We start from the raw sequence: 61622 nt of genomic DNA on the forward strand, positions 1-61622 counted from the left end.
ACCAAGAAGGATCAGGTCTCTCTCAATAGAATCGGCAGCCTCCTCTATCTTATCGTCTCTATCTGGACCAACTGAATTTTTTGCGGCGATGAATTTCTTGTTAAATTCTTCATATTCGCTTTGTTCCAATTCACGGTATGCCAAAACAAGGGTTCTCAAACCAGCATCTGCATACCGGTTTATATGCTCTTTAGTCACTTCCGCGTAATCTTTTGCCATTTTGGACATTCTCTCAAACATTACACTGTTCATGAGAAGCATATTGAGATATTAGGGAAATGCATTTTACTACTGAAAAAGCATTAAAGTGTTCATGGGAGCACTTCCTTTTAATTATTTATGAATGCCCATACAGACCATAACTCCTTTTGTTTTCTCTTCATTAAAGTTGAAAGACGAATTCTAGCTAACTGAGGAATTTAAACAAAAAGTTTTATCTGCAACTTTTAGCATGAGCTTACTAACCTATCGGCGCCTTTGCATAGAAGAACTATTCGGTCATCTTTCTCATCTTTAACAATGACAGACATCCTCTTCCGCGCACTACTAAACTCCAATACATTCAACAACTTGTATGTTCTACAAAAATCAGAATAAAAGATCATCAGATGTTTATAAGTTGCTGTCCTTTGGCAGTCTGGGGAAAGTAAACTGCGATTAAGTTCATTTGAAGAGAAAGATGAAGATGCTTAGCAGAAACACCTATATTTAAAAATAAGGATAATTGACATATCAGCCTCAGCCAACTTGTATATAGCAGAAAAATCTCCTTAGAAAGAAAACAATATTACCTTGTGGTAAAATCACTGGTTTTGTGGTCGCGTTCATGAATGGATACACTAGTCTGAGTTCTCTTAAAAAACTCAAACCCTAATTCCCGGGCTGCAATAACAAAGGCCGCCTCATCAGGTGACTCTGCTTCATAAGTAACCTGACCAGTTTCCTCATCCATCTCAGGTATGCATGTATGACATATGGCCAAGAGTCGAAAGAATTTTTCAATCACATCTCTGTTTTTCTCCTTCGTCCAATTCCCATTCACTATTCGTGGATCATCAAAATTATAACCCTTAATCTTTGGTCTATTAGGGCCGAGATTGTTCTGATTATTATTTTCAAATTCGTTGGTATCTTCATTCGATAAATTAACCCCTTTTCTCCTTGCCATGGCCTTTTCTACCTCAGTCACCCCATTACCATAAGCCGTGCCACCTATCGAGCATTTAATGAACTCCATTGAGTTACATGTCAGTGTACCTGTCTTGTCAGATAATATAGTATCCACTTGACCTAATTCCTCATTAAGATTGGAAGTGCGGGCCCGAGCAGGTGTATCAGATTCCTCATGGTACATCTGTATGTCATTGTTGATAAAAAGTGCTTGCAATAGCTTAACAATCTCAATCGAAATATAAAGAGAGATAGGTATGAAGTAACTATAAAGCATCATGGCTGTCAAAAAATGACAAACGGCAGCAAGTGCAGCGCGGTTTGGATCAAAATAGACTGTTGAGTCATCAGGCCGAAGGTACCACCTCTTTATTGTACCATCATCCCTTATATCCTGTTTCGTCCATATACCAAAAAAAATCGACCCAATGAATGCAATTGTAACAAGAGAGCACAGCAGTAAATAAATAATCCTGTCCATTCTCCTCTCGATTTTACTCCGCTTGGAAGGTGGGTCTGTGGAGTTTTGCATTGCTTTTGAATCATGACCCGTGAAAATTACAGCACCATAAACATACTCCGTGTTTCGTAATTTTGAGTCTCTCAATAGTATCTGCCAAAAATTAGAATATTATAAAATATTCCTTGAGTAACATTTATTTATCAGTCTGGACCAAAATAAAGGAAAACAAAGAATCCTAGTTCATAAGATGAGAATTATAATTTTATTGTTTCAACAAAATGAGTGAGGCCAACTAGTAAACTTCCGCCTTTCAAGTCTCCAAAGAATTGAGTTTCAATCCTCAATGGGCTTATTATTCTTCCATTGGCCCTTACAGTTGTACACATACTTCACCAAACTTTGAGCTAAAGTGAAATTACTGGTACAATTTCAGTCTCTAGAGGTAACAAAACATGTGAAGATCAAAAATGTAATTTCTTATTACCTGTTGAGGAGAGAGAGGGTAGGTTTGCTCATCAATCTCAATGTTACCAACAAAGGAGTACAAATGAGGGTTAGGGTCCTCGCACTTCACCATTGCCTTGAAATCCGCAAAAGCAGCATCATCATGTAGAGAATCAAAGGTGACATCAAGGCCTTGCTTGAGTTTGAGGTTGGTTTCGCCATCAAGGTTCATCGTCTCAACATAACAGATGCCATCATCATAACTTGAAGAGAGAAGAATGAGATCGGCTGGGAAGAATTCGTCTTTTTGTACCTTCACTATATCACCTACTCGGAGTTGGTCCCATGAAGTGGTTTCAAATTTGCCGTTGCCGACATGCACCGATACCTTCCGGCTGTTCACTTCATGATCCTATTTCATAGAAAATAATGGCATATGTAGAATCATTTGGTAGTGAACTGGTTCATGTGGCAATAGTGAGGTACTACTATGGTGGATTTGATATCGAATAGACTGGTACTGGAGTGAACCAGGTTATGCAACCATGTTCATGTAATTGTCCTAATTCAGAGGGTAAAAATGGTAACTACAAAAATACATACAGAGGACTAGTGTGGGGTTATGACACATTCTGGGTTGGGCCTGGTATGAATACTGGCATAACCCCTTGTATAACCTATATGAAATAATGAAATAGACAGGTATATTTTCCCAATATTCTCATATTTATTAAAGAAAATTATATGCCCCTCAATATAGCCAACATTTAGTTAACCTTATAAATATTAACCAAGTAACGAATGACGATGATCACGATACAAGTCTACATATGTAACAAGCCTTCTTATTTTCCAGTGGGCTTCTATTCTAATAATTAATTTATTATGTTATTGAAATCTTCATGATGTACTGTGCAGATATATACCGCCATAGCAGCTTCTATCTTCATTTTACTTGCTTTGATTAAATTTTCAACTATTAAGTTCTGCCGCTCTAACTAAATCATTTCTGTATTAAACACCACAGATTTCAATTACTGATATAGTATGACAAATGTTGAGAATTTTTTTTTTTTCTAATTTCATTACTTTTAACCTTAAAAACTATAGCTTCCAGCTCAAACAGCAAGTCAGCAATACAACTAAGAAACGATAGGGGAAAAAAAAAAAAAGGGTAACACTTGTATATCATCACATAGCTGAAGTATTTTTCATTTAAATAATTTAAAATATATGACCAAGGTCAGACAGAAATACAATTCAAATTAGGTAAAAAAAAAAAAAGATCCCAAGATCCCTTCTTTTCCACTTCTAGTTAAGCAAGGAATAAAGAAAACATTTTAGCAAGAAAAGTACCTGTGACTTCCTTCTCCAATCTTCTATCCCTTCCTTTGCCATGGTTGCACCAATGACCACTAGTAAGGGTAAAATGGCACTGACGGCTGTATAAGGGGCCAAAGGAGTGAATGCCAAGCAACCCGATAAGAGAAAATAGAAATTGGCAACCCGTCTAAACTGCTCGAATAGGGATTTGGGTAAGAAGGTGAGCAAAGTATACTTGGTTGTGGAGATGTAATTCAATGTGTGGTTTAGCGATTGAGCCTCAGCACTATTTGGGTCGTTTACATACACAATCCGTGAGAAACCTGGTGTACCGATTCTAGAGTGTTCTTCCCCAAATCCTTTCTTCCCACATGTTGCAAAACTGTACAATTTGCTAAGTCCAGCTCTCTTTCTTCTTCTCCCATTAGGTGCCATGGTCGGTTCTATCTCAGCTAAGAGTTATGATTTAGGCTAGATACACGGATGGAATGCAAAAAAAAGGATCTCTGAACAAGGTCCCGAACGCATTGATTGAGGGCTTCGAACAAAAACAGCCAAGAAAATTGATATGAAAAACTATCTTTGCGCAAATTAAGAAGCCAAAAAGGACTGAATTAGGAAGAAGACCCAACGAACTTTGACCTTTTCTAATCGAAGAAATCAAGTCAATAAATTAACAAAGCTCCTCTCCTCTTAGAGAAATGGGGATTTGAATAGTTCTCCCGTTGAAAACAAGCTCCAATAGTCTTTCTTCCCTTCACTTAATAAATCAAGCCGAGCGGTGAAGTAATGAGATAAATTTACGCATACACACCAACATTGCCGAAGCTTGGGCTAGGCGAGAGAGAAGAACAGAAGAAAACCCAAAAGTCTTCTAGAAGTTCAAAGAGATGTTTCTATGGGGAATAGGATGTACGGTTACTTAGTCATAGCTTTGACGCCATTGCTGTGCGTACCCGAAGCTTAAAAACAATTTCTTGGTTTTCTTTAACAAAAGTTTTAAACCTCTCTCTCTCTCTCTCTTTCTTTATTGTTTTTCTTCTCCTCTAGAGGGAGAGAGAGAAGCTAGAGAGAACGGTGCATTGGAGAATGGAGGAGATAAAAACAGTCGGGCAATTATTATAATGTAATTTCTGTTCCTGTTATTGTTTTTCTCCTTTTTAGGAGTTTTACAGTGTGTGAAATTATTATCAGATATGCGTTGCTTTGGGTACTTCATGGGGCTCCCATAGGAGCGCTCAAACTTTCGCCAGGTTGTTAAGGCATAATAATTTGATATCCTCTCCTGTTTTCACAAAATGGAGCCATCCAATCCATACTTTCTGTTTACGCGTTGAGAAACGGAGAGGAGGTACGCTTCTTTTATTCTCTCCTTTTCTTGGGAAAAGTAGTAAATTGGCAAGAAGGTTCAGAGAAATTGGATTTGATTATCCAAGAGAAAGCTTGTTGATGTTATTGTAGCTTTGGACGATTGAGAATTTGTTTTTGTTGCATTTACACGTCTGCTTTGGTTATGTTTCATTAAAAAAAACAGGTACAAAAAAAAAATTACTATTTTTTTAAGAAAAAAGAGAAAGAGAGAGGCTTCTGCTGAGAAATTTCGGAACAAAGGGCATGTGGCCTATGGTAAAGCTAGTATCATGGTTTTCCAAATCATGAACTTTGCAAAACAAATCGCAAGTACTAAATTGGTACTTGGTGAAAATATAATGGTTATGAAATTAATTGCATACTTGATGAAAATATATAATTATCATAAAAATGATAATGTACTGTTACGCATACAAAATTAGTACTGTCTTGTAACATATTATTATGATGTATGAACATGCGGTTGAAAATGATTTACTAAATTACACACAAATGATCCGTAAAGTATTATTATTTTTTCTCAATATAATCTTCATTCTTATATTATGCATGTAGTTGTCCTCATCCGCCAATGACTAAGATTAAAAGATGAATTTTCGAATTGAATATCAGTCCTCTAATCACATAATCTGTCTTTTTTTATTAAATACATCTATTTTATGTGTAGAATTCTAAATTTAGTTTAAAACATACTCGCTGCATAGTCTGCTACATGGTTTGTCACATTAAATTGAATGAATCCCTCGTGATCCGTTTCCTTATTTCTCCTTGCAGCTATCTTCGATTCATGCAATTAACTTATTTCCATACTTCTCCATTTCCTCCATTTCATTTCCCATCTTCGTCTATAGTTTCGACAATGAAAATAGAAACAATTATATCTTTTCGGATTTTGTTTAGAGCTACTATATCTTTGTGAATAAATGAATAACGGATCTTGTGCTGATGGAAACAATCATATATTTCCAATCTGGAGAGAAAATGAAGCATATCTATAACTTTTTTTAGAGAAATTTCCATTTTTACAATAATTTTCATCAAAGATATATATGTAGAGAAAATCTTTATTTGAATCATTTAATCATATCATTATATCCCTCTCTTATCTACCTCAATTAGATATTGAATTGCAATGATACTTCAAGATTTTTATTCATGTTATATTGATATGTTTTTTTTAATTTAAATATTTTATTTATTTTGTATGAATATCGAAAAGGTGTCTTCATATGCAATTCAATTTTATAATATGTCATATTGCAACACACGAGCGCGATACTAGTAATACCTATAACACTTAAGTTCTTATTTTAGCCTCAAAGATTTCAAAAATTATGTTAAATTGGCATAAATTTGTCCTTCCATCAGAATGTATTAAAAACTAAATTAAATTTTAAATTCGAATTATCATACAACCAAATTACGTGATTGTTTCTTATTTTGGTACGGTTGAAAACTCTTTTTATGGTAAATTTGGTTTAATTGAATATTCTAGGGACCAATATATAAATTCAAAACCTTTTGAGGAAAAGGAAAAAAAAAAGAGCAATTATTTCAGAACAATCTTTGTTATTTACTCTAAATAATATCAGTATTCATGGGTGGACCCACATTGAGCTTGGGGCAACCGGCCCTCCCTGAATTTTGAAATTCACTGAAAAACTGCAGGTCTGGTATCACTTTGCCTCTCCCTGAAAATTATTATGCCCCTTTCTAAAATTGGAATGCCTGCCAGGCCAGTACAAAAGCACTGTTAATGAGAATTTTATTGTTTTTATAGAAGTTTTATAGAAATTTACTGGTCCGGACCAACTCTGTTGTTTTTTAATTTGTAAAATGATATTATTTTGTTATTTTTATTATGTAAGAGTATACTATTTTTATTATTTTTATTATGTTTATTGTTTTTTATTTTTTATCTAGTACCTGATTAAATAATGAGTTTGAACTCGATAAGCTATTTAAACCCAATTCTTGTCCCTCCCTGGCAGAAATTCTGCATTCGTCCTTGTTAGTATTAAATGAAAATTTTATATAAATTGGTAACCATAAAGACTAAAGAGAAATTCTTTAAGAACCAACTTGTTAAATTTTTTTAACAAAAATAATTGTTATTTTTTATAACCTTATCTATTAAGTGAAAATATCAATAGTTAACGTTTATTTATTAAATTAAATTTATTATTTATACATATAAAAAAAAGAGGGAAGCAAAAGATATGGACGCATAGTTATTTTCCAAACAAATAAGGCGGGAAGTTTTTATTGGTAGTAATTAGTAGAAAAGAAGAGAGAGAAATAGAAAGAGTACAGTTTTTTTTATATGGGTAGTAAGATCGGTACTGTTTATACCGATTCTAACTTTTTTTTTTTTGCAAAGTTAGGATCGATACTGTTCATACCGATCCTAACTTCTTTTTTCTTTTGCAAAGTTTGAATCAAGATCAAAGTTCAAAAAAAAAAAAAAAGTTAGGATCGGTATGAACAATACCGATCCTAACTTTGCAAAAAAAAAAAAAAAAAAAAAAAAGTTAGAATCAGTATAAACATTTACCGATCTTACTACCCATATAAAAAAAAATGTACTCTTTCTGTTTTTCTCTCTTCTTTTCTACTAATTACTACCAAAAAAAATTCCCAAATAAGGCAGCCCTTGAGATTTGCTCCAGGCACTCGCAGAACGCAGCCTCCGATGAAACTCGGACCCTGCACTGCTGCTTGTGCATCCGGTTAAGCACTGGAGGGGACGTTGATACGGGTAAAAATATTAACAGATAACTTTTATATTCATGCAGCGCAAGAACTACAGAACCAAAATATCGCTGTATATGGCTCATGCGCTGCATAAAGTTATAACTTCTCTGTTACAATCTTTACCCCCACTGATACGTCGAAACGAAGAGGACTTGACCACTTACTTTTGTCGGCTGACTCGGCTCTTATTAAATAACAGCGTTCGAATGCAGCCAGGGCAGGGAAATCTGTCAGGTCAGGATCTTATGTGGCTCGTCTTATGTCTTCTCCGTGCAACCGTGTGCCCTACATGTAGTGTTCAATAAGCTCAGTTCGGCTGAAACCGAACTAAAATAATCAAACTGATTTTTTTTTTGTTTTCAAAAATAGAACAAAACTGAACCGATTAAAATTATAAATCGATTAAGAACCGAACCGAACCGAACAAACCGAAGCAAACCTATTGATGCTGTTATTAACAAAAATTACACATGTTCATATACAAATTTTTCAATTCTATACAAAATATGTAGATGTTCTAAAATATTTAAACTAAAATAAAAGAAATGAAACAATAATTGAACCAAATAAAATATGTAGATGTCTCATCTCGGATACGACACAGACAATCATGAATAACGGTCCCCCGTTATAATTGGACAAAAATGTCTCAACAGAAACGTTCCAAAATGACAACATCAAATCATCAGCTCAATATTTGGAAAAAAAAAAAATTATCTATCAAGCATTTTGACAACATTCTGCCTAAATTTTAAGAAGCATGTGTGCTTTGGTAGTTTGACATAATATATCCACTCAGAATGGCAAAATAAATTTAGCTGAAAAGAGAAGAAAAAAAATCTTAAGGGCGAATATTTAATTTCGCCTTTTGATGAAGTCATTCACTGATTTTATACGCTAAAATGTGGGACCCGACGACAAAAATAAAAGTAACAGGAAAAAAATGGTTAATCGACTATTTTTTTTTTGGTACTCTCAAATGTAAAACTTGACAAAAAAAATACAGTGGAATTATCAGAAAAAAAAAAAAAAAAGGCTAAAACTTTGAAAATATTCCGACAAATTTAACTGTAACTACTTTCTTTTCTTTCTTGTCCATTCCTTATTTCTTGGAGATGTCCATTCCTGCTTTGGGACCAGTATGTAACAAAGCAATTTTGACTTCATGCAGTGCACAGACTGTAGAATAAAGACAATGGAGCATGTGATTCCTGCGTTGCATAAAGCCAAAATTGCTCTGTGGTCCACTTGTTTGGTTGGTACTTGATATCAATGTTATGTAAGGTTTCTTTCAGCAGTAAGCCCATTAACAAAAAAAATTGACATTCAATCCAGAAATGAATACAAAAGGCAGAAAAACAAAACAAATAATGGACCACCACTTCTCCTAACAATGTTTTTTGTCTGATAAATACATCCTAATTAATTACTTTTCACAATAATTTCAAAAAAAAAAAAAAAAACATTTATACCTGTACTTCAACTAATATGAAAAAAAATTGAATGCCAATCACATGCAAATGTTTTTTTTTTAATTACAAGTTAATAATATCAAGTGATGCACTTGAACTAAACATGAAACCCAATGGTCCTTTGGTGAATTAAGTTTCTCTTTCTAGAAAGGAAAAGCGTTTCCAACATATATACTTGCCTCCTAACGTGTACATGCAAACATTTTTTTTTTTCTCTTTCACAAATTGGAAGCATCAACATCACAATAAACCACCAAAATTTAATCCTGTATCTGTATGTAGAAAACTACTAGAAATAGACAAAGTTTAAATAGACCTTGGTGGCATCTAGAGCAACAAATTCCGTATAATTCAATCAAAGTGCTTGTACGGGTCAGGTCAACCAAAAAAAAAAAAATGAAGTCTTGAATCTAGACAAAGAAATCTACCGCGTGACTTCAGTTCGTAAATTACCGAGTATTTTTTTTTTTTTTTTTTTTTGGAATGAAGTTCAAGATATTTTTTAAAATCGGCTGAAAGTAGACCTTTCAAAAGGTAAAGATATTGACAGTGCAGTTTTTGCTTCATGCAGCACATGAATAACAGAGTCAAAAAAGCATAGCATATAACTCGGACGCTGCACATAGCAAAAACTGTTATGTAATGTCTTTAGCCTTTTCAAATTAAGCCTGGTAAAGAGTTCCAAACATTGCAATACAACTGTAGATGGTGTCAAGTCTGTTAGATGTAAGATCGATCTCACATCAATCGCTGAACAAAATGCTTTCATGCATGGACCAGCTAGCAGTGTCATAAAATGTGGTTCATTTGGCAAACATATGTTTATGTGGTTGGTCACCTGTAATTAAGATTATATATAATAACATAATATATAAATATGAGACTCGCACATGCGGCAATAATTATGCAAGACATGCCTTCACATTAAATAAACCATAGGTACTTGCACAACTTAAAATTTTAATTGCTCGATCGATCGAGTCAGTTCCAACAAGTATTTATGTGTTGAACTAAAATTATAATCAGAAACTTTTATTGTAATGGACTTGTAATTTTAAAGATGCATGTGGTTTGTATTGTGCTTAAAGAACTAGCTAGCTAGGGTGTTCCTAAGTTCATCAAGTCCTTTGTGAACTTAACTCTAAAACCTATCGGATTAATTTCAAATGACGAATTCAAACTGTTGAAATCCTTCTACCTTACGAGTGATGTGTCTACATGCGAAAATTTTAAAATTCGAATTAATTTTGTATATAGTCAAGTGGTCAAAAGACGTCCAAAGAATAAATGCATTAAAATTAATTTATAAACTTTCTAATTTTGACCACTTGACTCTATAAAAAATTAATTCAAAATTTTAAAATTTTCACATACATACGCATCACTCGTAATGTAGAAGGATTTCAACGGTTTAGATTTTGAAGCCAATTCGATAGATTTTAGAGTTGAGTTCACAAAGGAGCTTAATGAACTTAGGAACACCCTAGTTCTACTCGCAGAATTAAACTATATATATGTGGATATGTATATACATTTACGTATACACCTACATAGGGCATAGTCAAGATTTTTATTAGGCAAAATAATTTACTGATAAGACTAACGAGTTTGCAGAATATAGTGAATTAACCAATTCAGTTTATAGGTTATCTAGTAGTAGACAAAAAAATTTCTACAAATATGCAACAATCTAATTAATAATTATACATAGACATATATTCGGTTTTGAAAATTCACGGATAGACAATTGTCAATATTCCCTAATTCAATGTGGCCCCACCACTGTGATCATTGGCATGCCACTTATAGAGCGTAATACATGCTTGTACGACATGACACGGCTGACAAACACTTACGTATGTCTGGATGTGCAAGGATTAGTGCAATAATAGAGAAATTTGAATTAGTAGATGATATTAGAGAAAAAAAATAGTGATTTTCAAATTAGTGGGAAAATGATGTTATTTGATTTAGTGAAAACGTTGTTTGGACTATACATGTGAATAGTGAATAGCTAGCTGTAATTAAGAAAGAATAGTGTTAAATTTAATATTGTGTTAATTAGGAATAAAGATAGGTAAGTGGGGCCTCAAATGAATTTTCACGAAGTGGAGATAGTAGAAGTGACGTCAATTTTGTCATTTTAGAATTGTATTGGCAGAAATCTGAGTAAGAAATACTTTTTTTCTCTCTCTTCGCACACAAAGCTAGATAATAGCTACAATATTTATAAGAAATAGAGAATTAGCGTTGTTCTAGCTATTTCAAATAGCAAAAGAAATGTTTGTATGCACATTACTATTCCAACTATTTTGGAGCAACAACTGTTCTTGACACATCTAATCAAAGGTTTAAATAGCGTTTATCGCGCATAGCGGAATAGCTTAAAAAGATGACGTTATGCTCATATAACTTTTATGGTCCAAAAATACGCTATATATATGGCGCTATTTAGAACCTTGCATTGAACATTGAAACCGTGTTTTAAATACGGCACAAAATTATTGACTTATGAATTTGTTTGCGAGATGACCGATCAAAATTGATGGTTATAAATGAAAACTCCTCTAAAAAGATTCCGTGATAATACGGATTATTCGATTTGGTTGAATCCACCGTCCACATTTAATTAGCGCCATATATAGTTCAATATTGGCAATGGCTCCTCTCAATTAATTAATTGTTCATTTGTACGGAATTCACATATAGTAAGTGTATTTGAAATGGATTCGACTGAATATATTTCTCCGCGTTATATTATATTATATATATATTAAAAAGGCAATGTGGTCCCTGTACATGCAGTTGCTCAAATCCAAGACAAGTAGACAACTGTACGTAGCATTCAATACTGCGCAAATATTTAGATTGGAGCATTGGATTTTTGCAAATAAGGTGGAATTTTTTTTAGAAACCATAAATAAAAAAATAAATTTACCAAACCAACTTGATTGCTTTGTTTTGTACAAAAATCATAAGAACCAAGATGCCATTTCGGTCCCTTTTTTTTGGGGACCGAATTGTCATTTCGTTCCTAACCGTTTTCACAGAGTTTGAGAAAAAAATACTTTGAAAAATTATGAAAATATCTCGGACTGAAATGGCATTTAAGTTCTTGTGGTTTTTGTAAAAAATAAATAAAATAATCATGTTAATTGGTTTCATAAAAATCTTTCTTTTTTTAATTATGGTTTATTAAAAAAATTCATGCATGATTCACTTTTCTCAAATCCCAATACATATATATATTTCTATCTCAATACATATATATATTTCTCAAATCTCAATACATATATACATTTTTGTAATGAACAATATCGAATTTAACTATAAATTATTACTTTACAATTTGTAACACCGTGAACTTTTAAAATTCAGATTTAATTAAAATAATAAGTGGTTAAATCAAATAATATATATATACGTATATACGAAATTAGTGACGTGGATGGTGAAAAATAATTATACGATTAATTGTGTTAAGAGAGAGGAGCAATTGGGGTTATATAAATCATTTAAACAATATCGAACAAGTGGAGGGTTTATTTTGCAAAAATACCACTTACAAGTGGGGGCCCCTTGTCATTCCCTCCTCTTCCCCTCCTTCCTTTCCTTTCCTGCGCCCCCACCCTTTCCTTTTCTTCTTCTTTTCCTTCGTTTCCGCCAAGAGAGAAAGAACGAGAGAGAGAGAGAGTGAGAGAGAGACACCCCGGTGACCGTATTGCACGAAAACGGAGATTTAGGAAGAGGAGCTCAAATCTCGCACATCCATCCGTTCCATTGGTAATTCCCCTTCCTATTTCTCTCTCATTTCGTGATTCCTTGTTTTTAGGGTTTCGGTGAAAACCCGTAGAATCGTACCAAATTGATTATTCCGTGCCTTTGTTGTTTCTAAAGTGTAAATTGATTGATTTCGTGTTCCAAAGTGCAACCAAAGTTCCAATTTACGGATTTTCCCAAAAATTGATTAGGGTTTAAATTGTAAAAGTGCCGGAATTTAATAAATTGACCTATGGATAGATCCTAACGAGCACGGCTAGCGGGATTGACGAGCTTACCGAGTCGCGAGATCGCGGACCCTCTACGTGCCCTACATAACCAGGTGCGGGGGTTTACGGGATCTATTTTGGGGTTTATTCGTAGAACTAAATAACGGTGCATATTATTATATTTATGTTGATTGCTTGATTTAAATAAACTGTGCATAGCATGTTGAATCTCTGATTGAAAGCATTTGTTGCCGCATTGCATTAATTGTGATATTAGTGAGATTGAATTGTATAACTGTTATGATTCTCATGTTGGTACGGTTTATCGATTGTTGATCTGTCATTTTGAATAAGTGAGTGGAACCACAGTATGACTTGGATTGATTGTGTGAAGTGAACAGTGTATCATAGTGGAAAGTCTAGCTAGCTACTAGACTTTCATCCAGGACCCTTATGCGCATCTGGAGAATGGCCCTAGTGAACCCAGTACCGGTTGGGTAAGGGAAGTGCAGTGTAATTTTAGGTAGAACTGTGGTTCAGTGGTTCAGTGATTCAGTGAAAGTGTCAGTGATTCTTTTTGAGAAAAATTGATATTCTGTTGCATATTCGCGGAATATGCCCGTGTATATTTTAAGTGATGAATTGATGAAATTGTATGACTTGAAACCAGAAATTAGAACTGTTAAGCCGGAGGTGACCGATAGTTGATATCTGTACCTCATAACCAGACTTATATATATTATATCTGTGAAACCAAATCTTTCTGGAAATTCGTTGATTGATGTTGATTTTATGTGAATTGAAATCCGTTTGAATCTATTCCCGGTACATGTGCATTTATTATTACTGGTAAATGAATAAATAGATGCCCTATTGCTAGTGTATTTAGTTCTGGTGATGGATTTCGCACAAATCCAGTAGCCCTTTAAATTCCGCACTGAGAAAACGGATGACAGGTTTTCTCACCCCCTCCCCTCGGGGAATTTTTCCCTTTGAATTGATATGTGCAGGTAAACGCGAGTGAAGTGGGACTCGGGCTCGACACGTGAGTTTAGGCCGGACTAATAGGTTATGCCAAACCCTTTTATGTCCATTTTGAATGTGTAGTTGAAACCGTAGTCGGTTATTTTGATGTATAGGTTATTATCGAACTGTATTATGTTATAAAACCCTAACGGTATGTTTTAAATAGTTGTTATGATTTAAATGTTGAAATTGCATTTTTAATGTCATTAAAAGGTCCAGTGAATGGGGAGTAATTGTTTAAGTATACGGGGATTTGATCGGGTTTGAAAACGGGGTGAAATTCCACGAAAATGGGCAAAGGAATGAAAAACAGTACTCTTATTGCGGGCCGCAATAACCCTATTGCGGGCCGCAATGAGAGCAGACAGAGGGAAGTTCGCAGGCTGACTTCCAACCAGGTCATTGCGGGCCGCAATGACTTTATTGCGGGCCGCAATGAATGGAGGCAGAGGCTCCCTTCAGATGCTGGGAAATTTGGAAATTGTTGCGGGCCGCAATAAATTCATTGCGGGCCGCAATGAATGGAGTCAGAGGCAGTTTGCAGAGGCTGGAAATTTTGGGAAGGGTTGCAGGCCGCAACAGCCCTATTGCGGGCCGCAATGGGTTCCCAAAAATACTGTTTTGGGTATAACTTAGCCAAATTAAATCGGTTTTGAACCAAACTTGTTTTAAATCAAATCATATGATAATTTGACTAATCTGGGCCGTCGGTTAAAGGATTTTGATGCCATTTGACTTCTCCAAAATCAAATTTTCCGGACTCTATTGAGCGGTGCTTCGTAACCTCAGACAACGCTCGCAGGGGGCTGCCGCCCCCCTGCCACCCCCCGCATACTAATAGAATCAGGCCCACCCACATAAACATATATCAATATATATATATATATCTGCATGAACAAAACCGCATTTTAAAACGAAACTGCGCGACCCCCTGTCCCGGGGTGTGACACAATTTGAGTCCAATCCTAAATAAGCAAGCTCACTAAATTAATAATTTTTATTATAGTCCTGCATTTAGTATTGTACTTGTCGTTATCAACATCTCTAATAACATAATTTATAATTATAAATTGCAATTATCATTAATCCCAAAGTGATAAAAAAATATGACCCATTTTAGTCGACATGCATGCAGATTGATCCTTCTATGCTAGTCACATATATAATTCATTAATTAATCAATGGAATTAATTTGAAAGTGTTTAATTAATTGAAGTACTTCCGCGTTCTTTTAAGGAAACCCATATAAAAAGGCAAGGCCCTTAAAAAAACATTGTTGGTATTTATGATTAGAAAACATAAATAAATTCTGTACAATCTTACTACGTACGTAGCGCCACCGCTGCACCAAATCGAACGTTGTATTGAAAAGCACAGCACAGGATCCATTTTGAAACCTTGTATTGAAAAGGACATTGAAAGCTTGCACCTTGGCTTTATCTCTTCAGGAGTGGATTTAGAATTTTTATTGGAATAATGAATTGGATTTAAATAGCTAATTGGATTTAATTTATTAGCTAATTCTATATTAGATAAAAATAAATAAATAATGTTCTAACTTATAATTTTTAATACTCTGATTTCTAATTCTACTTATCAATTAAAATTCAGTAAATTTATTCTAATATTAATGCTAATTTAACCCTAAATACAAATAAAAAATTTAGAGGGGACAAATAAAATTTAAGAGAGAACAAAGTTAATCTGGACCTATAGATATCTATAAAAATTCATAATCCAGAAGACAGTTGCTCCCCTGGCTCCATCTGAGTCTGCCATCTTTGCCCCTCAGAGAGATCACTTGACAATTGCTTATCTTGACATTCTAAGTAATATTTTTTGAAATCAATGTAGATATGATTGAATGTTAAGAAATAGCTGGAATTGGATCAAAAACTTCAAAATTATGTATTTCCTCCTCTAAATTTCAAAATTACGTATCCCCCTCTAAATTTCCAAAACTAAAAAAATTACACATTTTCTCGTTTTTATATTAAAACTCATTTTAAATTTATAAAATACCACTGTACTATTTATTAAAACCATACAAAATTTGTATCTTGTCTAAGAAAAATGTCAAGCTTATATTTGATCGGTTTTTGAGGGCAAAATGGGTATTTTATAAAGAATTGGGTATAATGAGTATATGATTTTTGAGGGTAAAATGGGTATTTAAAAATGATTGGGTATAATGGGTATCCAGTTTTTGATGTTAAAATGGATATTTTGTAAAGGGTAAAGGGTATAATGGGTATCTTATAAGATTAATATTTTTCTTAAACAAACTACACTTTTTTTGTACTTTTAATAAAAGATACAATCGGTATTTTATAAATTTTAAACGAGTTTTAATATAAAAGACAATAAAATAGGTAAATTTATTAGTTTTGAAATTTTAGAGAGAATAATACGTAATTTTAAAGTTTAGAGGGAAAAATAAGTAATTTCAAAATTTTTGAGGGGCATACGTGAAATTCCCCTGAAGAAATAAATTGATAAGTATATTGCGGATATATAAATGGCCTGCTAATAGAATTTCATACAATTAAATGTCATTCAGATAGATACATGAAGAACAATTAATCTCAAACAATTAAAAATTTAAATCTCTTCATAAGCAAAAAAATATAGAGTATAACAAGGGTGTTCCTAGGTTTATCAAGTTTTTTTGTGAACTCAACTATAAAATTTATCGGATTGGATTCAAATGACGAATCCGAACAATTAAAATCCGTCTATCTTACGAGTGATGCATCTACATGAAAAAAAAAATTAACTATCAAATTAATTTAGTATAAATTCAAACAGTCAAAATTATAAGGTTTATAAATAAATTTTAATGTATTTATTTTTTGAACGTTTTTTTACCACTTGACTTTATATAAAATTAATTCAACGGTTCAAATTCCGATATGTTTTAGAGTTGAGTTCACAAAAAAACTCGGTGAGCTTAGAAACATCCTAGTTCTACACTTTTACTGATAAATATATATCAAATATCATCATACTTTATATGCAAGATTTGTGTATCAGATAGATCATGCATAGAGTAGTAACTTTCAAATTTAAACTCTATTTTTAAGAAACCATAAAATTAATAAGATAAAAAAAATATCAAGTGATTTCTTTCTATGTACTATTCCAAAATATAATATTATATATGACAGAGAGTGATTATTGTCTGTAGAAACGAGAGGAAAAGAACCCCATAAAGATTTTTTGGCAAAAAAAGAGAAAACATGGAAGAGGAACTGAGGAAGAATATTCAATGAGTAATAACCAAGTTAAAATAAGTAATGTATTTCAGCATGAAAACAATAACTTGTAGACAAGTTGTTATCATTTCTTTTTCTTTTTCTTTTTCTTTTTATATATAAAAAAGTGGGCCAGACGTCTAGACGAGACAACGGAATAAATAATAATAATAATAATAATGGCTTGACTTGACCCAATCACCCAATCCAAAAAGAGAAAGTAGAAAAACACCATCCCCAGGGGCCCAGGGCCAGGGGCACCGGAATTATACTTTGGAGTTTGGACAAAGAAAAAGAAAATAATGTAAAAAGAATATACCTTTTTTAGGGATAGAAAAGCATATACTAATAATGGAAAATTAATTACGAGATATGAATCGATAATTAAGAAAAATCGGCAATAAATCGAGGGGAATAAATCTCACGATGACCGTATTACATCTCATAAAATCTCAGCAAAAAAAGTAAAAATAAAAAATAAAACTAGATGATAGGCTGAGTAGACTCAATCCAAAAAGAGATTCCCCATTTACTCAATGGTTGTCTTGAGTCTTGACGCCAGAAGTGAAATAATTAAATTGACTTGCGTTCAACATTTGATAGAAATATAGAATGTATAATTAATTAATTGTTTGATTAAAAAAAGACAACGAGGATCGATATAACATATTTATCTCGCTCTACAGCTTAGGAGTAGTATTACTATTATATATATATAGTTTATCGAACTTTGGTTTCCTTCTTATTTATTAGTATGAAAATGGTAGATACATTACATGATCTCATTTATTACAAAAATCTTACTCATGAAAGTCTCGGGGAAATCCAGCACAATGAGGCACTTGCCAGCTGCCTCAAAAATTATAAATTAATAAATATCTCATCTAGATCTTTCATCCCACGTTTTCATTTGCGCTTGATTTCGAAAGAAAGAGATATTTCAGCATCCCAATTTGTGAGGAATTATGTGTAATGGGTTATTTCGAAGAAGAATGGGTGGGAAATAGACACTGCATTGAAGGATTCACCAAATCCGGTTGCAGAAGATTGGCTAAAAGTCTTGCTCCCAGAACATGGTGGGCCCCGCTGGCTCAAATTTTTTCCACGTGTCACTCACATATTGACTAGACGGATGGTGGTCCCCTCTAGCTCCAGTCTCCGCCATGTGTCCCTCGCAGCTGGACTGGACAGATGTTAATTTTTATAGATAAACTGTTGTGCTTTCTGTAAGGCTATCTGTGGTGCTTTCATTCATATCAAAGAAAATGAACGCAGGAACACCCGCTGCACAATTCTCTTCTCCCATTTTGCCATTCTGCCATTCTGGTCATTTGCTCCTTTTGCTCTGTTTGAACTTGGGAACTATTTCTCAATTTCCATTGAGGTTTCCTAATCCTAGGGGATTGTTTTCCATAAAAATAAATAAATTCCAATTAAGGTTGTAAATTAATGTTCTGGCACGCCGCTATATATGTCTAGTGTCTCCAAATTGTTTCTGGTTTTAGAGTCGTAAGTATGATTTTTCTTTACATATCGATCGGTTGATACGTAAATAATTTTCTAAATTACCTCATCTACAGTAATTTTGACGGTGATCTATAGTTCCATGCAACCTCCAATTAATATTACCCAATTTTCATAAAATCTATGTCTGAATCTGATAAAGTATTTCCAGCTCATGCTTAGTCCCACGATCGATTTCACCAAGTACATGCCTCAACCTTAATTACAAACCTTAGAGCATGTTTGCATCGCATCACTTCCTTTTTTTTTTAAGAATTTGTCAGATCTGCTTTCATGTCTCAATCTTAGATGTATATTTCAAAAGAGAAAATGTTTTCGTCCATTACTTTTTGTCCATCATCTGTCCACTACATTAAGTAATGCGTGGAGTGGATCTGTATGTGGGATATGATGGGCCGCTAATGCATTTTTTAATGTTGAAAACAAACAGTTCGTTATTATATATAAAAAAATGAGGACCGATTTATACACTCTCAGAGATAACACCGAGTTAATGATATTATATAATCAACATAATTAATGAATTAATGACCTTATGTACATTCTTAACAGTAACTTGCACGCAACTATTCTTTAACGAATTAATTCATAGCGACTCGAGGAAACGATGTAACAAATTAATTCTACACAAAAAAAGGAGGAGAAAAGTTTGAAACAATCACGTGGCTCGTGAGAAAAGATTTCTCGTAACGAATAACATACTAAATATAGGAATAAGTTTAGGGACAGATCGCAATTTTATTGATAGAAAAAAATTACAAATAGTTGTTACATAATATTAGATAATTAATTTATAAAAAAAATCAAGTTAAACAAAACAAAAAAACGCATGGGGGTATGTGCATCATGTAGCTTAATTAGCGTGATAAGAGTCTAGCGATGGTTTCCTTTATATGCATATCACAGCCGAGAAGGCACTGAATCCAAACCTGACCGGGGACTGAATCGATCGGACTAAAACAATTACCCATCAGCTGAGAAGGCACTGAATCATATCAGATTGAAAACTAAATCAACTAGTCCATGACAGTCACCTCGAAACAGAAAGAGAAGAAGAAGATGCGAAAAGCAGCACAAAACAACATATAACATCATCATCACAAAAACCGAACATTTATTTCCTAACTGAACATTTATTCTACTATATACAAAGTAAGTAACTATATATACCACTCGTTCCACCCACACTTTCATTACCAAAGAGGAGAAGAATAGCTCAAGAAAATATAAGAAAAAGCGAATCGCTGGTATTGGAGAATAAAATACCCAAAAGGATGATGCGAAGAGCGATGACCAGATCCACAAGCGGAATCACCAAAAAAGGTAGCCAAATCCACTAAATGGAAGCACCGGCTTGAGCAACGATAGAGCAATGAGCAGTGACCAGGTCCACTAGACGGAAGCACCGAAATCGGTAACCAGATCCACCAGATAGAAACACTTACTCAATGGATAGAAAAAAAAAAAGAGTATATATGAAGAGGAAGAGGGGGCGGAGGGGTGGAGGGGAATCTCCATGACAATAAAAATCACCTGTGGCTTCTTTTAAGCGACACCGCTTTGTAGTTGTTTAATTATTTCTGTAATTTAAAAAAAAATATAAGTATGTATATTGAAATTTAATTAAATTTTCTTTTTTATTTATAATTTTTTTTATATGATTCAACCTCCTCGTAAAATTTAAATTTATTTGCAGCTTAATAGTTAAATTTATTTGCCGCGGGGTGTGACACTAGGTCTTTAATTTAAATTTTCTAGTTCCGACAACGTGTGAATTAGCTCAAACTATTAAACTTCTACATGGATTTAGACCCAACCCGCCGACAAATTAAATGAGTTTCAGTTTACCAACCGACAACCATCAACCGATATGAAATTTGTTATTTCGTATATCCTCATAAAAAGTTTCCTCATAATTAGATTTAAATTTATAATTTTTTTAGTAAAATTAGGATGTTCTTGAACTCATGATTTTTTTTTTATGAGTTTTAACCTTAAAATTTATTAGATTAATTTTAAATAGCTAATTGAAACTATTGAAATCGATATATCACAAGTGATGCATTTACGTGTGAATTAATATTTTTCGGTTTAATTTAGTACAAAGTAATTATTAAAAAAAATAGTATAAAATCAAACGGTAAAAAAGGATAAAATATAAACACATTAAATTAACTTATAAACCTACTTGACTTTATAATAAATAAAATTTATAACCTTGACATGTTAACTTATCACTTGTGAGAATTTGAATGATTTACTTATAAACCTACTTGACTTTATAATAAATAAATTTTATAACTTTGACAGGTTAACTTATCACTTGTGAGAATTTCAATGATTTAAATTTGTCGTTTGAAATCATTTCAATATTTTGTAAATTTAATGAACTTAAAAACACCCTAGTTGTACTCTTCTTTTTTAATATCTTTGATATTCAAAATAAATAAATAGTAAAAATGTCCTTGGTTCCCAATAATTTCCAATTGCAATTGCCAGTTGACCGTTGCTGGTATTATATATGTATGGTTGCAGTCAAGTCACAGTAGCGTAGCTACTACGATGATGCTGCTTACATTGAAACCATGAGATGAGTTCAAAAATTTGAAACAGACCTTTTTGGCTCTTGCTTCTAATCTATAACTCCGACTTTGACCATCAACATGCGTGCATCCACAGTGGGGTACATTGTGCGCCACAAAAAAAAAGAAAAAAAGAAAAAACAGAAAAAAAGATATGGTCGTGTGATCTGTGTTTGCTATTTCAAAAAAGAAAAGAAAAGATAGAATCAAGGGCTGATACAAATTTTTAACAATACATATCAAATATTTTACTAATTGAAAACCATATATATAGTTGTTCATTTCCATATCACTTATTCACTTCACAAGTAGGTGTGTCAGAGTGGAAAAAATTAGCACAAATTTGGGGATTAAAATTGACTAATTATATGGCAATTTTTTCTAAAAGTAAATAAAAAATTAACATAAATTTCAAAAAAGTTGAAAAAAAAAGTGCTTAGATTAATCCATGTAGAAGTGAAAAAAAAAGTTAAAATTGAAAGCTTCTCCATTTGCCAAAGAAAGGAGAGCGACAATTAAATTAATCCATGTAAGTAAAAGTGGTTAGATTCGTTGACAAAAAGTGCTCAACGTCCCGCATAATTAGAAAAAAGATTAGATGGATTTAGAGGCTGAAATGAAAGATGAGAATCTATTTGGTGGTTGATTAAGAAGGTTGAACTAAAACATTAGAAATAATATAACAACCATATTCTCATTTTGTACTTGGTGTCTCCCTTGGACTACGCATATATAGCACTGTCATCGTTTCAAGTGGGGCCGATATGTATTACGATTTTCCATCTCAAATGCGCGCGGTAGGGGTCAAAATTTATGTTATATATATATATATATATATATGGCCCCTTTTCACCTGGAGTTGGCTTTAGTTTAAACTGGATTTTCAACCTGCATTTCTCACAACTCACAAGTGATAAATAAAAATGTTTTTGCTACCCTAATTAATTAACACGTTATAAATATATATCACATGATCCCTAACAGGTAGTATATATTAATTAAAACTTTCCTAATTAATTAACGGTTACCAATTTATTTATATTGTAATTTCGCATATATATAATTCGAAAATCCTAAAGATAGCTAGTATATAGTGTAGTAATTAAAGTAATGGATGATACAGCTAGCCTAGCACAGGTAATCAGTGCAGGTGATATTTCACGGTCATATTTCTTTTAACTTCAATTCAATAATATTTCCTCTTTCCTACCTACGCTACGTATACGGAGAGAGAGAGAGAAAGAGAGTGTGTCTGTAAATACTAAATAAATAATTGAAGCCAGACGACTAAAGCACCTTTCATGCATTTCTTTAGGGCCTGTTCGGATGTAATCCTGAAAATACTGTTCACGTGGGAAATAAAAATTCACTCAGATTTAATTTTTTTTTCCACGTGAACAGTAAATTTCAATTCGAACTTTTTATATTTCCGTTCCTATTTCCATTCCCACTGTGCAGCCGAACAGGGCCTTAAGAAATTGGCATACTACCTAAGAAATAATATAATAAAAAGGTTGGAAGATACACCTAGAAATAATAATAATAATAATAATAATAATAATAGATAAATCTCAAGGTAGCATACTACCTAACATTTTTATTTTTAAGCAAGACCCCATGTGAGCTGCTGCCATATTGCATAACCATTTATTTATTTTTAACTAGGAATTTGTATATATCCACCAAGGAAAATAGCTTTTAAGGGTTTGTTTTAGAACAAATTTGACTTTTCTACATTAGGAATTTGCATAAGCATCACACTATTACAGAAGGTGAATATATTAAATAAGTATAAGTTAACAGGGTGAAAATGCAAAAAAGAAAAAATGAAACCAATTTGAGGTGAATTTGTTCACCTAAAACATATATATATTTAATTTATTTTGTAACTATTTGTCTCTGTGGACAAGTCTTTGCTAACAGCTTGACAGATGGTTTCATTTGACAAGGCAAAAAGGTCTAAATACCTGATTGGTTGAACAACGAATCTGACTTTAGCACCGCTAATTTAGTATTCGTGGGCCAGGCCTCAACCGCACAGCACAATTTAATGCACAGCTGAATCAAAATGAAAAAAAAAAATAATAATAAATAAATTGAAATAAATGTTATCAGCGAATGTAAAAGAAGAAGATATTTTGCATTGATATCAGCATGAATTCTCCTGTTGTGGGCTAAGGTTGATCATATTCATATAATGTCAGTATTTGATTTGTTTGTATTAGGAGTCAACTTTGTACAAAGATATAATAAGAAAATGATGACGGTATGAGAGGTAAGTACTGATAAGTAACGTTACAGCACGCTATCCGTAAACGTGTCTAGGATGAAATTTCCTAAATCAATGTTAGCGGGATCAAAAATAATTGTTTCATTTCTCATTTGTCCTTTCAAAGGCCCAAGTTGTCATTATCCATGAAGGCCCATAAATATTACTGAATGCATCTCTAGCCCATAAGAAGGTTAACATTGGTTCCCCATTTTTTTTTTTTAATTGTATGTTGCTCCGTTGAAATTGAATTAAGAGAAAATGTACCCAACAAACCAAAATGATTCATTGTTTTCTGATATAAAAGAACTTTTGCTACCCTAACACGTTAATATCAGAGCTTCCGTTGTTATGACAACGATCCCTAACAGGTAGTATTAAAAGTTTTCTAACAATCAATTTATTATATTGTTATTTCGCATTTTATATTAGTTTGAAAATCCTAAAGATAATGTAGTAAGTAAAGTAATGGATGATACAGGTAATCAGTGCAGGTGGATGCAGGAATTAAGCACGGTTATCTTTGTTTATTAACTTCAATAATATTCCCTCTTTCCTTCGGAGAGAGTCTATTTAAATCCAAAAAATTAATTAACGATTGGTACTCTGAGCATTTCTTTAAGGAATTGGCCCGACATTTTTATTTTTACTCAATTATTAAAATTTTTTAATAATGAAAAAAATTCACGGTCCCAAATTTTAATTTGGAACCGTGGAATAAATCCACGGCCCTGAATAAAAATTCGGAACCGCAGAAAAAAATACACGGCCCCGAATAAAAATTCGGAACCGCAGAATAAATACACAACCCCGAATAAAAATTTGGAACCGCGGGAAAAATCCATGGCCCGATGTTTTTTTATTGGTTTTTTTGCACTATAAAAGGCTACTGATCTGATCGTGTAGAAGAGAGAGAGAAGGAGAGAAGGAAGAAAGAGAGGAAGAGAAGGAGAGAAGGAGAAAGGAGATGTAGTTACTGTTCAGTTTGTAAATTAGGTAATTTTTTCTGCAACTGTTCATTTACACATTTACTGTTCATCTAATATTCATGTACGTATTTACTATTCATATACATATTTACTGTTTATATAATGTTCATAAACTGTGCATATACGTCTTTACTGTTTATATACGACTGTTCACTACTATTCACAACTGTTCACAATTGAAATCAGTACACTGACAAAATATTTACCATTTACGAATGTAGTTTATTGGCCATGCCTATTGGAATTTCAGTACATTTTGGAGGAAAATTCATTTTTGACCAGAATGGGGTACGTTACTCCAAACCTCCAGTAAATACATATTGGGTTGACGAAAATTTCTCATTTGAGTGGTTGCAATCGCTTATTTATGAAGTGAGCGGCTACAATAGGAATCGCTGGGAATTAGAAATAATGGCCCTCATGGTTCAAGCAGGAAAGTATGTCAGAATCACATTGGGAGATGACGGGGCATTGAGAGGCTTGATCGCACAGGTTGTGAGGTCCGGCGAATCAGTATGCGAAATTTTTGCATACAGAATTCGAAGAGATTCAGGGGCTGGAAGTTCAGGCCAAAATTCAGTTGCAGAAAATTATCAACTAAATTATGAACCACACACTCCTTTTATCCCAATACTAGTACCAGAACCAGAAATATATAGTAATTCACCCCAATCTCCACCTTTTATTCCATCCCGACTACAATCTCCACCTTTTATCCCACCTATATCCATGTATGGAGGTCCTTCATCCTTACATGGGCCTGAACCAAATCCTCACCCCAGATCGCCACCAGTACATGAAGATCCAAACGAGCTGAAATTTGAATTTATGAACGAGGTACCGAAGGAGAATCTGCAAACTGGGGATGAATGAGGGGGGGGGGGAAGGAGTCTGGGACATTAATGATGAAGAAGATGAAGAAGAATACACACAGCCCACTGTGAGGCAAAATAGAAATATGCCATTAAGTGGTCGTTCGTAAACTTCATTGACACATCTGCTTTTCGAGAAGCAAATGTTTTTTACTATGGTCATCGGATTGAATATAAGAGTGAGCTCGCAAAAGGCCAATACTTCGTAAACAAAAAGCAACTGACGAAAAAGATCAGAGAGTACCATGTTGACAAGAACCAGGAGACATATACAAAGAGAAGTGAAAGATCCCGGCTAGAAATTAGATGCAGTACTCCGGGTTGTCGTTTTGTTCTGAAGGCAACAACAACAAATCATGGAGATACATGAATGATAACTGAGCAAGAATCGCCTCACACATGCACGTTTGAGTACACCAGGACCGACCATGCACAACTCACGGCATCAATCATCGCATATATCATCGAGACTAGTATTAAGGAAGACCCCACTATGAGCATCTGGAGTGTGGCAAACTGCGTGAGGGTTAGTTTTGGCAGTATAACCCCGGATTACAACAAACTTTGGAGAGGTCGTGAGATTGCAGTAGCCCGGCAATTTGGGAGTTGGGAGGAGTCGTACAACTTTATGAAACTATTGCTTATCGGGATAGTTGACAAGAATCTTGGCTCGAGGTACCAATTTCTGACCAGTCCGAGCATCGATAAAAATACAGGATTGGTCAAGCAAGGTGTTCAAGAATTCAGGGCCGTGGCATGGCCTTATGGACCATGCATCACCGCATTTGATTACTTGAGACCGGTGATCAGTATAGATGCAGCCTTCCTTTCTGGGCGGTATGAGGGAAGGCTTTTGATGGCTTGCAGCTATGATGCTGAGAACCAATTGCTGTCTCTAGCATTTGCAATTGTGCATAAGGAGAATGAAGAGAATAGGGGTTTTTTCTTACATTGGCTTAGGATTAATGTGATTGGTGTTAATAGATTCGTATGTGTTATATCAGACCAACACAAGGGGATCAAAGCTGCATTTAAACTTGAATATAGATGGGATAGGGATAATTTTGTGCATAGGCATTGTATCCAACACGTTGCTGATAACCTGGTCCAGGTGTGTGGGAAAGACCCATGGTACGGAACTAGGTTCAAATAAGGTGCAAGGAGGAAGAAGCCAAGAAGGCTGAAAGAGATGTTCGAAGAATTTTCCATGGTAGTTCTAATATTGTCTAATTTATATCATTTTTGTTTCTTTTAGATGCATTTTGTCTAATTTTACTTTGTTCTATTGCAGTAAAATCCGAAGTGTAATGTTTTTTTGAGGAGAGTGGGCAAAGTACGTCCTAATGATGTAATGGAGCCGTCAAATTTTGATAAAATTTTCTATTTCTTTTATAAAATCGAGTTGAAGTTTTGTAAAATTTGACAATTAATTTCGCACGAATATTTCGTATGTTTATTTCTCAAATTTTGATTCGAATAATTCGTTCTCAATTTATATAATTATATATATTCGATTAAATCTCTAAAATTCTGGAATGAACTAGTTTTATAAATTTCATAATTTATTTATACGAATAACTTCGTATAATTATACTTTTATTTAGAATTCAATTATTTATTTATTCATACAAATCAAATTTTAATTTCTTTTCTAAATGGTTCAACGGAAATTGTAACGAATTTTTAAATTCACGAACTACTCGAATAATTACCATTAATTTATAGAATTTATATTTTAGATTCAAATTCTTAACTTAGTACACATTAAATTCATAGTTCGATTATATCTTGAAATTTTAGTTTCACTTTAAAATTAATCAGACAAAAATCTGAAATAAAGGGAAGGAAAGGAGCTTTATGGGAGTGATTGTTTTTGTGTCCTATGTTATACTATTTTAATAATTTTGTCCAAAACTTAGATTGGATCTTTGAGGCAAGCTACACCAGATATAATAAAAAAAAATTCAAATTCCATTTAGATGAAAATTTAGTAAGTTTTTAAGGAAAACTAATTTGTAAATTTTGACATATATTAATTATTTATTTCTGAAAGTACATATATTGATCATATAATTAGTACTTGTATTACTATTCTAACAGAAGGTATTCTTACATTAATTTGAAAAATTTAACATCTTGAATTATTTACAATATTTTCATATTTTATAGAAAACAAATAAAAGTCTGTCTTGTGTTAGGTAATAGAAATACCAGAGTAATTAGAGGTTACCAGCAATAGACTTGTTATGATTCATGACTCTGACCATCTGTCGATCATTAAGACATAAGATCGAAATCATAATTTCATGTATTTATATTTTAACCGAAATAAAATCATTTGTATAATAGCCTATCTGCATTAATGCTAACTAGCAATTTCAGAGCCTTTTTTGTTCATATTGTATAATAGCCTATCTACTTTTTTTTTTTGTCAATGCTAACTAGCAATTTCAGAGCCTTTTTTGTCTATTCTTTTACATGGTTGGTCTTGGATTATCTTAGATTAGATAGATGAAACTTACATGCATTATTTATTAAGTAAATTGATTTGAGTTGGTGTTATATAACACCGATATCATTCAAACTGAGACTCTGACATCGATGTCATGACAATTCAATATCTCTCTCTCTGTTTTTTTTTTTTGTGGCGCACAATGTGTCCCACTGTGGATGCACGCATGTTGATGGTCAAAGTCGGAGTTATAAATTAGAAGCAAGAGCCAAAAAGGTCTGTTTCAAATTTTTGAACTCATCTCATGGTTTCAATGTAAGCAGCGTCATCGTAGTAGCTACGCCTACGCTACTGTGACTTCACTGCAACCATACATATATAATACCAGCAACCAATATCAGCAACGGTCAACTCGCAATTGCAATTGGAAATCATTTTTACTATTTATTTATTTTGAATATCAAAGATATTAAAAAATAAGAGTACAACTAGGGTGTTTTTAAGTTCATTAAATTTACAAAATATTGAAATGATTTCAAACGACAAATTTAAATCATTGAAATTCTCACAAGTGATAAGTTTACCTGTCAAAGTTATAAAATTTATTTATTATAAAGTCAAGTAGGTTTATAAGTAAATCATTCAAATTCTCACAAGTGATAAGTTAACATGTCAAAGTTATAAAATTTATTTATTATAAAGTCAAGTAGGTTTATAAGTTAATTTAATGTGTTTATATTTTATCCTTTTTTACTGTTTGATTTTATACTATTTTTTTTAAATAATTACTTTGTACTAAATTAAACCAAAAAATATTAATTCACACGTAAATGCATCACTGGTGATATATCGATTTCAATAGTTTTAATTAGCTATTTAAAATTAATCTAATAAATTTTAAGGTTAAAACTCATATAAAAAATCATGAGTTTAAGAACATCCTAATTTTACTAAAAAAATTCTAAATTTAAATCTAATTATGAGGAAACTTTTTTTTTTTTGTCAATGCTAACTAGCAATTTCAGAGCCTTTTTTGTCTATTCTTTTACATGGTTGGTCTTGGATTATCTTAGATTAGATAGATGAAACTTACATGCATTATTTATTAAGTAAATTGATTTGAGTGATTTGAGTTGGTGTTATATAACACCGATATCATTCAAACTGAGACTCTGACATCGATGTCATAACAATTCAATATCTCTTTTTTTTTTTCTTTTTTTTTTTGTGGCGCACAATGTGTCCAAATTGCTCATTTTTTGTGGCGCACATCGATGTCATAACAATTCAATATCTCTCTCTCTGAAATTTTGCGGGCTCAGATTCGCGATCCGAGTCTTCTTTCATGGACTTTTGGTATAGTCTTTATAATTTTAGAGTTTTTAGGGTCTTTTATGTATCTTTTATGTATTTTCTGTTTTAGGGTTTGTATGATATTTTATTTAGGGTCTTTTATGTATCTTTTATGTATTTTCTGTTTTAGGGTTTGTATGATAACAATAAATGAGCAATTTGGATAATATTTTATTTAGTGAGTGTTATTTGTAAATTATGATAAATTATTTGATATCTTTGTTTTATATATAGTTCAGCAAAAATATATGAGCATTTCAGAACAAAAAATTTTATTTTTAGAATTTTCTATAATTTATAGTGAATTTTTGAAATTTATTTAAAAAAAAAAAAACATTAGTGTCGGCTATTTATTAAAAAGCCGACACTAATAAGTATTAGTGTCGGCTATTTAATAAATAGCCGACACTAAAAGTTAATATTAGTGTCGGCCATTTAATAAATAGCTGACACTAATGCCTTACTTTTAATGTCGGCTATTAATTTACAAAGTATTAGTATCAGCCCGATTAGTGTCGCCTAATGTCCGACACTAATACCCATAAACAGCCGACACTAATTCCAAATTCTCCACTAGTGACATAACTAGTATTTCGTGACCATCAATTCTTTCAAATTTAATCGCAACACAATATGTATATATTTAGATACCCATATATATACTCATTTGCACGGCTTTACCCGTTGTAGCCATTTACTCTTACGTATATTTACAGTTCGTACACTAGTGGAAAAACATGAATCAAGATCGGCCTATCTGGATCGGTTATATGAAACAACCAATACTAATACTTATCTGGATCGGTTTTCTGAACAAAACCTATCTGGATCGGTTTTCTGAACAAAACCTATCTGGATCGGTTTTCTGAACAAAACTGATCCTAAAAACTAGTTAGATCGGGTTTTTTAGTCAACCGATCCTAATTTGTGAACTATCAGGATCAGTTGTTCTAAAAAACCGATCATAATAGTTAAACTATTAGGATCGGTTGTTTAGAAAAACCGATCCGGATAGTATCAGGATCAGTTTTATAAAAAAACCGATCCTGATAGTATCAGGATCAGTTTTATAAAAAAACCGATCCTAATACAATTTTTTTTTTTAAATTGGTTCTGCAAAAAAAAAAAAATAATAATAATAATCAGGGTCGGTTTTTTATAAAAAACCGACCCTGATTTTTTTTTTTTTTTTGCAGAACCAACTTTGAAAAAAAAAAATTGTATCAGGATCGGTTTTATTTCTAAAAACCGATCCTGATAGTATCTGGATCGGTTTTTAGCAATAAAACCGATCCAGATAGTTAAATGGAATGCAGACCGTTCATTTCTGCATGATCATCCAACGGTGGGTCTGTAATTAAATGACATGTAATAATTTTTAAAATGATCAAGATATAACATGGAACATTAATAACGTAAAAGTGCCGAAGGCCCGACAACTGTAAGTCTTGATCCAACGTAAACTATTTACGGCCGTGCGATGTTGCTATATTGTTTTGCTTTGATGAACTAGTAAATGAATCCCGAATTGTATCAAATTTTATAATGGTGAAATTAATATGACATTCTTTCATTTTAACGGTTCCGATCGACCAAATGCTAATGTTCGTATTCGTTCCTTCACAACCCCACACAACAAGGGTTCAAGTCCTATGTATATTATTATATGGCACAAGTCATTGATGCATCATGCATGATTGTATAAAAAAATTCAATAGTCAAAATGACTTCAAAATGAAATATCAATGTCAAATAATTAATTATATTATCACATAAATTTTAATAATATAAATTGCATTAATTTTCATCAAAATTACATTAATGAAATATCAATGTCAAATAGTACCTATCTGCTGTTTAATATTATTTAAGTAGAATTTGAAAATTAAATAAAATTTCTATTAAATAATTAACTTATATTTCTAATATGTAATTTTTTATATTTATTTAAACATAACCATATGAAAAGATTTTCCAAATAAAAGAAAAAAACTATCTGGATCAGTTTTATTGCTAAAAACCGATCCAGATACTATCAGGATCGGTTTTTAGCAATAAAACCGATCCTGATACAATTTTTTTTTCAAAGTTGGTTCTGCAAAAAGAAAAAAGCAAAAAAAAATAAAATAATCAGGGTCGGTTTTTCATAAAAAACCGACCCTGATTATTTTTTTTTTTTTTTTTTTTTTTTGCAGAACCAATTTTGAAAAAAAAAAATTGTATCAGGATCGGTTTTTTATAATAAAAAACCGATCCTGATACTATGAGGATCGGTTCTTTATAAACAACCGATCCTAATGATAACTTCCTATATAACCAGCTTAGCTAGGGTTCTTCTTATTTTCATTTCGCGCCTCTCATTTTCAATTTAGCGTCTCTGTCTCTGTCTCCGTATCTCCCTCTCAAATCCTCAGTACTCTGTCTCTCTCTCTCTCTGTCTCCGTCTCTCCCTCTCCTCCGTGTCTCTCTCTCTCTTTCTCTCCGTCTCTTCCTCTCAAATCCGAGCCTCTCGCACCTCCGGCTCAATTGTGCCAGTTTTTAATTTTTTTTATTGTTTCAAAAATTAATTAATGGTGTTTGTATATTGTTTTACAGTTTTGAGGACATCTCTCTCAAGTTACTTAATCATCCGGCCGATCAACTATCATGGTATTAGCTTTATCTAATTTTCTCATTATTATACTTTTAAAACACATTTTTTTGTATTTTTTATTGGAAAATATTTTTCCATCTAATTGTTACCTTTGTTTTTGTTTTTAGGGTCTTTTTTAATCTCAAGTGATGTGATTGCAAAAGAGGTAATTATTGATTTTTTTATTGTTGTGCTTTACATTAATTGCATAAATGTGTATATTGCATAAATGTGTGTTAATTGAAGAAATAGCCCAATTAGTCACTTGTATGTTTGTTAATTAATTTTTTTTTGGATTTAAATTTCTTGTTATAATATGTAATGCTTCACAAAACTTTGTATGAAGTACATGAATTTTTTGTAATAGTTTAAAATGTGTATGATAATTAATTTAGAATGTGTATATGATATTTAATTGATTATTGCTTCTTACTGTGCAAAAAAAAAAAAATTTAGGATGCTGGCCAGTAAAATATATATGGAAGCTGGTCAAATAAATAAAAATATTTTTTTTTAGCTTCAATAAAACATCATGATCGGTTTTATATAAAAACCGATCTTGATAGTACGTATCTGGATCGGTTTTTATTCAAAAACCGACCTAGATATGTAATTTAAAAAAAAAAAATCGAAAATACTATCAAGATCGGTTTTTATATAAAACCGATCCTGATACGTACTATCAAGATCGGTTTTTATATAAAAACCGATCTTGATATGTAATTTTTAATTAAAAAAAATTCGAAAAAACTATCAAGATCGGTTTTTATATAAAAACCGATCTTGATAGTACGTATCTGGATCGGTTTTTATATAAAAACCGATCTTGATATGTAATTTTTAATTAAAAAAAATTCGAAAAAAATATCTAGATCGGTTTTTATATAAAAACCGATCTTGATAGTACGTATCTGGATCGGTTCTTAGTCAAAAACCGATCTAGATAACAACTATTAAGATCGGTTTTGTTAAAAAACCGATCCTAATAGTTTCTATTTGGATCGGTTCTTTAAAAAATATAAAACCGATCCTGATAGTATCAGTATCGCCTTCAACAGAATCGGTTGGATTCCGATACTGATATGTGTATATAATCGATCCTGATTCCATATTTTCCACTAGTGGTACCAGTATCACAATCTTTTAGTGGGGAACGGTACGTTAGCACATACGTAAGAATACTATTGGTTTGCCTATAAACATCAAGCTCTCTCCTCCTTTCCTTCAAAGCACTCAAAGAAGGCAAATTTTCTCAGGAGAGAGAGATGACTAAAGTTATACTGAAGAACTATGTGACTGGGAAGGTGAAGGAGAGCGACATGGAGGTGGTACCAACGGAAGCCATCGAATTGAAGGTGCCGGAGGGATCGAAAGATGTGATTGTGTTGAAAAACCTCTACCTCTCCTGTGACCCTTACATGCGGAGCCTCATGACTAAGCACGACGAACCGTTCTTTCTCGACTTCATACCTGGCAAGGTATCTATCCATTTATCCAACTATATATATAAAACATTTCAAGAGATATTTTTTCTAGTTTGTTCCTGCAACTGTTGGTATATATCTCTTTTGCAATTGCCAGGTAAATCAAAACGCAAGTAATTAATTTGAACTCATCCTCTGATCGAATTCTGAAATAAAGTCTTCTTCTAATTATACGGTTATATCTACCTAATAATATTTTGGTTCTTCTGTTGGTTTTTATTAGAGAAAATTAATTGTACCTCAATTTTTTCTATTTACGTTCAAATAAAGAAAAAAAAATATAGATAAGATGATTCTCAAGCCCACAAATAATTAAGATATGTATAGCTTTCATTTGATTAATTTGCTACTGATTATTCTTTCTCCGGGTGAATTGCACTAGCTATTTTTGTTAGCAGTTAACCTATATTTAGACTGAAGCTATTGTTTAAATTATTTTATTGCAGACCATTTCAACAAAAAAATATTTGTGACAATTAATTTCCGAAAGATTCTAATCATTAATGATATGCTGCGCGCAGTTTAAATTATGATCAACATGCAACCAAAGTTCTTTGCTGAAATTATGTAATCCTTTTGTCTAGTTCAGCCATTTTTTATTTATTTTAGAAAAGTACTAATTTTCTTCAAATAATGGAGAGATGTCATAAAACGACATAAAACAAAAACATGTTTTTAAAATCCATTTAGCACCTAATGAAAATATAAAAAAATTCCTCATACAATATTCAGAATCTTTAATTTTCTGTAATTTGTTACCAAAAAGTTAAAAGGTGTTAAGTGAAACTAAACAAAAATAAAATATAGTATGATATATGAGTGTCACGAACTTTTTTTTTTCTTTTTTCCTTTTGCTTTCATCTACAATTTTTTGGCGAATATGCGATGACTTGTACTCAAAAGTCAAAACAGTAAATTGCTGTGACCACAGCATTTTTAGAAAAAAAAACAATATGACACGAAAACACGTGATCTTAGACAATTGTTAGGTCAAATATAATTTTACCGGTCCCGGTCTTTTTTTTTCAGGATGGTTTGAACTTTAATTGCTGCTGAATTCATACGAAACTAGTTCGTACCAGCAAAGTAGCTAACAAATGAATTAGGTTCAAGGCCCAAATTTATTTGTCCCATTTTGGGTCGATCCTTGAGCTCATTTCTTTTTTTATTTTAGCCTTTTTGGGGTAAGAGAGAAACAGAAAGAAACAGCTTGTCAGATAGGATCATCACTTAAATCTTGTAATACTTATAGTTCACAGTGAACTTTATTGGTTCATATCTTTTCATTTGAGTTTGTAAGGATCGAACCACTTCATATTTTATTTGTTCTTTCATGTAATTTTTCTTGAGCACACAGGATGTGTTCGACGAATTGCCGAGTTGAACCTCATGTCCAGTAATATTCTCTAACACAACCTGGCACAGAATAACTAAGATTTTTGATGTTAGAAGCAAATTGACTCTTTTTTTTTTAAGGTTAGCGGTTTTTCACCGCCAACAATATAATGAATAATAAAAAAAGGTTATTTACAAAGTTCCTTAACACAAAGCCCCTCCTCAATCTCTATACAATAATCTGCATAGCAATCTATTTTTATTTTTTTTAGGGTTAGCCCGGCTGGCAAAGAGCCAGTAACAAATATATTGATGATAACCATGTATTATCAAATGAATCACTTTTCACTTATTAATTTATTATTATTCCCTTTTTTTTAAATAAAGGCAAAAGGCTTGTTTCATTGATATGAAAGTATGAAACTGTTAATTACAGTGCAAGTATTATTGTTCTTGTCTCATTCAATTATATATATATATATATATATATATATATATTTTGCATTTTCATTATGTAACAGGTAATAAGAGGCATGGGAGTCAGTAAAGTAATTGATTCAACACATGCAGATTTTAAAGTGGGAGATTTTGTGTGGGGCATCACAGGATGGGAAGAATACAGTCTAATTTCAAATCCCCATGATTTTTTCAAAATTAACCATCCGGAGTTACCTCTCTCATATTATACCGGTGTTCTTGGTAAGTGCTAGCTAGGTTGCTTATAAGGTTTATAGTTTCATCTATTCACCTTGAAAATGTGGCCATGAGATTTTAGTTTGCACTCCGTAGAGCATATGCTAAAAAATGAATCCATCGGTATTTCATGGTTATCACAAATTCGACCTTTCCTTTCCCATGCAGGAATGCCAGGTCTTACAGCATATGTTGGATTTTATGAAATAGCCTCACCTAAGGAAGGGGAGTATGTTTTTGTATCAGCTGCAGCCGGGGCAGTTGGGCAGCTTGTCGGGCAATTTGCCAAACTTATGGGTTGCTATGTAGTTGGTAGCGCCGGTTCTGATGAAAAGGTTCCAATAATATGACACATATTCTGAGGCTATTGTGAAATTTGAAATTCCCGTAGTACCAGATTGATGTTTTTATTGATGTTTAAAATTGTTGACATTGTTTTTTCCCTAACAATTTAAACAGGTAGAACTGTTGAAAAATAAGTTCGGATTTGACGATGCATTCAACTACAAAAAGGAATCTGACTTAAATTTAGCATTGAAAAGGTGATTAAATTTTGCAATTTCTGGGTTCAACTGTCATAGATGTGGTCAGGTCAAATGATATTAGAGTTGGCTGGATTTAAGGTGACCTGTTAAACAAAAATTATTGTTATTTTTATGTGGTTAGAGGCATCAATAGAAGGGACAAAGGGCAATTTATTTTGCTGGACAATCTTTGATGCAATTCAAGGGAATTGGCACTGCTAAACAAATTGATGTCTCATCTTATAGTCACTATAATCCTTATATATACGGTTCATGATAAACAAAAAAATGTAGGTAACAAGTTCAATTTATTTAGCCCACCAAATTTTCATTTATGTTCGACAAATTAGCAGACACCTATGGCAGAGACTGTCTGTGAAGCTTATTTTCTTTGAGGACAATTTGAATTTCTGAAAGGCATTCAGGCTAAAAGTATTTGCATTTTCAAATGCATTTAAACTAACCGTTCTTTCAAATGTTGCTTCATTATGATATATAGGTGTTTTCCAGATGGCATCGACATATATTTTGAGAACGTCGGGGGCGCAATGCTTGGGGCTGTGCTTAATAACATGCGCTTGCACGGGAGGATCTCTGCATGCGGGATGATCTCTCAGTTGAATCTGGTCGAACACGAGGGCGTTCGCAACTTATTTCAGGTGCAATTAGTTAGTAAATTTAGTAAAATAACATGCATTTTACTAGTCAAATTCTGATGTAATGTTTAATTAAGGACTTCATGTGCAACTCTGTTTGGAACATAAAACCAGTACTAATTCTAAATTTTATTAATCCCAGATCATTGCAAAGGGAATCAGGATTGAAGGCTTCCAGGTGTTGCATCACTATGCAAAATACCCCAAGTTTGAGGAAATGGCAGTGCAGTACATAAAAGAAGGCAAGATAATTTACGTGGAAGACATAGCCGAAGGGCTCGAAAATGCGCCAAGTGCCCTTATCGGGATTTTTGAAGGCCGCAATGTCGGCAAACAAGTGGTGGTTGTTTCCAAAGAGTGATGTCTCAGGTCTAGTATGTTGTATTGGCAGAGTAATGAACTTGAACAAGTGGTGGTTGTGGTCATCTTATTTACTGCTCATGGTACCTCTTCTTGATTTTTGCTCTGATTGGGTTTCCTATTGTGGATGCTCCAGAATGGCATTGTTCAAATCTATGTTTTTCTTTCTCTGTATCTTGTGTACTTCTATCAATAAGCATTCAACTTATAAGCTTTCAATATTCCTATATACACAGCTAGACCTCCGGAAATCTCATAAAATTTTAAGATTTTATTTTTTTTAATATTTTTAATGAAACGATTTAGTTCAACTTTCTGCAACAGTACAGAGGTGATTTATCTCTTATTCTTGCTTTTAGGCTTGATAGTGCGTACAGGATTGTCAAATTGCCCCTTTAGACAATGGAGAAGGGATGATCCATTTAAAATTTTTAATATATGGTGCATAGAGAACATATATTAGGAATTAGGTTATAATTAGTAAAATGCAAAATTAATATTAACTCATGGAAGGGTTCCCATATATTTTTATTGATTAGCCTCGGATAAATTTTTGCCGGATCTAAAATTACAGGTTGAAGGCTATGCAAACTGATTTCTGTTTCTTGGAAAACACAAAAAAATAATAATAACCATTTCAACTGGCTATTCAATTATATTGGAGTAAGGCTACGGTGCTATGGGCTACGGTGCTACGGCTCAATATTCGAGTTTTTAAAATCCTAACAGTCAATCCGAACCGTTCATCTTGTTCTTCATATTAATATGTGTCTGGAGACCAAATTTTACATTTTTTTGAAATTATTTACTATTTTTTTAGATAGGTAGAAAATCACTTGATCAAAAAATTCTGCACCATTCAAATATTTGATTTTCTACCTATCTAAAAAAATAGTAAAAAATTTTCAAAAAATATAAAATTTGATCTCCAAACACATATTAATATGGAGAACAAGATAAACGGTTAGGATCGATTGTTAGAATTTTGAACCGTAGCACTGTAGCCCTCTATACAACCCATAGCACCATAGCCATACTCTTTTATATATATTGATCCTAATGTTTAATTCAAGAAGCTTTGTTAACATATGCTCTCTGTGTAAAGATTGAACTCTTGTTATAAATTCTACAATCTGATGTATATTTTGTTCTGTTTATCTACTATTTTACTTATCATCTCTGGGCTGTGTCTCACTTACACTGAAACATGTGTGCATGATGTTGGAGAATACCGAAATGTGAAAATTGATTATGGATGATGGATCGGCATTTGTCATGCCTTGTTGTTCAGACTCTGTTCTGAACTAATTGTTTTATTTTTTATAATTGTTCTGGACTAAATTATTTCTAGCGATTGAAGTTCCTAAATTAGACTGCGCCATCATCCATTGCAATATATTGATAACAATAATTGAAGTTCCTAAATCAGACAGGAGTAGGAGCTCTTGCTCTACCATTATAGCACACAACGTATCATACTTCACAGAAAGAAAAGGCAATCAATTGGGTATCTTTCTGAGTTCTTGAAATTTAGAAGGATAAATATAATATGGCGGAGGAAGCCTGATGTATAGTTTTACGTTTTGTTCTTAAAATTTGTGTAAATACAACTTTTTTAATCAATATATTTGTTTAACTGTAATTGCCGCTAACTATAAAAAAAATACAATATTATGAATTTTAGAAGGGAATAGTACGTAATTTCGAGATCTATAACACCATGTTTGGATGGAGAGTAGAGGAGGGGAGGGAATGGAATAGATAAAAAACTTTCCCTCCAATCATGTTTGGTTGACAAAATAATGGTGGAGGTGAGGGGTACAGAAGGGGAAAGGGTTAACCTTGTGTAACTGTAATTAATATAATCAATTTCCTTCTCAATTTGAGGTGTAACGGATGGAAAGAAATTATGTAGTAAATATTTTCACAAAAAATGACACAAATGCCCTGTCTTTGTATATCTTATTTCTATATAATTATCATTCAACTTTTTTTCACCACAGACCTAGCTAGTAGCCACCGTAGCCATCCTAGTTGATTGGTCAGGTTAGTTTTTTTTTTTAATTATAATATCAAACTTTAGTATGATCCAGAATATTGATTCGTGGTGGGTTGGGGAGGGGAAGTCAAAACCTAATAAATACGAAATACTATTGTTTATCTGATAAATGTTTGGTCTTCTGTGAAATATGATCTGCAGAATTAATATTTGGCCTTGCTCTCTTTTTTTGTTGTTATCTGACCTTCTTTTATAATTGTTATTGTTGCACTACTTTAATATTTGAAGTTATTTTTTTTTCTTTTGCAATTTGAAGCTTCTGTACTCAACACTTATACCAGAGAATGAAATTCAGTAAATAAGTTGGATATGGTTTTTTGTTTACTGTATTAAGTTAATGTAGTTATTTATTTATTTTGTTTGTTGTAGTCGTTCATTTATATATAAATTATTATGTCATTTTTTTATAGATTTTGTAAAAATGGCCGCTTCCAGAAATTTAGAAAAGAAAAATATATGTGTCATCATTGTTCGCTTCTCAGAGTGTGCTTACAAAGTTTCAGGTACAACAAGTTGTACCAGTTTAAACCTTGAATTTACTCTCGTCTAAGGTTGCAAGTGCACAACCCTATCCGTGTAGTATATTAAGGTATCGATCCTCAGGGACGGTTTAATTCGATTCTAAATTTCTACAAATCCGAGTTAAGTACTAGAAGTGTGAAGGGTTTGGTTTGAATTCGTTTCAATTTCCTAATTTCGGGTGTCAATTCAATTAACAGTAAATGAAAGCAATTAAAAGTTTTGGTTTTGAACAATGATAAAAGGCGTTCCTAGGGTTTCAGGTTTCATCCCAAACTTTGCCTTCTCTGGACCTATCATGCGACTCGCATCATCTCTGATGCGACCCGTATGATGCGACTCGCATCATCTCTGATGCGGGTCGCATGGCCCTCGAGCAGAGCTGACATGTGTTCGTATCTAAGTTGATTTCTTGTGCGAGGCTTCAACCTGTGGCTCTCGCCTACTGGTATCTAACCTAAATTGATTGTCTGGTTAACTAGAAGTATCTACAACCTTTCGATAATAGAAATTTCACCTCTCGGCTACTATTGATCTTAGATCTACCTCAAATGCTCAATCACAATTACAAGATACATCAAGGCCAAATTACTAGAAGAGATGCTATAGACATCTAACAGTAGACAATCAAGAATCAATCAAGAAATCACAATCAAGCAAACAATGAATACTCAAACAACAATCACACAAGTTCAAACTTAGATCGAATCATCATGCAACTCAAAGACAAGGTTTAGAGACTACATCCTAACCCTAAGAACTAGAGATCTACTCAAGCATAGCAAAAGAAAGCATAAAAGAGAGATAGAATAGGCAGATCATAATGAAGCTCGAAGATCCAAGGTGGATGGGAGATGATCTTGAAATCTTCCCTTCTTCTCCTCTTCTTCAATCAAGCTCCAATCTCCTTCTTCTCTCTTGATCTCTGCTCTCTAAGTGTACTCGAATCTAAAGGGGGAAAAAGCTCCCCGAATTCTGGCATAGGACCTCCTTATATAGGCAACAGAGTTGACTTTGGGCTTGTCAGATTTAATTTGAACTGGGCGGCAACAGTTGATGCGACTCGCATCAGATGGTCTTCAAGAGAGAGCAGTGAGGGTCGCATCGCAGGTCGCTTTGGGCTTGGATGCGACTCGCACCAGATGAATGCGACTCGCATCAGAGCTTCCTGAAGTCTGCCAATTGCCTGATTTTGCCCAATTTCGCCTGATTCCTGCAAAGTAAGAACCAAAACTTAGCAGTACCACATTCTATGGATGTTCAATGTAAAAGGCACCCTTTGTTGGTTCAAAACATAGATTTTCGTATGGAAACAAGTCGAAATGATAGGTCTAATAATGTGATAACAATCATCCATCGTCAACATGTGATGCAATTAGTGCAAGTGTTTTGTTTACTAGTTTATTGGATAATACTAGAACAACGGACAGACAGTCGAATTTCTCAAGAAGTTCGAGACAAAAGAGATGAAGTGAGGCAAGAATTATTGAATGAAATCCTAGTTAGTCATAGAACTCGTGATATCATTAGGATGAGCCCTCAGGCCTTTATTGATTTCTGCAAAAGGCTAGTGATGTACGGTGGCCTTAAACCAAGTCTTCATGCATGTGTCGAAGAACAAGTCGCTAAGTTCCTCTACATATTGGGTCATAACGTTAGGAACCGTTCAATTTGCTTCTTCTTTCGTCGGTCTGGAGAGTCAAACTGTCGACATTTTCATAATGTTCTAAAATCAATAATTATGCTGGAGGAGATTTATTTCCAACAATCAGATGGATCAGAAGTTCCAGTTGAAATAACATCAAACAACAAATACAATCCATACTTCAAGGTAAATATATAAATATATATATATATATATATATATATATATATATAGGACTTGGCTACGGTGCTATGGGTAGCTAAGAGGCCTCCCGTGCTACGGCTCAATATCCGACTTTTCAAAATTCTAACGGTCGATCCGAACCATTCATCTTGTTCTCCATATTAATATGTGCTTGGAGACCAAATTTTATATTTTTTGGAAATTTTTTACTATTTTTTTAGATTTATTGAAAATCGCTGTTTTTCAGACAAATCTGGACCATAAAAAACAGCGATATTCAATAAATCTAAAAAAATAGTAAAAAATTTCCAAAAAATGTAAAATTTGGTCTCCAAACACATATTAATATGGAGAACAAGATGAACGGTTCGGATCGACCGTTAGGATTTTGAAAAGTCGAATATTGAGCCGTAGCACGAGAGGCCTCTTAGCTACCCATAGCATATTAGCCAAATCCTATATATATATATATATAGAGTACGGCTAACGCGCTTCCTCTAGCATATGGGCCGAAATGCTTCCGGTGGAAAGTTGAAATTTCAAAATCCAAAAAGTCGATCTGAACCGTTCATCTTCTTCTCCATATTAATATCTGCTTGGAGACCAAATTTTACATTTTTCTGAAATTTTTTACTATTTATTAAGCCACTTTGAAAATTGCTGATCCAACGGTGGCTTACCAAACAGTAAAAATCAGAAGCTACCGTTGGATCAGCGATTTTCAAAATGGCTTAATAAATAGTAAAAAATTTCAGAAAAATGTAAAATTTGGTCTCCAAGCAGATATTAATATGGAGAAGAAGATGAACGGTTCAGATCGACTTTTTGGATTTTGAAATTTCAACTTTCCACCGGAAGCATTTCGGCCCATATGCTAGAGGAAGCGCGTTAGCCGTACTCTATATATATATATTTTTATTCAATCTAAGTAAGATAGATAACCGCATTATCTAAATTTATTTTAAGATAACAGGATTGTATTGGGGCTATTGATGGAACACACGTGCGAGCGAGAGTTTCTTCTGAAGATGCACCAAGATATCGTGGAAGGAAAGAATATCCAACACAAAATATACTAGCAGCTTGTTCATTTGATCTAAAATTTACATATATTTTACCTGGTTGGGAAGGAACAGCATCTGACTCAAGAATTATGAAAAATGTATTAACTCGGTCTCATCCTCTCAAAATTCCAGAAGGTAATTAAAGTTATCATCTCAAGTTAGTGAACTCATTAGGAATTGTTTCTAAGAAATAATTCAATACTTTAATTTTCAATATAGGAAAATAGTATCTTGTTGATGCGGGATTTATGACAAGGAGTTCCTTGATTACACCATATAGAGGAACACGCTATCATTTGAAAGAGTACTCGAGGAATCCACCTCGAAATCCTCGTGAGTTGTTTAATCTCCGCCATGCATCTCTACGCAACACAATTGAGAGAGCATTTGGTGTTCTTAAAAAACGATTTCCGATAATAGCAAGCTCCACTATACCAACTTACAGTGTGGAGGCACAAAAAAAGATAATTGTGGCTTGCTGTATCCTACATAATTTTTTAATAGATAAGGATCCCGATAGGCAAATCGTTGCTCAAGTTGATGCAGAACTTGCTAATAGAGCAAATGAATCAGTAGATGCTGTTGAAGGAGAAGACCCTCAAGAGATGATTAGAGGAGAGCAAGTTAGAGATGCAATAGCTGCAGCAATGTGGAGGGATTATAATACATGATTCCATTTCCATTTTGATGCTAATAGTTATAACAAAATAATAATAAGCTTGTGTTAGATTCCTGTCAAATTTTTATCAATGTCCTTGTGAGGATAGTAGTTATCATTTTTATACCTGAGAAATGGAGTTGTTTAAATACTTTGAAAATTTAATTTTTTTAAGCTTCTGAGCAATATGTAATGTGCTTCTTTACATCTTAAATTGATTTCTTATTAGGTGTCTACCAGTTCAAATAAGTATCGGTCAAAATTAAAGTATAATTAAATTGATAATGCATTCATTCATATAGCAAGGTAATTGGGATTTCTAATTGAAGATGCTCTGACAATAGGCCAGCCTATATTAGAAAAAAAAAATAGTGAAAACATATATATAATGTATCAGGCAAAAAAAAGAGACAAGTCTGCCCTTGTAAGTGAGGAAAACATGTAATATGTATTTGGTTTGACTGGGATATAAATATTGAAAGATGTTGATAAGAGAGTAGAGTTAAAAGAAAAATATTTGTGGTGAAATAATTTGAGGAGATTAAAATCACATGAGTACAACACAGTATCTAAATACTGGTACAGCACAGTACCTAAATATTATTGTATCAGAATTCATCTAGTGTGTTATATCTAGTGTGTCATATATGTGATGAAGTATGTAGTTTTAATTTATTTTGAAATTATAATAATACAAATACAATTTCACTACAGCTCTTGAGTTATGGGGAAAAGAAAGAATGCAACAAGCAACACTGAAAATAATGGAGCTAATGGAGGTAGAGCAGAGATGCTTAATTGGTCTCATGCAATGGATGAAGCTTTAATTGATGCATTTTTACAACAGCATGAACATGGAAACCGAGTTGGAGGTACATTCACAACACAGGCATATGACAACATACTCAAAGAGCTTAAGGAAATTTTTCCTGATAAACCTATTGATAAAGAAAGGATAAAAAATCGCATGAAGTATATTAAGAGAGGTTTTGGAACTTGCTATGATATTTTTAAAAATGGTTCAAGCGGTTTTCAATGGAGCCCTTTCACCAATATGTGGAGTGCAGAGCCGGAAGTTTGGACTAAATTAATTGAGGTACGTTTATTTTTTTAATAAGATGTAGTTGATCATCAATTTTGTTAGTTGTTTTTAGTAAAATGATGATGCAGTGTTGATTCTTGGAATGTTGGGATAATAACAATTTTATTTCAATGAGTTTGTTTATTTCTTCCTTGATTTATTTTAGTAAAATGATGATATATGCTGGCGTCAGGGTAGTATGGTATTCTTGATACAGTACGTACAAAAGGTGTTGTATTGATGACCATTTGGACCTAGTCTATGCATGCATGCTTTCATTAAGAACAAATTTTTTGGTCATGAGAAGTTCAACATACATTTCTAGTAAGACCAGTTTCAGTTCGACAAACAATTGATGTGGTATCTATTCCCAGCTGTTAATTTTGCAGGGTTGAGCATTCACTCAGAGGATGTATATAACATATGTATTTTTTTGGTACAGCATTGTTCTTGACACACCAGGTCATGCGGTACATACCACAGAAACTTATATTTATATTCTTCTTTCTTTTTACACATTATTGTAAAGGGTATAATAGTCAAATATAATAAAAATATTTGATTAACCTTCTATAATTTTAATTAACCAAACAAGAAACAAGATGGAAAGGAAAGTTAAATTTATTTTCCTCCATTAATCATCCAAACATGAAAAGGTTAAGTACATTAATCTTCCATTCTATTCCATTCCATTCCCTTCTATTCTTCACCTCCCCTCCCTTCCTATACTCTCCATCCAAACAAGCTGTAAAGGGTATCTATTTCTTAACAAGTAATTTTAATAAGAAAATGGAGAAAGGGATTATCTATTTCTTAACAAGTAATTTTAATAAAAGAGCAAGTTACACAAATGGTCCTCTAAAAATTAAAAGCATTACACATTCTAGAAACTGTTGAATTGACCGACCACTTGGTGTTGTAAAGCTTGTGATCTTAGAATTAGAGCCTTAGGGTGTGCTCCAGTAATTATATGAGAGAGGAAGGGGAGGGGAGGGGAGGGGAGAGGACGGGAGAGGAGGGGACAGGTTGGGAAGGAAGGGTAAGTTTTTAAAGTAGTTACTTGCTCCAGTGAAGTACAAGGAGGAAAGAAAGAGTATACTATAATATTTTTATTTAACTTATATTTTATCTATTGTGACTATTTTACATCTAGCATGATGCTTCCTTTTGTCTATTGCTTATGTACTTACTTTTCTGAACAAAAATAATTAGTAATCCCAAACTAACAGTGACCCGTAAAGTCTATTACCACCATCTATAATATACATCAAATTAGACATTTATAGTTCTTTTTATAATAGTGATTACATAGTTTTATCTAAACATTTAACCTCAAAATTCTATCTCAATGCAAAACTAGCTTTGACCTAGTTGGATCGGTACGTTGGCACCAGTTCAAAACAAAAGCATTTTTTGAAAAACTATTGAGATGGATTCGGGCTAAAAGAGGCATAAAACGTAGCAATTCAGATACCAAGTCTCAGGCATGCGGATGCCCTCATCCGCATGCAACCCAGAGAGTTGCTGCGCAGGAATATTGCCAGTCGTGCAGATGATGTATCCAACAGCATGCGACTTAGGCATTCGCACACACAGGATAAGTGCCAGAACAACGATTACAGCTATAACTTGGTAGCTAAGGCCTATATATACATCAGAACGAAGAGAACTCAACACCACTCTATACAGCCGTCATTTTACAGAGAGAACTTAGAATTCTCACACACACATCATGTATTATTGATAGGTTAGAACTATGGTTTCTAAGGAAGACTATGCAATTGAGAAATGATAGAATAGTAAAATAGCAAAGTCTCCATTAGAAGAGAAAGAAGAGACAAGAACTGAAGAGAGCGTGCATGAGAGAATATACCACATATGTGCACTCCTTCCATCTCTCTCTTTTGTTCTCTTTCTTCATGTCTCTTGTATCTTTTGTTATTGAACCCGCCATGAGCAGCTAAGTAACTCTTTTCTAGGGTGAATACATGTAATCTTGAATTCTTATGAGTTTAATATAGAGGTTTATTTATATTTATTATTTGCACTTGATCTGAATTTTTTATGAACTTTATTCTTTGTATTACTACCTAACTTTGTTCATTTTAACCTCGACAGCATGGAGATGTACACTCCATTGTAGGCGTATAGGGTTGACCAGTAGGAATATGGTACAATTATCTTAGATCCAATAAGAGAAATAGACGTAACAATTGATCTCTTGTGATCCGAACCTCAGTTAGAGACCTATTGAAATATAGATCTGCAGACGAACGTCGCGTTCTATAAACTGATAGTGGGGTAATCTTGATTATTTGAACTACGGAAGGTATATAGGAAGGACGTAACTATGAACTTAATTCCTTTTAGTCTTAGTAATTGAGACTTATCATTGATCTTTATGTGATTGTTTAGGGTGAGGCTAGGGTATCATTCCCTTACCAGTCCTACTCAATTAGGGTGTTATAGCGTAACTGTGATTAACACTAGAACAGGATTAGCAACTCTCGGATTGCATTTGACACCAGTACAGGGTGTGTGCAGTTCTGATCAAACCGTGTGCAATTTTGACTAGAGTGAAAACTAGAATTGTACGGTTCGCTCAGTAGCATGCGAATGGTGACAGAACCACATGCGATTGTTAACTTTACTTGATATTTTTACGCGGTAGCATGCAGATTGTGACAAAATCGCATGCGATTGCTCACTTAACCAGAAACTAGCTTAAACGAGTTTGAATGATATAATGTCTGATCTCTAGAAGCCCATCTTCTAAACAACCTATTAATCAACTATTGCACTGTTGTAACTGAAGACTATAATCAAACAATCAAACAACCAATCAAACAATCAAACAACCAACCAAATAATTAAACAACCAAACTAACCTAAAAAAATTGATAACCTAGACTCAACTTGTGATTAGATCTTTTAATACATCATCCCTGTGGATTGACACCCCGATCTATACTATACGAATTGATTTGTGCGCTTGCGAATTAATAGTAGAGCAGACAATTAGGGTTATAAATATTATTAGCTCTGATTTTGACCTATCAGTGGCGGCTGACAGCGTCCCCAACCAGCGGCGGCCGAGGGGCTCGGCCTCGGGTGGCGGACGGCGCAACTCCTCTCCCCCCACTTGATTGGAGAAGTAAACCTATTGGTGCTATAATTAACGAAAATAACACATGTTCATACACAAGTTGTTCAATTTCATACAAAATATGTAGATGTTCTAAAATATTTAAACTAAAATGAAAGAAAGGAAACAATGATTGAACCAAACAAAATATAAATCATACTTGAACCAGTATAATTCGGTCGGTTCGGTTTAGTTGGTTTTGAAAAGTCTAAACCGAACCGATCCATTTAAACCTAAATAATTCAAAATTTCAACCGAACCAATCCATTTAAATCAAAAAACCGAACCATTAAACCAAAAAATTTTGGTTCAATTGAAAACCGAACAAACCGAACCATTTGAACACCCCTAATTATGGTATTTAAAAGAAGTTCGGGATCTGGTTGTTAGGTTTGGATTTGAGGAAGATTCGGCCAGGGAGAACGCATAAAGAGAGATCCAGCCAACGATTCGAGTTATTAGCCCGCTTATATTCTTTTCTTGTATGATAAATTTTAGTATTTATACTTTAGATCCTAAAGGTATGTTCCGAATTATACTGAACAATTCTTATTCGGTGCGCTTTGATCTTAATTATTTAATTGAAGCATCAATAAAACAAATAAAACAAATATATATATAGAGAGAGAGTTGGACTACGGTGCTTCGCCGCCAAGTAAAACAAGTGTTACTTCACATTTATATCTTCAATTCTAAAGTTCAAAATATTAATCCTCAAATTGATCTCCATATTAAATTGTGCTTTGAGATCCAATTTTATATTTTTTTTAGAATTTTTTTACTATTTTTTTAGAATTTTTTAAAATCATTGTTTTTGATAGTTCAAAATTTTCTGAAAAACAGTTTAATTGGATCAAAACGCACCGAATTAGCTTTGAGATTTTGTTCGCATAAAAAAACTGATATATCCTTTTGAAGTAATAGACTTTATTTAGAAATATTACTTTTATATTTGATGATTCAATCACTTGAAAAATGCTCAAAATTAATCAAAAACAGCTAATACGCATTCAGTTTGTTGAATTGCATCTACATATATTGTTTGAGTAAAAAAATAACATATCCTTTTAAAATGATACAAATAATAATATCTGCAAGGTTTTCTTTAATGTTGATAACCATTTTTGTGATGACGATTCACGGTTGTCAATATATCCATTCCCATTATAATTAAGGGAACGAAGCTCATCTTTTTCCCAAAAAATTCTTTCCTTAGAAGTTTCATTGGTGCATTCTATCATATCAGGAGGCACTTAAAAATGCTACCCTAATAATTATACAACAATCAAACAACAACAACAACAAAAAACAACAAAAAAAATAAAAAAAATACCCATCCAAGCCTTCTCTTACTTCATGACCGTCTCTTCTTATCAGTGTGCTTATCTCCGTAATCTTTCCTTTTATGCTCATGATGCTTTCTTGACCGGTGTTTTTTTCTCCTTTCCTTCCTATACAAAGATGCCTCATCACTAGATTCATTATCTCGGTTTCTACTCTGATCCCTCCTATCACGCCTTCTCTTACTTCTAGACCTATGACCCCCATCAGAATCAGAATTAGAATCAGAACCCGAATCTGAATCAGGAGTCCTACTTCTCCTTCTACGGTGTCTTGAATGGCTTCTTTTCTTCTCTCTTGAATAATCCACAGTAGAACCATAATCCTTACTTTTGGTATCTTCCACTTCAGTCAAAGCCGTATTATTTCTATCATCACCCTTTGGAGATTCTCTTTGTTCTGGTGGAGAGATGGGGTTGGCATTTAATGGCGGACCAGGTCTATTGTCAGGTGGCACCTCCAAGCCAAGCTCCATCCCAAGTGACTGGAGAAAATCACCGGCTACCAGACGATTTAGGGTTTTGTTTGCTCCTTCACTTGATTTAACTGGGTCAGGCACTTGGTTCGAAGTTGGCCCAGCATCTACCACTTCATCTTCTGAATCATCAGAGAAAATCGCCTGAGACCAATAAATGATAGAAAGGATTAAAAAACTGTTGTTCGGAGACCACACTATACCAAGTCAACTGAAAAGCTTTTGGAGACTTTTTTGAAAGGGGGGGGGGAGAGATGGAATAATATTATAAGTCAGGACATAATGGATATATATCAACGTTAAAAAAGACCAGAATAAGATTGTACATACGAGAATAGAAAATAGCAAAAGACCCTTGCACTATTAAGAACTTCAAAAAAACCCAAAGGCTTGTTATGATGAAAGATTCCTATATTAGTTAGCATCCAACACCAGTTTTATTACACACCTAGCAACATGATTCCCTATAATTCTGATATAAGTGAGCAAGCTCTCATGCAGAGATTAATTGCATGTTTTCATAAACTACAAAAAAGTGAACTTTCAACCTACTTAATTAATACAAACAGTCCATAAAATTTTTGGTCATGTTTGATTGTGAAGTTAAGGATTAAACCCTCTACTCTACCTTTAAGGAGGCAAATGAGGAGCAAATTTAAAGGAGTAAGATAGAGTAACATTTGAGTTAATCCGGAATAAGTTATTCCACCTGTGGGTCCCGTGGTTAGTGTAACATAAGTTACAATTTTTTCTCTCTTCATTAGTTTACTCCACAAAGCTCCAACCAAACATGATTATTTTAATCTACCTTAGCTTAGAGTAAGCAATTTAATCCTGAGTAACTTTACTCCACAACCAAACATGACCTAAGGATTAAATTGCTTGATCAATGTCACTCTTCATATTTTACACCTTTTTTGGTAATATGAATCATTGCTTAAATTAATCCATCTGGAGTAAGATGTTGGGAAATGAACATTTGCCTATGGAAGTGGGCCCTACAGTAGTAAGTTAGTCCGTCTGGAGAGGTGGAGTAGCTTACTCCGGATCAACTCATCTCTTACTCCATCTTACTATTTTACTCATTTGACGGCTTAAGTGTGGAGTAAGGGGTTTACTCAACCAAACATGGCCTTAACCAGCAAAACATTTTAATGGATTGAAGGTCAACTAACAGAAAGACAACATTGCAAGCCTCCGTGAAACTACTTCAACTATTCTGCCAGCATAGAAGGGGGAATGGTGCATACCTTGTAGAGATCAACAGGTCTCTCCACATTTTTCGGGCTTGTTGGCGCCACGTCAGCTTCTGTACCGGATGGCTCGGCCTCTGCCTCTTTAAGCCCAGATTTAGAAGCCTCCAATGAACCTCTGACAGGAGATTTAGCTTCTTCCCTATTCGTGCTCTTGAAAGTCTCTGGCAGAAATACAAGTGAATCCATTTTGCTCCTCGGTCTTGGCACTGGTGCTGGCTGTATCATAAGGAGTTAATTTAAGTTTTTCCTTCTTTTTATTACTTCTCCAAGACAAGTCTGCTATCCTATTTTTTTATGCACAATACAAGTCCCTTTTAACCTTTTCACATGATACAATAATTCTTTTGTTCAAGAAAGTTGACTAGTGTGATGAGAAAGTGCATTTTAAACAAAATTTAAACCCTCTCCCCCCACCCGATAAAGAAACGAAAAAAACCCAAAATTTCCCAGACCAATCTGAATATTCTCAACACAAATCAAGCCAAGATCAATATAAGAGCTAGACTAAGCTCCCCAATTAATTCACATGGAAATTTTCAGTACAATTAGTCTTAATAGCTAGTTTCATTAAACTAGGTCTGGTTGAACAGTTGGAAGTTACTGAAATTTGCACAAAGCCCAAAAATTATCGATAGCTTGTTGCAAAAATGAAAATGCGGGACAATATTTGCTGGGAACTTATTATAAGCAGACTTTTAAGTACTTGTACAGAGAGAGAGATGTAATACCTTCCCCATGTAAGGATCAATGAGATCAAAGCGCTTGCACAAAATTGGAGAAGGTCTCCATTCAAATTGCTCTCTCTTGGGGTACACCGCCTTTGTTGCTTCTTCTTTTGTTTCTGGATTCTATTATATTTTAAAGAATGAAATCAGAACATGCAGTACTTTTTCTGTTTTTCAAATTCTGCTAAAATACCCATATGCATCTCCAGATACCTTCTACGGATGCAAGTAGAGAACAATCCTTTGGGTCTAATCAAGGATTACATGATAACAATATCAATTCATCACCAGTAAATTAGCACTTAGTGTTGACCAAGACTAATTGGATTTCACTTCTTTAGAAGGAGCAAAACATTTTCTCTCTGTCTTATACATTTTTAAGTACAACTTATTGGTTCACTTTGTACCGGTATAAATTTGTGCCAGTATTTTACCTGCAAGAGAGACCTAATAGATTTACCTCTTTTAAAAGAAACAAATAGTTTATACTTGCTAATTTGTGCAAATAATTTCAGTACAAACATTTACCTCAATAAAAGTAGATGGCACGAAGCGATCTTCCCCAAACCCTAAGAGATCCTTTGCGGTGTCAGCCGAAGGTGCACTGATTTGTGTGTTCCACTTGCCTTTCTCGATCGCCTCTACAGCAGCCTCAAAGTCAAGTCGTTCACGGGCTCGGTTGTCTTCTGACATGGTACTAATGCTGGTGCTGATTACAGTTCCAGAAGCACGCAGACCCCCTTGGTACTTCTCTTTGAGGAATTGCTCAAACCTCTCTTGCTTTGCTGGGTCATGCTTGAATGCTTTTGTCGCCGACTCTGGCAAATCAGCCTATTCAAAGAATAAACTTTTATTAGATAATTAGATAGCATAAATAAATTAACAATCAAGTAGATGGCCTTTTTCTGTTCAATTTGTTTTGGTTTCATAGCAAGTTAAAATTCTGATATCTTCTTGTCTCCTTTATCAGGTTCTTCTCACTTTAAAAATCAAAGCCACTTTCTTGTACCAGTATCACGCTCTTAACAGTAAAACCAGCCATTCGGTAACTTCTGACAGGATAGAAAAGGACAGTGTCTCACACATTTTGACCTGATCTGGTTAAAGCTGACTCCACTGAGTTAATGTCAGGATTTCTAGACCTCCCGGTGAATCAGGTCTCGATAATGCTGAAGTATCCGAAAAATCCACACTTGTAACTTAATGACTCACCTCCAGGTTAGCACTACATAACCTGCTTGTGGATAACTTCGGGCCCAACCAATTTATTTTAAAAAGATGCCTATTTATTGCCATAGTTAGCACATACAATGACACACACATGTTAGAAAGAAAGCTCACAAGAGAGATTGGTTTTGTAGAGGTTTCTCCAAGGGTAGGCTGTTTATTGATAACCTCCCTTGCCTTAACACTGACAACATTACCCCCAAAGGTAGTAGAAGCAAGAGGCCTTTCACCAAGAATCCTCCCTCTTTTCTCAGAGGTCAATTTTTCAGCTTGTTTCGACTCACCTACAAACTTCTGTTTATTCTCCCATAATTTTCTAATATAATAATCGTGCCCCTCAGCCCCGCTTCTGAGGAAGAAAAACAAAGGGTTGGTCTTGCTCTTTTCCATGTATACATCTTCTATGGATTTACCGCATCGAGCTACCATGGCTGCTGATCCGTCGATCAAGAGCCTTAGATTGGCATCTTCAGGAGGCAATGCATCTGGCGGAGGGGCATTATTGTAATCCTTAAGGGTTTGGTCAAGAGGAACAGCAAACTTGTGGATTGGTCTGAAGTTGGGAGGGATTGTAGGAGGACGAAATCTGGTCAAAAAAAAAATAATAGCACACATAACTTAATGGTTCTTAGGAAAGTATGTACAGAAAAATATTCAAAACAATAACATGCAAGCCAAATGATTCATAGGAAAATGCATATAAATAAATAAATAAATAAATAAACATATGACTGATTATCTAAATGAAAATTCTAGTGAGAATCCTGCATTGCTGGCATGACTGGATGGTAACAGTGGCAGAGTCAGAATTAGTGATAGTGAGATGACATTGCAAAACCTTACTGACAAACATTATTTCAAAGATTAATTTAGAAAAAGAAAAACATTTTTGGTTGACTCAAATAGTCGTACAGTTCAGGATACAAACCTCATATTAACCATCCAATGTTAAAGTCAACAGGCCATATTTGAAACTTTAAAGTATACACGTACAGTTATAACTTTTATACTAATATTCAATCATCCTTATTTAGAAACAGGGTGTTTTGGGGTTTGTAACTTCCTATGGTAGCTCTTTAACATGCCTGCTCCTGTAACTAAAGAAAATCTGCGACGAGAAAAAATTGAATAATATTTTCCTCCAATGTAATACATAGTGTGATAAGTCATTTTCAAAAGAAAAATAAGTAGGATTCAATTAATTTGATCACTATGGATGCACTCTAGAATAGCGAGAATAGCTACTATTGAGAATAGCAAATAAGAATAGCACGGTAAGAGAATAGTGCTAACTCAAGCTATTCGGAATAGCTAAAATGTTGTTTGGATGCATTCTTTGGAATAGAGCCGCCATTCATTGGATGCATTCTTTGCAACAATCGCTATTCCTACTTTTTGTTGGAACAGCGAGAATAGCGCTATTCTCACTGTTCCGAATAGCAATTGAGTATGTTTGGATGGATCGGAACAGCGCTATTCTCGCTATTCTCGCTATTCTCAATACATCCAAACATACCCAAGCAGCAAAAATGTGGATAAATTTCACGAGCATGCATTAGGGAGGCCGTAATGGATAATGGATTTGTTTCTTATGTATGGGTGGGGCCACTGGGGTCATTATTAGTTTTTCCAAGGAGTTCTCTTTTATTTTTCTACAAAAGCTAGACTTTTGACTCTGTCATGGCTCCCTTGTATATAGAAAGCTATACAGTACTGAAATGATTAATGATATTAAGATTAGTGTATTTTATACATATAGTTGTCGTCTCAGAAATTTTGTAAGCCTTTGATGAAATGCTGGTTTAGAAATGTGGAGTTACCTCTCAAGCTTATATTCAGAATCTGATGCTGGTTTAAAGCCAAGCAAAGAGGCCTGCTTTTTGTGTTCTAATCGGAGCATAGTATCACTGTTGCTTTCCTTGACTGCTTTCAAAGGCTCAAGTTCTACTTCAGTCTGCTCATAGTCGAAGCCTAAATAAACAAAATAAAAATTAGTGAAAACTGAAAAGACAACTATGAAGCAGATAATGAATAATGCCAAAAAATAACTGAAATACCGGATGCATAAATATCCTCGTCTTCTACATCAAGCTCCTCTAATGCTCCAATCCCAAATCCAGGTGCATACTTTCCCGCTGATTGATGTAGAATTTCAATTTTTTTTAATTAAATCTTTGAACTTGACTAATTGAAATGAGACAAAATAAAGGAAAAACATAATATCAGATTCTAGTGCATTACAACTAGAAGAAAGCAGGTTGCCTCCCATTCGGATTTTACCCTTATTCTTCTCACCGGACTTGGATTCTCGTAATTTTTTGCTATCTTCAAACAGAAAAGCACAACACATTAATATTTATAGCACAATTTTCTTAACAGAATGAAGAATTAAACCAGTAATGAATTATGGACCTCTGAATTCAGGTGCATGCTTGAAAGGATCATAACCAAGCCCACACATATCCTGCTTTGGGTCAAGCATATACACCTATTTCAAGGCAAAAAAATATATAAACAAAAGAACTTAATTTTTCATCATATTATGCCCATCAGATATGTCTCTCAGCTCTTTCTTTCTTTTTATTATAAAATTTGCCGAGTACACACAATGTGTTGCAGTATTTGAAGACAGTAAAAATATCAGGCATTCGGGTTATTTGAAAACAGCGCCCAACTGTTCAAAGTTCAAACTGAGCTTTTTTCAATGAAAGACTCGCCAGATTACTGTTGCACTCCTTGTGTTAACTCAACCAAATATGTTGATTTACAGCTAGATCATATAACATTGGAACAGACCACCTCCAAAGGTAGTAGGTTAGAACTTTAGTCAATAAAGTTCTCACAAGAATTAGGATCAAAATTGTAAATGCCGAACAGAATGTATGTTTCCACGCTGACCTAATGGTTGCGTGTAAATTGCATTACTAGGAATTAACTGCAGTATCAGAAATGTTGGCCATTATTTGCAAATTAATATAATATTTGAGTATCATTCTCAAAAAAGACCTAAATTATTATCAAGTGACAGTTCCTCACAGGGGTATTTCCAGATTTATGTGAGACATCAGTGGACATATCAGGGAACTCGTCAGTGCCAACTGCATCTTTCTCCAAAAGCTCAGGTTCAGCATTTCCGCTAGGGAAGGCGAGAAATGCCTTCCTTGCTTCTCTTCTGATTTCTGAATCACAAGAAATAAAAACCATACCTTTGATCATTATATAGCCATTGTCAAACAACCAAAATGTTGTTTTCTTAAAAACCCAGCAGATCCACATTCACAACATTGGTGTTAGTTGACACAAAACAACTTAAAAGATTGAAATCATGTGAAATTGAGAAAAGTGGGAATCCAAACCAGTGTGTCCCGTTTTTGGTAGTCAAAATTTGAAATCATATTTGGAATGCCAGTAAATGAAGCATTGTAAGATTGAAACATTGAATGAGATTCTCCCAACACAATCCTAAGTAATGCAATTAAACTTCGTTGTTTATACATTTGTCCAACCTATTAAAGGGGCCAAATGAAAACATTTGAACTTTAACGAGACAAACACAAACACAAACACAAACACAAACACAAATACAAACAAAAAAAAAATAGTGGTAAGAAGAATACCATATAAAGCTTCTGCATTAGAGTCCTTGATAGAAGAGCCTTGGCGCCACCCCATTTTCATCAGTAGTCTCTTACCTATCAAAGTTTTAGCATCATGACTTAGTGAGTCAGAAATTTCAAAAAAATAACTAAAAGTTTTTAATAGTATAAAGTTAAGTACCGATTGAGCTTGATGCTGGAAGTACTATTTCATCTGGAGCAGGTCCAGGTATAGCTGATGGCCTGAACAACAACACAAGAATTAGGTACTTTCTCCTAAATAAAAATTTAGGCTCATTCTTTAAAGCATTACAGGGTAGACATAAGTCGAATAATTGAGGGAAATAGATAAGGAATAAATGAACCTCTTTTTCTGTTCTTCCTCGGCTTTTTTGCGAGCAAACTCGGCAGCTGTAGATCCAAATGTATCATATTGCATTGAAGTTTCCACAGCATTTCCTCCAATATGCTGAAATTCAATTATTAAATTTTGCAGAATTGAAGTGTAGAATAAATTGGTACAGCAGACAATTCCATACCAAGAAGAACTAGTAAAAGCTTCCAAGTATCAAGATAAACTCGTTGGTTCAGTAATTCCTGATCTATACTCGACTTAATAACAGTTTAGTGAAAAGAAGAGTACCTTCAAAGATATGAATTGAGCACTGAACTGATTAAACAAAACTGCACTTACTCATGAGTAAGAGCAAATGCAGCTCGGTCAAATACTTACTCAAACCTTTTTTATCCCACAAATTAAGAAATTGTGATCAAAGAGTTATGTATACGTTGCTCATATAATTTTAAGAACTCATGTTTCACATGTAAATTGAGTAATGAACAGTTAAATAAGTTACAAAAGTCAGGTCTTATCCTGATCTTATTTCCGACATAAAAGATTAACCTGTGTAGTACAAATTGGACCCTGAACTACTCAAATGATACTGCCTTTCTCAGGTCCTAATAACATTTCCATCATTACACTCGACACGCCAGTTATTCGAAATTAAACCCCGAAAGGCATAAAATTTCAAAAGAAAAAAGGAGTACCTTAAGATCATCCTCATCAAGAAAACTATTTATACTTTGTTTTTTCACCTCAGCTCGATTTTTGCGTGACGATGTGAACGTTTGTGGGGTCCATCCTAAAAAGTAGGCAGAGCATAGTTCAATGTAGGACTTAACCAGACTTTTCTGCAATAATATTTGCTTTCTCTTCGATTAAACTAAGTTGTGGATACCAAAAGAACGGAGTCAAATCTCACAATCTTCTATCCATCGGGTGAAATTTTTTAATTCTTATTAAATGTCTTTTGTTTGTTAGGCTGCTTAATTCAGGATTATGTGACACTAATGAAGGCTTAAACATTAGAAGATCAGATAGTTCCCTTGAAAAGTGCCCTAAGTGTACCGTGAAAGCTTTTTGAGTAAAGGTTGGAGGTCAAGCCACCCAATTATTTAATACCCTTGTTATTGCAACAAAGGATTTCCCCTATCCGGGTTTCGAACCCATGACCTCCCACATAGAGACATGCCTTGGCCATTAGAACCAAAGGCTAGTTCTTTTGTACCGTGAAAGCTAAATCAGCACTTTGATGAAATATAAAAGAGTTAAGAAGAAGGGAGCATACCCTCTTTTGATCCAACAGTGTTGTAATATCCAGCTGAATAACCCCCAGTAAATGCCCCATGAAATCTCCTTCTTCCTTCTTCATCTTTAACCTGATTTCAATTAAAAATTATAGTTTATATTGGTTTTATTTTTCTGATTTGATTATACACGATAACCAAAAGAACTTATGAGTTGTAGTGAATTTCCCTTTACTCTTTTCCATTCCTTTACTATGCAACAGGATTCTATTTGCAAGTTACATTAAAAGGATTGAGATAATCATTATCCCAAATACTAAATGAATTGCAGCCACTGATAGATAACTACAAGTTAGAAATACCAACTAGAAACTCCGACACACTGTTAGAGGAAGAGATGGAAGCTAACCTCTTGCTTCCAGGGGGCGAGAGCACGAACGGTTCCAGCCTCGGCAACGGCCTTGCGCTTGCGAGAGGATGTATCTTCTTCTCTCTCGATCGGCGTGCCAAAGTACACGTAAGCCTCTTCATCCCCATCGGCCATTGATGATGGCGGAGAGATACGGGGGAGGGAGAGAGTGGGGAAATAGAAGCAAAATTGCTCGGAGGCAGAGAAGAGAAGAGAACGCTGGAGGCCTGGACCAGGAATGAATTGTTATTTTTCGGAAAGGCCCCGGAAATTTTTCTTAATACAAGTATAGAACTTGATCGCGTTGTTAAAATAGGCCCGTTGGTCCGTGGGTCGGGCCCAAATCAATCTTCGTACCAATATCTATTCAATTATAACCTGAAGATCCAAATGGCAATTCATATTGACTATTTGAGAGGATTTTTTATTCTATTAGAATCATATTTCGATCTTTTATAAAAATATCTAAAATAATAAAAATAATTCACTTAGGACACAAACAAATTAACAAGTAAATCATTTTATATTATAAGAGTACAAATTATCAACCTAACTTTAATTTAATTAGCTTGTATGACATAACAAGATATTGTTTTATTAAAAAGTTTGAAAAAAATCATACAAATTGCAATAATATGTGCATGTCTTGCTATGAAAAAGTTCAGAGTTTCTTTTTTACCCAATATTTATAAAGAGGAGAATTCAAATGTCTTCATTTTTTGTGCCTCCATCATGCCTCTATTTTTAAAACGTTAATAACTCAAAATTTAAATCATAAATTTTAAAATAAAATCATTAGATGTGGTCTATGCTACTTTATCTATGTGCCACATCATAAATATTATAAAAACGTACTAATGTAATCTATGTTATTTTATCTATGTGCTACATTTCGAAGTTGTATTCACATTTCCGAGATATTATATTCCTGAGATTGTTAGCTAAATTATTTAAAAAACATGTTGTGGACTTGTGGGGTCAACAAGTAAGACGAGAAGGATAAATCATTAAATCTGACCGGGCGGGTGATCGGGCTTTCGGGTTTTCGGGCCCTGGTACTAATTTGTCATGTCATTCCCTGTTAAATTATATTTATATTTTTATACCATACCATGCAAAACCTCAACCTCATATGTTGACTTTGACTCTTTGTGATTATATATTATTTAACAATGATGTTGACAGTACCTCCAATCTTTACCGAATTCGTATCCTCTGCATTAACTCAAAAACGAATCTTTTGAGTTAATACATCTGGACCATCCAATCAGCTTTAAAATTCGTGCGAATTAAATCCGCACTTATATTGAAGACCCCTATATTTTAGACGTAGACCGGATGGGCTCCGTTTACAATCAGACGGCCGATATCTATCAACTCAAAAGATGGACTCATCTTTGCCCCTCCAAAATCAATACAATGGTGCTGTCTAAAGCCACTTCTTAAATATATGTATACACATGGAAGATGGAATCAGGCAGGTTAGATGAGTATCAGACCAGACCATATTCGTTCAAATGTCTGATCGGATTCATTTGATTCGCGTTAAGATTGGTGCATATCAAATGAGTACGATCTTAATGCGGATCTTAATGCGTTAAAAATCTCCTCTATTTATAAAATAGACTATATGCATTGAAAAATTACAACTATGAACTATGTATTATGAAATAGAGTATTTTCAAATTGTTAGATTTAAAGTTTCAGCTTAGGACATTAATATATAAAAAAAATAGATTTTCATCCCTATATTTTATTTTTTAAAAAATTGGTCATTTAAAATTTACATCAAATTGGCCTTTGAATTTTTTCCGAAGAAAAAAAAAAATCAAGTTGGATACTAAACTTTTAGTTACACTAAATCAGCCCTTCAACTTTTAAAAATAAATAAATAAATAGGGTGAGTGTGTTCTTCAACTTCTCTCAAATTAACTAAATTAGTATTTACAATTTTGTTATTTTTCAAAATTTATAGAGACTAATTTTGTGCAAATAGTAGTTTTAATTAGAGATCATTTTGTTATTTTTTAAATGCTCAATGTCCAAGTTATTTTTTTAATTTAGAACTAATTTGGTGTAAATAAAAATCTAGCAGTTAAGTTTGTTTTGGAAAAAAAAAAATCAAAAACCAAAACTTAGATTTTCCCTGAAAAGCCAAAACTAATGTTTTGAGTTTATTCTTCATTATCGAAAACATATATAATAAAAAAATAAAAATAAAACCAGCCTCTCTCACAATTCACAAAAGCCTCAACTTCATTATTCAATTCACATTTGACAGTGACATCATGGCATTTCATAAATAATTGGAAAGCCCGATCGAGCCCCACCTATGCAATTCTCTTATAATAAGACTCTCTCTCCAGCCTTCCTCTCAAACAAAAGCTTCTCTCCAAAACTTTGCACCAAGAAAGTTAATTCTCAACAAAACTACCTTCAAATGTCTGACAACATTGCTCCTGGAGAGCAGCTCCCTATGGCCGTATTCGACCAGCAGCCTGATCTGGAAACACAACCCAAAAACTTGATCAAAGTCGGAATCTTCATTTCTTCATCGGCATTTTCAGCAATGTTGAGGCCTCTGCCACCTGCTATCATGATATCACACATTCACATTCAGTATGCTTTTTCTGTTGCTCTCGTCATAATTTTTCTCTTCGGAGTCGGGATGATTGGGATTGGGTGGTTGGTCGCTGAAAACCGCACGAGATACACTACCTTGGGAAGGACCGTAACACGGGTGTCTCATATCATGCTCGTGTTTGCGGTAGCCTTACGTAAGGTCGCCTCCACATCTGCAACCCACGCTGATACCAGCAACAATTAGTTATTGTACTTATTTATGCTTGTAAAAATAACTGATCTCATATATATGTTTAATTTTCATTGGTATGAGATCTGTATTTGTGTGATGAATAATGTGTTTGTGCGTGTATGAGAGAGGAGAGATATTGTTAATAGGTAAAGAGTTTAGAGAGATAGAGAGACATGTTAATTGTTAATTTACTAAATTGAATTGATGAAAGCTTTATATATTGAATGATTGTTCATGTCATTACAATACAATCTCAGTTCTGTATATGATGTACAAGTGGCTTACTAGCCGTTAATGTAAAAATAAAATGAAGTGCTGATGCTTTTTCCTATTTCTGGTAAGCTTCGAAAATCAGAGAAAAATGAGGAGAAGAACGAAAGAGGGTTGAATTTGTAAATTTCCAATGAGCTGTTATGCTAAGTACCATCAATTGTTGCATCTCCCACTGCGATTATATTGCTATTTATCTCTAACATAAGTCAATGGCGTAATTGTTGTCATCTCCAAGCATGCAGCACATGTATTATGTTTTTTCTTTGAATTTCTGCAACAATTAATTAACTATAACATGTTTGTAACTTTTATATTAGTAATTTGCTCACTTGGCTACGGTGCTATGGGTTGCATAGAGGCCTCCCGTGTTACGGCTTAATATTTGAGTTTTTAAAATCCTAACGGTCGATCCGAACCGTTCATCTTGTTCTCCATATTAATATGTGTTTGGAAACCAAATTTTACATTTTTTGAAAATTTTTTACTATTTTTTTAGATTTATTGAAAATCGTTGTTTTTCAGACAAATCTGGACCATAAAAAACAGCAATATTCAATAAATCTAAAAAAA

At 33.7% G+C, this 61622-nt stretch overlaps 5 protein-coding genes across 6 annotated transcripts in view; 3 read left to right on the top strand and 2 right to left on the bottom strand.

Moving 5' to 3' along the window:
* Positions 1–4491, bottom strand: part of LOC144544239 (putative phospholipid-transporting ATPase 9) — a 7504-nt gene extending 3013 nt beyond the window's left edge. The window contains exons 1-5 of the mRNA XM_078292677.1: positions 3434–4491; positions 2118–2489; positions 792–1783; positions 466–579; positions 1–244 (exon numbers count right to left, since the gene is read on the bottom strand). The exon at positions 1–244 is cut by the window's left edge and continues 33 nt beyond it. Coding sequence (XP_078148803.1) covers positions 1–244; positions 466–579; positions 792–1783; positions 2118–2489; positions 3434–3835 — 2124 coding nt within the window. The 5' untranslated portion in view covers positions 3836–4491. The remainder of the gene's footprint in view (positions 245–465; positions 580–791; positions 1784–2117; positions 2490–3433) is intronic.
* Positions 4492–25872: 21381 nt separating this feature from the next.
* On the top strand, positions 25873–26655 carry LOC144544282 (uncharacterized). Its single transcript, XM_078292738.1, has one exon. It carries the CDS (start codon positions 25873–25875, stop codon positions 26653–26655), a length of 783 nt encoding a protein of 260 aa, XP_078148864.1.
* A 6504-nt stretch (positions 26656–33159) lies between these two features.
* LOC144544521 (2-alkenal reductase (NADP(+)-dependent)-like) lies at positions 33160–37210 on the top strand. The gene is made up of 6 exons (XM_078293041.1): positions 33160–33417; positions 35280–35457; positions 35620–35786; positions 35911–35993; positions 36475–36634; positions 36774–37210. Exons 1-6 carry the CDS (start codon positions 33205–33207, stop codon positions 36990–36992), a joined length of 1020 nt encoding a protein of 339 aa, XP_078149167.1. The 5' UTR covers positions 33160–33204; the 3' UTR covers positions 36993–37210.
* Positions 37211–40938: 3728 nt separating this feature from the next.
* Positions 40939–43132, top strand: LOC144544283 (uncharacterized). The gene is made up of 2 exons (XM_078292739.1): positions 40939–41400; positions 42689–43132. Exons 1-2 carry the CDS (start codon positions 40939–40941, stop codon positions 43130–43132), a joined length of 906 nt encoding a protein of 301 aa, XP_078148865.1.
* A 5403-nt stretch (positions 43133–48535) lies between these two features.
* TGH (SWAP (Suppressor-of-White-APricot)/surp domain-containing protein) lies at positions 48536–58191 on the bottom strand. 2 transcript variants are annotated; one of them, XR_013508190.1, is made up of 17 exons: positions 57965–58191; positions 57597–57687; positions 57016–57110; positions 56331–56434; positions 56147–56208; positions 55987–56061; positions 55406–55548; positions 54782–54857; positions 54611–54694; positions 54427–54504; positions 54190–54340; positions 52484–52955; positions 51671–51973; positions 51146–51265; positions 50412–50633; positions 49544–49625; positions 49170–49305 (listed from the first exon to the last, which is right to left on the bottom strand). XR_013508190.1 is itself a non-coding variant. In XM_078292716.1 (16 exons), exons 1-16 carry the CDS (start codon positions 58097–58099, stop codon positions 48700–48702), a joined length of 2817 nt encoding a protein of 938 aa, XP_078148842.1. In that variant the 5' UTR covers positions 58100–58191; the 3' UTR covers positions 48536–48699. The 2 variants fall into 2 exon arrangements, 1 of the variants encoding a protein (XP_078148842.1); XM_078292716.1 differs by lacking the exon at positions 49544–49625 and having other exon boundaries at positions 48536–49305.
* Positions 58192–61622: the final 3431 nt, after the last annotated feature.

The sequence above is a fragment of the Carex rostrata genome, chromosome 26, assembly GCF_964058835.1.
Source record: "Carex rostrata chromosome 26, lpCarRost1.2, whole genome shotgun sequence".
Taxonomy (NCBI): Eukaryota; Viridiplantae; Streptophyta; class Magnoliopsida; order Poales; family Cyperaceae; genus Carex; species Carex rostrata.

Coding starts and splice junctions, on each gene's coding strand:
- TGH (XM_078292716.1), bottom strand. CDS start 58,099: ATGGCCGATGGGGATGAAGAGGCTTACGTGTACTTTGGCACGCCGATC. Junction 55,549..55,986: donor TAATGCAGAAGCTTTATATG/GTATTCTTCTTA, acceptor CTTGTGATTCAG/AAATCAGAAGAGAAGCAAGG. Junction 54,341..54,426: donor CGAGGATATTTATGCATCCG/GTATTTCAGTTA, acceptor TTGTTTATTTAG/GCTTCGACTATGAGCAGACT.
- LOC144544282 (XM_078292738.1), top strand. CDS start 25,873: ATGATAACTGAGCAAGAATCGCCTCACACATGCACGTTTGAGTACACC.
- LOC144544521 (XM_078293041.1), top strand. CDS start 33,205: ATGACTAAAGTTATACTGAAGAACTATGTGACTGGGAAGGTGAAGGAG. Junction 35,458..35,619: donor ATATTATACCGGTGTTCTTG/GTAAGTGCTAGC, acceptor TTTCCCATGCAG/GAATGCCAGGTCTTACAGCA. Junction 35,994..36,474: donor TTAAATTTAGCATTGAAAAG/GTGATTAAATTT, acceptor TATGATATATAG/GTGTTTTCCAGATGGCATCG.
- LOC144544283 (XM_078292739.1), top strand. CDS start 40,939: ATGCAATTAGTGCAAGTGTTTTGTTTACTAGTTTATTGGATAATACTA. Junction 41,401..42,688: donor AATACAATCCATACTTCAAG/GTAAATATATAA, acceptor ATAGGAAAATAG/TATCTTGTTGATGCGGGATT.